The following is a 72089-nucleotide window of genomic DNA, read 5'->3' as shown; positions in this document are numbered from 1 at the left end:
TGATGAATTATGTGTAGGGCAGCGGTCCCCAACCTTTCCAGCTTTGTGGGCCAGCAATGGTGGGCAGCGAGGGTGGGGTGGGGTAATGGTTTCATATACTCTAATCCCACGCATGTGCAAATGGAGCTTTCCATGCTTGCCTGCCGCTTGCGCAGCCCAGTTCACAATTGTCCGTGGACTGATAACCAGTGCTCAGACTGAGGTTTGGCCTAAAAATTTTTTTTCTTCAAAGCAGGCATCATCTCAAGGCTCCAAAAATGCAACACGTACTTTTCTAAAGCAGCAAAAATCATAATGAGCAGAGAAACATTTTTTTTAAAAAAGTTTTGTTTTATAGGATAGCAAGAGACACTGTTCAATTGCTGAAATAATTAAATTTCTAATTGTTATTCAACTTTCAGGGATGATTCAGCACATAAATAATAAGGGGTGAATAAAAAATGATCAGGTAGGCTGATTTTTACGATGAAGTCTTCTGTGAGAAAATACTCAGAGCGCCACAAGAGACTGCACCAGGTATCTCTGCCAATAGCAGAGTTCTGAAATCCAAAATGAAACAGTGCGTTGTTTGGTTAATTATGCAAAGGATACTAATAAAAACACTATCTTGTGGAGTGCACTGACAAAGTACTTGGGGTTGATTTGTGGACTGAAGGAAGAAGGTGAATGGGATGTCTCCCTGGAGCTACATTGGATGCTGGGTGTTTGCATCGAAGTATCCAGGGTAGTGTTAGAGAAGTGGTTTATTATTGCTGTCTTTGGCTGCTGTCTTTTTTTAAAAAAAAATGCCCGGTCTAGCCTAAAGCACTAATCTTTCCAGGTAGTTTCCCATCTAACTATTAACCACGTCTGATCCTATGTAGCGTGGCCTAGCCAAAGCCAAGTGAGTGTTGCGACATGCTGTGATCAGCACGGGCGAAGGCACTGAAAGTTAACAGTTGCTTTTTGATGTCTGGCAAAACACGAAGAGAAATATCTGTGGGTAGGTTGGAGCATTCACCAACTGTTCTGACATCTGAATGTTTCTTAATGCCGATGAGCTTCCGCTTACATTTTTACAAGCTAATTGCTCAGCCATATGATGGAGTATCTGTTATAAAAGGCACGTCCTGGGGTGTTCAAGCTTCTCTCTCAGAAATCTTGATCAAAACAAGTTGTTTTTTTGCTGCTTTAATCTAGCTGGATTTGTTGGTAATGCATGGAACGGAGGCACAAAGGAATGTTTACATGTGGACAGTTGTTATGGCTTTTATAAAAAAAAAAGGGGACATGTTGCTTGAATTTATAGAAGCTCTTCTTTCAAATGATTGCCGGTTCAGCGATTGACTGAATACTTGGATTCAGATAGAGTTAAGCACTCAGACAAAGAAGGTATTCTTTGCCTCTCGAGTTAATTGGAGCGTCTTCCCCTTGAGAAAATGTGATCATCTGAAAACTGCAGCAATTGGATTGCTCAGTCAAATCTGTGTGGTTTCTTCTTCTTTTTTCTTTTGCAAATGATGTTGAAAATAAGATCACCGTGGAGGAGAAAAACATGTATTTTGAGGTCTCCTGAAACATGTTGACTGGGTGGGGAAGTACTTGCCAGAAGTGAGAGTTGAGGCTGTATTCGGGCAGCACTTGGAAGAACTCAAGAAGCTCATTAATTTGCTAAAAATAATTGATTGATTATGTGCTCTCAGATTGTTTTTTGACTCCTAATGATTACACAGATTTTCCTCCATGATCATGTATTACATCCATAACCCGGTGTTGTGGGTCTTCCAACAACGCACTCCTGTCCTCTGTAACTGAGTCCATCCACTTTGCTGGTGATCCTTCTCCTCTCTTTCCTTCCACTCTCCCCGGTATTAGAGTCTCCTCCAGAGAGCTGGGTCTTTTCATATTGTGTCCAAATTTCTAATCATAAATGACCATCAAAAGTTCATCAAGAACTTACATAACTGTTTTATCGTGTTATCTGATTTTATTTTATTTTATTTTATCTTATTTTATTTTATTTTATTATTTTATTTTATTTTATTTTATTATTTTATTTTATTTTATTTTATTTTATTTTATTTTATTATTTTATTTTATTTTATTATTTTATTTTATTTTATTTTATTTTATTTTATTTTATTTTATTTTATTTTATTTTATTTATTTTATTTTATTATTGAATTAACCAACAAAGTTAGCATACATGGAACAACAACATTTTAACTTTAAAAAGGATAGCAATTAAAAAGGAGAAAGGGGGGGGGTGTCTAAGAATTATATTAGAAGCAGAACAATTCCAAAAGGTAGACCATACAGTAGGCCGTCCCTGACTTATGATCACAATTGGGACCAGCATTTCCGTTGCTAAGCAAAAAGGTTGTTAAGTGAGTTGCGCCCAATTTTACGATCATTTTGGCCGTATTTGTTAAGTGAATTATGTAGTGGTTAAGCAAATTGGGCTTCTCTCATTGACTTTGCTTATCAAAAGCTGACTGGGAAGGTCACAAATGGTGGTCATATGACCCTGGGATGCTGCAACCATTGTAAATAAGTGCAGGTTGCCAAGTGCCCAAATTTTAAACATGTGACCATGGGGTTACTGCAACGGTTCTAAGGGCAAGGACTGGTTGTAAGTCACTTTTCCCAGTGCCGTTGTAACTTTGAATGGTTCTAAATGAATGGTTGTAATTTGAGGAATACCTGTATTATTTAAAACGGGTCCCCAACCCCCGGTCCATGGACCAGTGCCGGGACACAGCATGCCAGCAACCGGGCCGCACAAACAAGCAAAGCCCCATCGGTTGGATGCAGGCAGCACACCAAACCACACATCCTCCGGTCCGCGGAAAAACCTTTCTCCATGGAACCGGTCCCTGGTGCCCAAAAGGTTGGGGACCTCTGACTTAAAATATCCCTTGCCCTTTATCAAAAAAGGATTAATTCAGATGTTGATGTTAATCCAAAGAAATAGTAACAATCCTATTGATGTCAACCTGCCCTAAGATGTAATAACAGGATGGTGGTGTTAATTTGTAAGGTGACATGGAAAATGAATTAGAATTCTTGAAGCTTTTTAATATCTTTATTACTCACTGAGTTTATAAACGGGAAAACAATGAGAAAGGGAAAAAATATAATTATCAAAGTAGTAGTAGATTATATATATTTGCTTCAGAACTGGAATGAAGAAAAATTGTGAAATATTGAAACACAACTAAAGCAAACTCCCAAACATTTAAGTTCAGGGCTTTATTTATCAGAAATCCTTATTGACAAAAGGTTACTGTAGGTGAGATTTGCAAGAATGCAAAAATATCTGCTGTTTTTCCCCAGAATGTATTTTGTACAAGCAGTTGAAAAGTGCTCATGTGGCATCAATTTTAAAATTACAGAGATTTTCAGGGATTTATTATGTGAACTTCAATAGAATGCTGTTTTATAAGTTATAATAAAGATATTACTGAATATAACACAGAAGACAACAACATGTTTATAGTAACCTATAAGAACACTCCTGTTGTAGTTTATCTTGGATTCTTTATTAATCATTCTTGACTTTTTTCTATTTGTATTTGATGGAACATACCTCTCCCCCATTTTTAAATTTCTTTACCGAAAAGATTGTAAGTACAATGCTCTGCTGTCAGAATGACAATACTTGTGTCATAGTGTCATTCTGCAAATGCAGCAATTATGCCATGTCTCATAATAGTACATAACTCACATTGTAAATCATACCCTATACATGTCTTATTTGCCTCCTTTATTTCCCTGCAAACATCTCTGAATGTTACAAAATCTTCCCCTAGTTGGTCCCCTACAGAAGTCAGATTCCCAACTAGCATTCTGGGAAAAGCAGCTGCCAAATTTAGTGATTCAAGAAAGGGGAAGTATGTCTTAGATCTATGATAACGAACGTATGACACACATGTCAAAAGTGATACGCCATGATGTTCTGGGTGACACACCCATGTTCACCAACCAACACATAGACTTCACCTGACAACTATTCTCAAAAGCACATTCTTGTAGGACTTTTGGTGGCTGGCAAAGGCCACAAAAAAATGGGTTGTGCTCTTGCATGGCCTCTGTAACATCCATTTCACAGTGGAAAAAGATAACATACAGTATTTTAAAAAGTAGAAGTGATACTGAAGAGTTTGTTATCAACCAAACCTCCCCGCTTTATGGCACATTTAATTCGAGAAGTATAGGCAGGTCCAAACTTCCTTGAGGTTTAAATTCTTGCGGGACTTTTGGCAGTTGCAAAGGCCATGCAACTCTTGCATGGCTTCTATAGAGGGGCTGTGCTCTGGGGCCTCCCCAAAAAATCACATAAGAATGGGTCATGCTTTCGTGTGGTTTTCAGAGGCTACAGAAACCACTAAAAGAGCATTCTTTAAAACCACTTCAAGGATGAAGGCCTCATGCGACCACGGCAATCATGGGTAGGCTGCAGGAGCCTGGGAACAGAAAGAGGACACTACCTGAAGGTAAATGATGCATGGCAGATTCTGGGGGATCACACACACACACGATTGGACTGGATTGGATTTTTAAAAAAGACAAATGCATATGTAAAGAATTGTTTGTCTTTTGTTCAGGTGTGTGCCTGTGTCATGTCAGCAGAGTCAAGTTAGGCATTTGAGACACCGGGCCCAAAAGGAGAGCATTTCTGAGCATGTGACTATCACGAGCATCCGTTCTTGAAGATCAGTCGTTTTGCAGAGTGTGCATAGCTAAGGCAGAGCACCATCCGGATTATAAAAAAATGAAAGGGGAGAGTTCGCTCCTATTGTTCTGAGCCTCAGAAATAAGGCTCATTTCACAGCACAAAAGAATAATGTATTTTAAGCAGTTGAATTAAGAAAGAAGGTTTTGTTACCAACCAATCCTCTCCGCTTTATGGGATATTTAATCCCAGAACTACAGGAAGGTCCCAACCATCCTTGCAGTTTAAATTGGGACCCTTCTGGCAGGCTTTTGTCCCCCCCCCCCCGGGTCGTATTTGGGCAGCCATGATAATTAGCTCATGATTGTTGTTCACTGTTTTAATTCACTGTGTATTGTAACTGTTGTTTGCCACCCATATGGATTGGGGCATATGGAATGGGGCAGTCCATTAATGAATGGATTAACTAACATACCAGACTGGCTGATATTCCAACAGTGATAAAATTTACTGATTTTTGAGTAAGAAAGGACAGTGGAGCTATTTGCTGAGTCTGATGGCTGTTTTCTTGCTTCATCTGCTTCTTTCCCTCTACTTCTAGCCCTCTGAAGACTTTTGAACTATGAAGACCTGAACATTATTCCTGAAGGTCAGCAGGTTCTCAACATAACGTCTTTGCACATTGGTCTTCTATTCACCTTGTATGGCCCTCTTGCTAAGGATGTGCTTGGGGACCCTTGCCTTGCTTAAAGCCTATTTTGAAACCCCGAGCAAGGAGGCCACTTGGCATCATCTTATCAGCCTCCTCACAAATTTAGAGTTGCTCCTGTTTATTCTGATGCTCCTTGCTTGCATTAGTTCTAATTCTTGTACATCCATTGCCAGAGGATAGGGCTGTTCTTTCCCTCCCGAGAGCTGAGCGGATGTGTCTTGATGACAAGAACATGACAGTGAGACAAACTCCATTGTTAGTGCCAGAAGTTAATTTTGGATAGAGGGAAAGGAGAGAAAAAATAGCGAGAAGGGGGGAAGAAGGAAGGAAGGAAGGAAGGAAGGAAGGAAGGAGGGAGGGAGGGAGGGAGGGAGGGAGGGAGGGAAGGAAGGAAGCTTGGTTCCATCTAAGATTCAAATTTCCTTGTTCAGAAGTCAAGCTATCCTTACTGTTTTAATATGGGACAAATTAAGCATTTAAAAAATAGGTTCAACGCACTATCGAAAAAAGAGTGAAACCTTGTATCGGAACAGACCTTTTGAAAATACCTATTTTGTTTTATAGTGACAGATGCCACTGTGGAAGCCAGGGGTCCAGTTTCTCCTGCAGTCTGAGCCTATCTGGCCATAGAGGGCAATGGCCAACGACCAGAGGCAGAGATGTATCTACAGCAGCCTCTACTAGCCAGTGCGAGATGAGCAGATCCCACCCCTAAATTCATCATCAACAACACTGCTGGAGAAGCCTGCCAGATCATATCCCTGGCCAAAATTATGTCAAGAGAAGACGGAGAATACCACTTTAGAAGCTAACAAGGCCTTTTAGCTGCCTCAGCTGTGCGTTGGGAATGAGAGGAAGGCAGTACCCAGAGACATGGCATTAAAGAACAGTTACCAGGGCACATATATGCTGTAGTTAAGGAGATGTGAGGACAAGCCCATCTGACATGTCTATCTTTTAAAAATCCATACCAGAATAGGCAACTGCTCTTTTTTATTTGGGGATCGTCTTTCCTTTAGCACATTGGAAGAGAAGAACCGGGAAAGAAAAAGATTTATTTCTTGAATTTTCTCTCTAGCCACCCTCCCTAAAGAATAACATCTGTGTTACTAAGAATAACTTTTGCATTGTTTTTTTTCCCTGTGTGTGCCCTTTTCTTTCTGCACACTCATATTATCTCCAGTTGGATGTCATGTCCAGAAGTAAATCACATCCTGCCATGAGTAGCATGTGTGGCCTGGTGATGGAGGCCCAGCGAAAAATTTTAGACAGATCACCGGCCTAAAGCACTGGCACTGCACTGTCCTGAAGAGCACATCCCTGCCCTTGGGAAGGACCCATGTGCCTGGCAGAGTCAGGCCGACTTAAAAAGGTGGGACCTGGGGAGCTGCTGACAGCCTGTCTTGCTGGATGGGAAAGCTGACCTCATTCCCCCAGGAACATTTCACGTGGTCTCCTGGGATTGATGGAAGTTCAGTCCTGCTGGATCATCTCACCTGGAAGACAACAGGGGATCTTGAAGTCCTGGAGAGCTGTGTCTTCTTCAGGGGGCTGTATGCTATGCCATAGCATTCAGATTAACCAAACCAGTAAGAGGGGAAGGGGCTTGTCAGAGCTTTATTTAGTTATTTATTTATAAAATGTATTGGCTGCCCATCTTACCACAGGGTAACTCTGGGTGGCTTACAGTCATAAAAATCTATGTATCTGTATACGTGAAAACATAAATCAGCTAAAACCTTACTTCAGTAGCTTTTGGAGAAAACCATTGCAAGGTCTTCAGGAAGGTCCACGGTTAGTGTCCTGCCCATTGAAGGAGGAGAGAAAATAGCCAAGGAAGCTTGGAGATAGGGTAGGTGGATACTTAAAGGGATCCATGAGGAGTGAGGAGAGGATGTTAAAGGAATCAGGCTTCTACATCCTATCTAGATTGCAAAACGACCTTGATTTAAGACTAGAAAAACAAGTGTTGGTGCAGTTTGGCAATGTGCTGAGCTTTCTGAGGAGTGGGGGGTGGGTGGGAGGATAGAGATGGGGCTCAACATTTTTTTATCTAGAACAGGGGTCTTCAAATTTGGCCCTTTTATGACTTGTGGACTTCAACTCCCAGAATTCCTCAGCCAGTGTGCCAAGGGGCCACAGTTTGGAGACCCCTGATCTAGAAGTTCTAACTCTCCTCAATCTCCAAAGACCAAGAGACTTCCAGTTACTGGACTAAATTCCCAGAATTCTAAACCTCATAGAATGCTGGATGTTGTAGTCCGACACCGCTGACAGATGCCAAGTCAGGTAAGCCCCTTAAGAACTGAAGATCCCAAAAGTTCTTGAGAAGAAGAGAACACCACTAATCCGGTTTTAGGCATGTCTTACAAATGAGATTTAGACCTCAATCTGTAAAGGCTGTTCTTACTTTCCAGGTTCACATAATGTACAACCAGCAGCAGTACAACCAGCCATGTTTTATTATGTTATACAAAATGGTATGTATGTAGCTTATGATTAGTGTTGCACCAAGCCCAAGAAAATGGATTAACTGAGGAATTTATAGTTAATAGCGAATATGCATGTTGTGCAACCATAGCCATACTTCTCATGCTGGAAACTGGGGGAGGGTGGAGGAGAAAGGCTGAGCACAAGGAGCTTCCTAACAAAGAAGACAATTGAACCAAGAGCTTTGCTGTTCTTAACTCAGCTGCTTAGCCTTTGAACTCTTAATCAATTTTCTAAAGCAGTTTTGGGGAGATGGTCCAAAACCTGGATTTTTTTTTTCTGGTCTCCATAAGAAGGCTGGGCAGCAGCAATCAAGCAATCAGTTGCATTGAAACCCTTGGGGGCTAATCCTCGGATGGAAGGATCCTCAAAGGGTTGTTTTTGGCTTCAGGGCTCTCTGCATGCAAAGCCACCCTTTCCTACTAAGGCAGAACTCATCTCTCCACCCCCACCCTCCCTTGTTGGTCAGCGGGGAGTAAGTTGGTGAGTCACATAGTCCTTGGGCCTCTCGCTGTTTCCTCCCTCCACTTAAACATCATTCTTCAGCGACCTGATGAAACCCTTTCCCAGTGAGGGGGATATACCAGGCAGGGACACTGGAGAACGTTTGATTCCATGCCAGGTAGGGAATCATTCCCATCGGTGTTGGGGGGGGGGGAAGTGAAGAGATCATGATGGCCGGCCTATTTTGGGGAGAACAAATCAACAGCACGACAGGTGGTGAGACTTACAGCTGCTGCCTGGGAGATATTACTTACTGCTCAAGGGCATCAGAGTTTCCACAGGGGCTCGCCATCCTGTGAGCCTCCCCACCTCCTGGCAATGAACTGCTGCCCAGCATAAAAGCTTTATCTTTGTGGGGAGATGGGCTCAGTCTCACTTTGTAGAAAAGCAACAGCCCAAATCACAATTCAATAAGGGAGCAGCTCCAATTTCTGCAAAGGGCCTCAAGGCCCTGTTTTAGGAGGAGCAGTGGGAACATCTGCTCCGGGATCCATATAATGAGCAATGGCCACGTAATGGATTGATTTTTATTTATTTATTCATTCAACTTTTTTTCAACTGTAGGCACCAGCCACCTCACTATCTAAGTGACTGGGCAGTTTACAAGGTAAAAAGTCATAAAATCCTCATAAAGATACAGTTAAAACAGATTTAAAACCACATGACGAACAGATAAGTTAAATGACAAGGGAGAGCTCTCAGTGTGCAACCACTCCCAAGGTTGCATGCCGTTTTTGATCCCCACATGAGTTGGTAGAGCCAGGTCTTCACACTGTCCCAGAAGCCTCACCTCTGGGGGTAAAATGTTCATGGGGTGGGGCAATGGCAGAGAAGGTTCTCTTCCTACAGAGGTTCTGCTGAGACTCCCTGTATGGTCTCCACCACTTAGCTTCTCTGCCTGATTGGATGAGAGGGGTCAATATAATTGGGACAAGACAGTTCCTCGGGTAACCCGGTCCCATGCCATGAAGGACTTTCAAGGGGATAACCAGCACCTTGAATTGAAGCAAACTGGTCTGATAGCAGCTCACATAGGTGTTACATGGACAGTCCTTGGGGTGCCCAGGACTGCTGTCGCAGCTGTGTTCTGCAGCAGTTCAATCAAATCGATTGACACTAATTAGTAAAATGTGAAGCTAAGCAGGGTCAGATCTTGTGAATTCTTGGATGGAAGAAGAAGATAAATCCCAGGCTTGTAGATTAGACTGGGAACTTAAAATGATATCCCAGAAGGTGAAAATGGCAAATCGGTGGAATGTCATCCCCAAGAAAAATGTACAGACCAGTCCATGAAGCCATCAGGAACTGAGACTGGCTCCAAGGAACTTAACTGCAGGGTTAAGAAAATAACAGGAAAGAAATGGTGTTGACATAAGAAGCAAAGTGTAAAAGGAGTGGACAGCTTAAGTGAGTCTTCTGCTCTGGATGCCAGAGAGTCCTTTAAAAATCCCGTCCAGATGACCAAAGTTAATCGCTACTTAGCATTTCGGTAGTTCTATCACACAGGGAAGATCCTTTGGAATAGGAAAAAAACTGATGCATAAAACAGAGTGGGAACAGTTCAAAAGGCAGCCAATGGGGTCTCAAAACTTGAGAGAATCCGGAAATCTAACCACAAAGAGGGACATACAGTAATGGTTATGAGCAGCCGACTGCTATTTTTTTGTTTTTTTGTTTTTCTCCTGACTGACTGTTCAGATCCCAAGAGAGTGGGTGCTTTTCTTCTGTCTGGCTGCCTACTTGAAATCTGGTGGGGGCATGGCTAGAATCTCTGTAGCAAACAGATGTTTTGCAAGCCCATTGTGTGTATGTGGGTTTTGTCTGGCATAGTGACCCGGTTAGACTTTGCTGACCAATCTACTTTCAGGACCAAGGGTCTCATGGCTTTTCCCCCACACACATAGATCCCTGGTGCTAAAAAAATCTATGCGGGTAAGCCCTATCCACAGGGCAGATTTTGGGTAGCCTACGTGTCTTATCCTGATTGATGTATATCCAATAGCTCAAATTCTTTTAATATGATGTTGGCCAAAGGTAGGGAGGTTTGTTACTTTCTAGCATTATTTTTAGTGTGGTAAAACTAAGCTATTTCCTATGAACAGGCTTGGCTGTTGCTGTCAAAATGGGTTACATGTTGGCAACCACATGGAAATGGTTGCTGAATTTCATTCAGGTTTTCTAAATTTTATTTCCTGGTCCACCCTATAGGCTTAGGCTTTCCTGAAAGTACCCCCCTTCAAGCACAAATCACATCTGACCCTCCTTAGATTTTCAAGAACAGTCATGGTCAGGAGAGGACGTCAAGAACGTGTACGGAACTATCGTAGTAACTGTAATCAGTGTAATTTAATTTTAATTAAGCTTACATTAAAGCTAGAATACACATACATTTTTTGTCCTAATTCATTTATTCTAATTCCACCCATTTTAAAAGTGTAACCCCTGGAACTCTACTCAAAGGCCATGTAAGTCTCAGTCCCCAAACAGCTGAGTATCTTGTACTCAGAAGAGGTAATTCAGACCCCATGAGGATCTGCCCCCCCTTCCCCCCCCCCGTGGTGGAGCCAAACCTCTTCCATTTGTATTCAGAGTTCTGTGTTCTTCCCATAAAACTTTTTTTGGAATTTCAGCTGAGGAATTCGAGCCACCACATACTCCTGTATGGATAGACAAGAACAGACAGTTAAATGTTTCTATTCTTGAGTAGCAATCTGTATAATGGACAATCTTTCTCACTTGTTCTTTCTTAGGCATTAGGTATATAGATCCAAAATTATAAACTGGTAGGTGAACAAGAAAAGAAAAGCCAGAAAGTTTTGAGAAAGGAGGCAAATACATATTAAAGAAAGGAAGCTCAAGACAAAATGTTTCCTATCAAAAAAAGCTTGAGGGATTAAAGAACAGGTGATTGGAACTCTTCAGCTTAGTAAACCTTGAATGGCAGTAAACTTTCCTAATGCAGAAGAAAAGGCAAATTCCGTGATTTATCATGCTTCTTTGTTTTGTGTGAATATCAAAACATCAACCAAGCCAGCACATTGTTGAGTTGTCAGCTTAGTGGTAAATTATTGTGCAAAGCTTAGATTGCTTTAAATCTGATTTTATTCCACCACCACCAGCAGCAGCATTTTTAAAGACCCCCCACAGCAAGTTGTATTTAATGTGATGTTAATCTTTGCTTAAATCCTTGGGTGACACCTTATTGACACCACAGTTGTGAAGCTGTATATTCAGCAACTTTGTTCTGTCAAACTCTCTTACCTTAACCCATTTCACAGATTTGTTGTAACAATCAAATGAAGAAGTGCTATGTGCACTACTTGTGTTCTTGGGGGGGGGGAATGATCATAAATGCATGAAAGAAATAAGCAAATAGCTTGTTTCCTTGGAATAATTCAGGGAATCCAGCCCGGCAGTGATTTGGATAGTGCCAGGGTCCTCTGCAAAGTCCCACTGAAGGCCATCTGCATACTGGACATTAACAAAGAGCCTGTTGGGGAGGTAGAGATAAGCCTGGCATCTGCCAATCAAGTAGGGGATCATCTGTCCTCTTTTAGCCCATTGGTAACAAGAAATCATTCTGGCCAAGACCTCTTCCCAATGGTTGCACTAACTAGAATGCTTTGCCAGTAAGACAGGCTGTAAATTGATTTAACTGGGACGCTTCAGAAAGGGTTAAAAAAAAGCAGTGATAAAGCTGGCTCCTTCCTATTATGCACAGCAAATCCAGATAATGGAAATTATGCTCATGTGTATGTGGGGGAAAACCCCATTTGAAATTCACCCAGAATTAGTAGATTGGTTCTCTGTTCCATGTTGCCCCCTTCCTATTTTAGCATTAGTGCAACCCTGCTTTCCAATGTGCAAGAATTTCTGTCTGTTGCGTCTTCTAAGATTGGAAGACTGAGAACAGGGATAGCCTTGTGTTTAAAGAAAATAGGCAGAAAAGATAAACTCAGGCATGCTGCTTTAAGGTTCTATTATGGGCTGCTCTTATAGAAACAGTCTTCTCAGGGAGACCCACATGCCATGACCATAACTCTCCCCAAGCAGATGCTGTGGCTCCTTTTAGAGAAGTTCACACTGAGACCTTTTACAAAGAATTGAGCACTCCAACAAACAAATCACAGCAACGGCAGGGGACTATTCTAGTCAATTCTATAGGGCTCCCTTCCACAGTCTGGTGTCCTACAGGCTGTTGAACTTCATCACTTCTAATCAACATGACTGGAGGATAACAGACTGGGGGGTTTGCTAGCAAAGATGACAAGAGATACTTCATTCTCCTTAGCCAAGTCTGTGTCTTGATGCCATTAAGTTAGTCAGTTCAACTTTCAGAAAACTGGATTAATCTCATCTGAAAGACGGGATGGATTAATCTCATTGTAAGGATAATGAATTATATATTGAAGTGGTGGAGCTCAGCTACTGAACGAGCCAAAACAGGGCAGAATTCCCAATATGTATATATCAAATAAATAGGCACAAGGTAAACTACAGTGGATACATTCAAGGAAATCATGTCCAGACATGAAATTGGTAATATGTAAATATTTGATACACAACGCATCATTTGAAGTACTCCTGATATCACTCGAATGTGGCATTTAGGTTCGTACCCATCTTTTGCATGACACAAATAGGTAGGTAAGAAGATTGATCCATTTTTCTCACTATAATCTCCCAAAGCAGTTTGAATTATAATGACAATTGTGTCATAATGATGGTGATAGGAACAAGCTCTTGCTATCAGGCTTACAACATAAGAAAACAAAAAACAGAAACTGCACAGGAGAGAAATCAGTTTGACAATTTTGGAAGGAAACTGAGCAATAAACAAGAGATTTTAGACCAAGCTGAATATTGCGTAATCTTTCCTTACTGAAAGACATGTCTCATTAGAGCAGTGTTTCTCAACCTCTGTATCTCTAAGATGTATGGACTTCAGCTCCCAGAATTCCGGGAGTTGAAGTCTACACATCACAGAGAAGCTAAGAATGAGAAACACTGCAATAGAGATATGGCGAATTACCCAATAGACTATGTGCTCTTGGCCATGCGCTCTTGGTGAGATCCTAGCCTGTGCTTCCATTCAGGTCTGTCCTTAAGTACTATCTTTTTTCTTGTAGGAAGAACCCCACAGTTGCTTCTTCTGTGGGGAAAGAATGTGCACGCACCCAATATTAGTCTTGGATTGACCCACGCAGGGACTTGCATTTAAACAGCAGAGCCTACATGCAATGTTTTCATCTGGATATCTGGAAGGCTTTCAGCCCCTAAGCCAGACACGTCAAACTGGTAATGTCGCGCAACGTATTGGGACGGTTTTGCCATTGCCGGCAATGGGGTGGGCGCGGCTTCCAGATGATGTGTCCAGCCCGCGGGCCGGCAGTTTGACACCCCTGCCCTAAGTGATTCTATATATTATAAAAGAAACTGGGAGAATTTTGGTTTGCACCATTTCTGGTTCCAGAAGAGGTTTAATAACTCTTGCAAGCATTATCATGCACAAACAAGGAGAAAGGTTTCCATTTTTCCTCTCCGATGTGTGACAGTATACTTGCTACCTGCAGAGAAGGTGTTTTAAAAAATAAAATAAGAACTGGTCTGTAAGCAAAACCAAATGAATAGAAAAGAGACATGGTAAGGCAAAATATTATACGGCCAGTACATTAAAACAAAAAAAAAAAATAAAAAACAGCAGGCAGAGCAGATAACAATAGCTGGCAATAGCTAAGAGCAAGAAAGTTGAAGAAAGAGACAGAGTGGCTAATTTTGACTGTAATAGACCAAACCTTAAGAACAAATGCATACAAAACCAGAATTGAGAAGACAGCAACAGATAGCAAATGCTGTCTCTGCAAAGAAGCTGAAGAAACAGTAGACCACCTGATTAGCTGCTGCAAGAAGATTGGCCAGACTGACTACAAACAACGGCATGACAAAATAGCAACAATACCTGCAAGAAATAATATTTAGCTGCAAGCAAGAACTGGCAAGACCATAAAATAGACAAGTAGTAGAAAATGAAGAAGCTAAATATTCTGGGACTTTAGAATTCAAACAGACAAGCATCTGCCACATAACACCCCAGACTTAATAACTGTCAATAAGAAAGACACAAAAAAGTTGGGATAGTGGACACTGTAATACCTGGGGACAGCAGAAGAGAAGAGAAAGAACTAAAGAAACATCACAAAATACAGACCAACAAATTGAAGCAGAATGGCTGTGGCAAAAGCAAGCAAAAATAGTACCAATAGCAATAAACTTTTTGAGTGCAATCACAAAACAACTGGAGCACTACTGGAACACCATTAAGCACTGACAAAATCACCCTGTCAATTGCAAAAATCAGCTTTACTTGAATCAGCTTACATCCTGCGGCAATACCTTTAACACCATCAAGCAACAACATTGTCTAGCTCAGGTCCTTGGGGAGGACTTAATAGGTGAATAAAAATGCCAAGTCCAGTCTAAACATCTGGTTGCCTGTATGACCAACTGTAATAATTTATTAAATTTGTATGAAACATGGGTAAAATACAATTAAATAATATTCACCCAAAATGTTCCCTACCTCCCAAAAGGGAGAAGACAAAACTCATAAACAGATCACCAAGGTAACAAAGAGTTACTCTAGTTACATTTGTAATAGCCTTTGAGGCTGATGGGTTCTGGGTTTTTTCTTTCTTTTTCCTCTTTTTTTAATTAAAAAAAAATCTAATAGCTTGGTTAGGGTTGGAGGTCCAATGGACAGGTAGGGGGAGACTTGGTCTGTAACCTCAGCTAAATCCACATCAAGTCCTAGAAAGGTAAGCTAATCATCTTGGTATGAGTTGATGTGTTTAACTCCCCTCCCAACCTGTTTGGATTTCCAGATTTGAACTTGGATCTGCTTAACTATGATTTGTGGAAGTAGCTTATACTACTATCCAGAGCTTCCAGTGGTGAAAATCTGTTACTTGGTTCATTCCAAGTAATGTTTGCCCAACCTCCCGCTTTTCTTATCTTCAAAGAGATTACGGCAGCATGAGGATTCTTTTTCAACTTAAAATAGTTGTTTGAAATCCGCTAAACGTTGTTGTCCGTGACTCCAAAAAAGACAATAAAACCTTAAAAATAGCACATCAGGAAAAATGTTACAATATTTTCAGAAATATTTCTAGAAGTTGTCCTATAGAAGCAAATTATGAAAAGGTCCAATATCTTAAGATAAGCTGTATACTTGCTAATCCATGCAAATGAGTGAATGCGCATTAAATGGATGTGAGTTAACAGTTGGATTTATACGGTATGCAAAGCCAGAATGAGAATATGCAAAGCCAGAATAAGCCAAACTCAGCCATTGCGTATTAAAATCTTAAAATTTATTGTACTGTAGCTATATCAGTTTGGCTTATTCAAAAACATGATTACAAACGGTGGCTGACAGCAAATCTCTGAATCCTACAGCAACGGAAAGCACTGACGAAAGCAGAACATTAATGTGAAAGTCACTTCACAAATGGTTTGGGGTTGCACAGACAGCCCTCTGGAGTCCTTGGTGCTCTCTGAACTGAAGTGATTTGCTGGCAAATGATGACACTTCTAGGTAACATTATCAACGCTAGTGAGTATGGGATTTGCTCCCTATTTATATGCAGTAGTTTGCCAGCCAGTATTGATAAGAGTGGTTTTCTCCTCGGTAGTTCCTTGATTAGGGGTATTGTTTTCTGTTTGGGTATAAGCTTGTGGAGAGGACGGGGGTTTGCTCTTTTTCGTTTCTTCTTAGCTTTATGTTGTCTCTTTTGAATGGCGTGTAAATAAGGTTTATTTCTATGTGTTTGCCGATGGCAAATTTGTCTGAACGCCAAGCTTCCAGGAATTCCCTAGAGTTCTTGGATCTGGCTGAGACAACTTTCTGTGCAAAAGACCCCAAACTGATCGATCACCCACGCACCAAACAGGGCTGAGGAAAATGCCTATCACTGCTTTCTATAAAAGTGTGCACATACCATAGGAAACAGTGTTAGTTGTCTGGCCTTTGGCTTGTTTTTTCTTTCCTTTCTATTCTGGCCCTTCACTTCTATGCTGGAGTTGAAGCGTGGAACGAGAGCCACGCCGTCCCCCTGCGCAGAATTCTCTAGTTTCACAGAACCTGGGCTACTCTGGCATGTAAATGATCAGGCACATAAAACAAGTGGGATTAAGAGTTACATCTACCTGGATAATCTTTTTTATTCAATATATTAAATATATATATTTATATATATATTAATAATTGGAAAAATCACATACTGGAAATTGGAAAGCAGGGATAGACAAATATAAATGTCAAAAATGGAGGACTTTACAATACAAAGTTATTTACATAGAAAGACAGAAGGTGTCCTGCAGGTGTAGAGCAATACACAACTGTTGGTGGCTCAAGACCAAGAGCCTTCCTTTCCTCTGTATTTACAAGCCAACCCATCGTTCTTCTTATATACATCTTTTACAAAGAAAATACTCAACAGAGCAAAACAGCCATTGTCTAAGCAGAAGGTGGGAGGGACGTATGCTTATTTACGGCAAAACTCTCCCTGAACTCTCCCCCCCTCACTCTCCCCCCCTCCCCCAGTTGCACCAAGGACAGGATGCAAGCAGCTTCTAGGCCAAGGGGTTGGAAAACTTCACTTGCCAAACCTGGGAGTGTAATCCAGGGCTGATGACAAGGTCAAATAAGAGAAGGCAACCTTTTTAAAAAAATAAAAATAAAAAAAAATCTAAGTTTCTAACTGGCCTTCAACTGTCAAATCAATGGAAATGTTCCATTCATGATACAGACAGTGGCTCCATGCAACACTGTGGAAGAGGGGTGCTGGATTGCACGCAGAGCTGTTGGCAGGTCCTGGAACAAGGCAGCATTGTTTAGGGATTGTGCACGTAACCCAAGAAGGCACACAGGGCTTCCCCCACAAGTTAAAAAGAAAAAAGAAAAAAAAAAAAGAATACGAACTCCAAGTTGTCTCAAGTTCAGAGAGAATTACATGGCAATTCTTAATGTCCCAGTAACTTCTAAACGTAAAGGGAATGAGGGAGAAAGGGCGCATACAGTGCTTATGGTTTTCAGTCTCCAACCACTGGACTAACATTTTAAAACACTCTTCTGGAAATGTCTCTGGAAATGTTTCTGCAAACTTCCCTCTGGATGGAAGGTGGCAGAACATTCTTTCTGCTAGTTTTCTCTCCCTCCGAGGAAGATAAATGGTGATGGTGGTGGTAGCAGGAGGCAGGATGAGGAGAAACCCAAACAAAGCCACTCTCCCCCAAAGTAAGCACCATTTGGTTCATGGTGGTGGCTTCCTTCCACCTTGTCCTCAGAATGGCAGTGTGTCCATGAATATTTTATCCACAATTGGAGGAGGGGGCACCAGGTCTTCTAGCTTCAAATAGAAGATGCGCTGTAGGCCTTGAGTGCAAAGGGTGCGGAGCTCAGGAAGTTTGCCCAATAATTTTGAGAGGCAATTGGGCTGTACCTGCTCACTGGTGATGGAAGTCACGTGGTCCTTAAGGCAATTGACAATGCGATTCTGGAGGTCTTCAACCTTCTTTGGCTCCTTTAGCCCATGGCGATCTGGTTGGTAAGGAAGAAGAAAGCGAAAAAAGTCTTATTTTAAAGCATTTAGATATACGACTTTTTCTGGAATTTATTACAAAGCTCTAGCCCTGAAGTTTTGCTATGGAAACTACAGGAAAGCTGTGGTTTTTATAGAAACATCCTCGATTGTACAAATCTATGTCTCAGCAGCTACATCAGAACAATCCTGCCTTGTGTTTCACAAAATATAAACAAAGAAGCAAACAACGTGAGACCTTCCTTTGGACATATCAGTTTCACCACATAAAGACAAGTATACAAAAGTTGGGATTCTATGAATTTTTTTTCCAGGGATCTCCAGCAAATGCTGCCTGAGGCACATGGTCTATGATGACTAAGTTGATTATTTTCGACCTCCCTAATACTAGATCCTATTCCAGGGACAGAATGTTTGGTCCTCCTAATGTTACTAAATTGCAACTCCAGACAGTTGTGATTAATGATGAGGGATGCTGAGGCTTGCTATTTAGCACCTTAAAGAACTGGGTAGACACAGGTTTCACACACTTGAATTACACTTTTTCTGAAGACTTCTATATTACAGGCATGAGTGAAAAATATTTTCACATATATATGAAAATAAGACCTTACAAATAAGACCTTACAATTCTGGCTCATTATAGAGCTTAGAATCTCTCAATTTCCATATTCCTAACAAGCAAAGTTGTTTGACCTTCTTAGGATTCCCTGACCCTCCGTTCTATATTGTATTTCCTGCTTGCATGTCTCTCTTGTCTGCTTGTCCATATATTTTTCTCAAGAGTCCTCCTGTCCACTTACCTGTAATTATGACAAGTGCTGCAAGACAGGAGAAGGAGGGCACATCAATGTTCATGCGGTGGAGGTTCTGGGAAAATTCTATGATGGAATCTATCCATTCCCCAAAACCCCGGACACACTGCATACGATGCAGCACAACACCATTACAGAAGATAAGTTTGCCTTCTTCTGGCTTGGATCTGCAAGAGACAGAACACTGTGTAGTCAGAGAAGAGGCTCAGAAATGGACACCTGAAATGGAATATGGTAGTAATGGCAGAACTATGCAGAAGGTCCCAAATTCAACCTCTGGCTTCTCCAGGAAGAGCTAAAATCAACTCATCCCCATAGACCCTGTGGATTAAGGTGACAGTTAAGTGCACAGCATTTCCTTCCTTACCAGTTGTGACTGGGAAAGGGCGGCCCACTGAATCTAAGCAAGCGTGGGTGGCTTGTGTTATTTCTAATTATCACATTTAGAGTTGCTTGTGTTAATTATGTTTTTATTTGCTGCTTCTCAGAATGAATTCAGGGCAGCAAATATAGCTCTTGCATGCATCAAAAGATATTCTATTTTTTTCTCTCAGCTGCACTGCAAGGTGGCTAACTCAAGCAGGTGTCATGAAGCCAAGATAAACTTCACACCAAGCTGTTTTAAGCCTTAAGTCCCCTGGTCAAAGTTTGACATGCTATCCAATTTATTATCTCAACAGATTTCCTTTCTCATCTTGCAGGATTATGTCGCTACTTTGAATATTGTTCTTACTTTGATACCTGCAGTCCCTAATGTCTCTCTAATGTCATTTCTAAAGCCCTATTGATTTATCTAGTTATATGCACATACACACTTTTTATTTTAAAAATCTTGAAATGTTAGGTATACATGCATAGGATAAAAGCAATGTACATTCACTTTTAAAAATTCCTTTAAAAAAATCCCCGCAAAAAGTCCACTACTTTACTGAACCAGGAGAGTGAGTTTGTTCATACTGGCATCATTGCCCGGGGCGAATACTCACTAGAGTAGTTATGTGGAGTACAAATCAAATTAATAAAATAATTGGAGTGGGAAGCCATTATATATTTTAATGGTAGTAGTAGTAGTAGTAGTGATAATAGTGATCAATACCGGGAATGCAAACGTCATAAGGCTATGGTAACTACAACTTCCTTGTTCTGATGTTCAAGCCACTGGTGCTGTTGGTTCCATCACTGAAGAGGTCAATGTCCATTTTGCTTGCCTACTGGACCATTTGGAAATGGTCACTGAAAAGCACCCAAAGTCCTCCAGTGGAGCTTATCCACAAAAGGCATCCCAGCCTCTTTTTGCTGTGCTCCTTTGAGGTTAAGGAACATACGTAACACTTTAAAATGAGGCTGCACAAAGTTATAACTCAAAGTATTGAATGGTTTCATGTGAACTGTTTCTAGATTGCAAAGGCTAGGAGCCAGATGGGGCTAACGGACATGATGGTTTTTACTATTTAACTGAAAGGAGTAGCTAAGACGTGTTACCTGTATGCTAGCCGTAGAATGAAGAGCTCCAAAAATGCAGATTCCAAAAGCAGGTCCTGGTCTTCTTTTGGAAGCTCTAGGAAGCCCTGAATCTTCTCTGCCCATTTCCGGATCACATCCATTGAGCCCGTTAATAGGTCATAGAACAGCTGCACATCCACACAGTCCTCCTTCTCAAACTGATAGGAGACAGATTCCTGGAACTGGCAACACAAGCAAGCAAGTCTTTAGAAAAGAAGTAAGGTGGCAAGCATTCTAGAAGGCACACTCAAGAGTTCCTTTATTCTCTAAGTCAGGGGTCCTCAACCTTGTGGCTGGCTGAGGAATTCTGGGAGTTGAAGTCCACAAGTCTTAAAAGTTGCCATGGTTGAGGGCCCCTGCTCTAAGTGACAGGAATGCATTCTATAAAATCCCTTCGGGCACTCTTTGGTTCTGGCAGGTCTATCTAGCATGAAGAGCTTCAGCATTTTAGACAATGTGCTCCAGAGGGTGAGCAGGACATGCCACATAAAGTTAAAAATGACGGCTTATTTAATACGTTGGAAAGTGAAAAGTTTGCTCCTAGGTTAACAGGATGGCTGTCAATCATCAAATGTAGTACTGTTAAATATCTGCTTCATCATTAGTCATTCCTAGCTGGGAATTCTGGGATCAACAGTCCAAATATGTGGCCTTTCTCTGAGCCACACATGGCCAGGCCTCTAAACCAAGCGTGTATTTTATAAAAAAAGCAGAGTAAAAAAGGGAGAGAAACATCCATTGCCTTCTGTGGAAGAAGCATCAGAAGCTTCCAAATCTCATCAGGATCAAATGATGGTAAGAAGATTGAGGTCCAAAGATATCAGGCATATTTTCTCACTTCTCAGTTTCAGAAATTCAAACCCCCCCCCCCCCAAAATGCTAGTGTCTAAGCAGGGCACAGAGTCTCACATTTTTCAAAGATGTAGAAAAATACCTTGGAATAGTCAAGTTTGGTAGCGCTGGGTACAGAATCTATGTGTGCTCTCACAAGAGAGGAGATGAGGCTGACCGGTGAAATATCTTGAGCTTGTTTGGGCTTGGAGGGCAGCCGGCCGCGTCGGCCTTTCAGGCTGTCGGTCCGCACCACTGAAACGAGAGGAAAAGGGAAGGGGAACAGAAAGGCGAGGAGAGGATTATAGGCAAGCAAGAACTATCACCAAAAAAACCCCACAATCCAGGAACAGCTGCTTCTTTTTTTAAAATCAAGGACCACAAACTGAATCTCAGCCAGGGGCATATGATGTTACGCTTCTGTGCAGCTTAGCGCCATCCAATGGGGTTTAGAGCCGTGCAGCATTTTATACTCATGAGGGCTTTTTAGAAGGGCAGAATGCAGCATTCACTAAAAATTAAATTTGTTCGGGTTTGGCCTAGCATATTTCTGAACGCTGACATTTTATGATTCCATTTGATTCATAATTTATTCAACAAATCACCCCAAGGATTTAAGCAGTGTGTGACCCTGGTCAAAGACTCTTAACATCCCAGCAACTACTCTGAGCAGCCAGAGGAAGTGGTCAGAAGCTCCAGCTTGCTTTCATTAAATTTTCAATCTTAGAAAAATCCATGGAGGAAAGTGATGTCCCATTGATTGCCCCCTGTCACAAGGCTCCGAATAGGTCAGTTCCAAAAAATGAAGATCTTAATGTCCAAAAGTGGGTACCAATCCTCCTGGCCTGAAACCTCACCCTGCTTCTGTACATAATACAGTTAAAGTTGTTTGGCTTAGCACAAAAAGCCTGGCAACTGCCCATGCTGATAAGTCATTCTTAAAGAGTGGATGTTTCCTACGATTTCAGACCATCCCAATGGCTACGAAGAGCTTTTAAACCCTCCTTTGCAATTACAGGTACTGGAACAGGCAAGTGAATTGCATAACAAATGCAGGCAAAATACTATGTTTCTTCTTCTTTTTTTGTAGCCAGTTGCCATTCCCCTTGCAAATATTTAATTTGAACTGGGAGTCAAATATCTAATTCCAGTCTCTTGCGGCCCTCTTCAACCTGGAAACTTACAGGCATATGGAAGCTCAACTATTAAAATGCCTCACCAGCCTGGGTTTCAGAGGACCTTAGGATGAAGAAGGCCAGTGAACAAGAAGGAACATGCCTCACCTTCTTTGACCATTCCCACAGCAAGGCACTTCTGGAACCGACAAAACTGGCACCGGTTTCTCCGTCGCTTGTCCACAGGGCAATCTTTGTTGGCTAAGCAGATATATTTGGCATTCTTCTGTACTGTGCGCTATGAGAGAGAACATAAGATTAAGCTGTTATAAATGAAGGGCGTTTCAACCTTGGTGACAGGGAGACGAAGAAGTATTAACCAGATATATATTTCTTGCAATATTTTCACAACCTAGGTGGTTTCTCGTGTCATCAGGGAGTTATCTTGTAAGCATGACCAAAATCTCATGTTCCATCTAGGTGCATCTTCAGTGCACAGCTAGACCTGAATATCTTCCGTTTCCAGGTAATAATATTCTAATGTCACAGAAATTGAAGCTGAAAAAATAGAAACTGCATGGAGCAAGCATAACTTTAAGTATCAGCTCATCACCTCTGGTAAGAAAGAATGCAAAGTGTTTCTCCTTTAAGAGAACTCCTAGTAACTCCAGCCTGCATTGGTAATTGTGAAGAATGTTGGAAACAGTGGTTCAACATTTGGAGGGTCTAACATTCCCCATTCCTTTGCATTATTGGATTGTGGTATCTACATAAAAAGACACCCACCCACACATGCACTGAGGTGACATTCTTTTCATGATGTTACACATATGACAGACCTAGTGCACCTAAAATCACTGTACAGATGATTCAGCAATCCAAATAATACACCTTTCAAGTATTTTGGAAAAGCAGTGATATATCTGGAAAGTCCTCTTTCCATTCAATTGGTGGAGATGCAAGGGAAGCCAAATTCTTCAGAAGACAGCTCTTTATTCATCCATAGATGTTAACCCTCTAGCTTTTCTAGTTTCTATTTTTTTTTTCAAATTTGTTCATTCCACCTTGTTTTAGCAATTTTTTTTAAAAAAAATCTACTTTGAAATGTATACATTCCTGCATGCAGGTTTCTTTACTTTAGGCTTATTTATAAGTCTTGGCAGCAGAACATTCAGAGATGGATAACACAGTCATAATGGGACTGTGAACATATATCAGCAATACAGTAAACTGTCACTTCCATGGTCAGGAACATTTAACAAAAGGCAGGGCAATCAGGGTAAGTGTCAGGACTGCAGAAAAGCCTAGAAGTTGAAGAGCTTGCATTTTTTATTCCATTTCTTCTTTCTTTTTTGAGGCTGAGTGGGGCCTGTCTTCTTTCCTTGGAGAACTAAGACAATGTCTTTATTTATTCATTTGTTTGTTTGCATCTATCCCTCCTTCAGGAGCTCTAGGCATTGTGTATAGGGTAACATTCCTCCTATTTGTCCCCAACAACCACAATCTTGTGAGGTCGATTGGACTGAGAAAGAGGGACTGTCTTCAAATTACCCAGTGAGGGCTGAGGGTAGGTTAGGACCTGGGTCTCCCTGGTGCTGGCCCAACTATGCCTAAGACGCCTCAGAGGCTAGACTTGTTTCCACTGTTGCCTAGTAACGGAGAATAAAGAGACTTGTCTGGGCCTAGCATGTGTTGGCTGGGAAACCCAGCCTAGAAACAGGCTGCAAGCAGAGATGGCAAATTCAAGGTATCAGAGAGTTTTCCAATGCTGAAGCCTTTTCCAATGCTGAAGCAAAGAACTCTAAACCTTTCTAAATTAAATATGGAAGAAAATTTAAAATGGGCACAAAGACTGCAATTATATATGCAAGCTACAGATGAAGAGCAAGAGTCAGGAGACTGTACACATTGTGTGAATGGTGCACTGTACAGGAGAGAAAGCTTTAAAAAAATCCTTCTTACACCTTTGCAGACCAAGCAAACAAAACATTAGCAACAGCTCTCACTGCATTTCAAACGGATTGGGAGCCTAACTGAAATCATGTTTTTCAATAGCTCCAGTTTTGGCAACTTCCTAACAGCCACTAGATGGCAACAGAGAGAGATAGAACCTGTCTCTCTGCCACCATCTCTTGGTCACCTGAATGTTTGCAGCCTGTGAATGGTAGACTTATTCTTGAGGAAGCATGGAGATAAGTTATTGTCATCATACTTGAGAGAAAAATCTCAACATTATAAATTTGGAGCCACCACAATGCTAATGCAACATTATTTTGGAAAATACCATAAAATAAACAAGACCTCATTCTTAATTACTGGGATAGGTAAAATGTTTAAATTATCTGTGTTTTGTATATGAGATGTGGTAGTTATCTTACATTAAACATTGCAAAGTAAGCAACAGATAGTTTACTTTTCATGTAAGTTAATATCTGTAGGTAAAACAGATGTAAAGTTGGTTGACCATAATATTACATACTAGTAATACCAGTATTAAACTTAATAATGAAGTTTACTTTTGGCAGAGATTCTCATTTGTTCCTTTGCCCTAGGGACCCAGTAACCCTTGATTTGCTTCTAAGCAAAGCAATTTTCTCTAATATAATGTACTTTTGTAATTTCCTCATTACATAGAGTTGTATACATTTTGGTCCAAACTACTAAATTAGAAAAGTCAGAATAAACTTTGTTTTGGCTTGACTTGGGATTGTACAGTATTGACTTTGGAATTACAAATTAGGTTCATATTCAAATGTGAAGCAAAGAAATTAATCCCTTATGTATTTATCTGTTCTAGAGAAGTCATTCAATTGAAAAAAGGCATATTCTGATCGCAAAATCAATCACCTAGGTTAAGATTTGCATGCTGCAAAACAGATGTGCAATTGAATTGTTAGATCCTCAAAACATAGCCATGAATTCCCCCTTTCCCCCACTTCTAACCATCTTTCTAGAATATATCCAAATTGCAAGGAGTCACCTGATCGTTCCACCACCAAAATCTCCCTCATGTCAATTTTATTTACTTTATGAAGTAAAGCAAACCATGTGTGATTTTCTTCAAGGAGTTTGTAATGTTTTGTTCAAATGGGATTTAGCGCTTTAGCTAAATTTGTGGTCCTAGCAGCTTCCTTTCACTTCAACCCTAATCTCGGGTTTATTGGGAAACATCTATTTGCCATTTCTACCCAGAACATAATCCAGACTGGAACAGATGGATGTCCCTCCATTTGTCTCACCATGGATTGAATCCCTGCCTCACTTAAGAAATTTGTGGGGGGAAACATGTGCAGTTAAGGAAAAACTGGAAGTTAGTGTCTCCATTGCCCTATGATTTCAGGAAGATTCCATTCTATGTATTTGGAAATTATTCATACTACTGTTTACACTCAAAATTGATTTCAGACCCATACCTTCTGCCAAGATCTTGGGTGGGATAGCTACTGGTTATTTGCAGCAGGGAACTTTATATCTGAGAAACATTAACACCTTTATTTATGGTTGCAAGAAAGGAGATTTGTGGCCAGCGTAGCACGATCTACACTAAAATGGCTCTCTGTAGGATATGTTGAACTATTACTCCTATGATTCCTAGCCAAGCAGACTAAATGTATCTGGTGGTTAAAAGCTGAGCAAAGTAAAAGAAAGTCATGTAATGCAAGAAATCACATTTAATATTAAAACACATGTAGAATCGAGCTGAAGTACAGGTAGTCCTCGACTTACAACCACAATTGAGCCCAAAATTTATGTTGCTAAATGAGACATTCGTTAAGTGAATTTTGCCCCATTTTACAACCTTTCTTGCCACAGTTGTTAAGTGAATCACTGCAGTTGTTAAGTTAGTAACACGGTTGTTAGGTGAATTTGGCCTCCCCGCTGACTTTGCTTGTCAGAAGGTTGCAAAAGGTGATTGCATGATCCCCGGCACACGGCAACTCTCATGAGTCCGTTGCCAAGCATCTGAATTTTGATCACGTGACTATGGGGAATGCTGCAACGGTCGTAGGTGTGAAAAACGGTCATAAGTCACTTTTTTCAGTGCTGTTGTAACTTGGGTCACTAAATGAACTGTTGTAAGTCGAGGACTATCTGCATTTTGATAAAGCAGTTCTGGTGATAATGCAGCACCTGTTAACTGAGCTCTACTGATTTACAGCAAAATAATCATTAATGTTCAGTGAATCACAGTATCAAGGCACCCTTAGAGTCACTGGCTGCTTTTCAAAAACCTTAGCTTTTATGGCTACAAACTGGCCAGACATACTGACTTAGTCACCTAGCTGAGCTCCATCGGAGCTCTTGAAGCTCTGCTCCTCTCAGCCGGCTCACAAAGCGCCCTTCCCAGAGAAAAAGAGAAAGGCCTTTCTCTTATAAGTACCGCTATTCTCCACAAAGGCAGGGAACGCCCTCCATTTCCTATCATTGCCAAACCACAATGCAAGGGAGAATTCAAGAGACGGAAATGTGTGCTGTCGAGAGGCCTCCTTGCCAGAAGCGCCTGCCCAGGAGACCACATTAGGGGTTGCTCAAAGTAACCAAATGTGAGGAATGCAGACCCTGTTGCATTTTCTGACAGAAGTCAGAAAGGACATCCCAAGGGAATAATATCTTTTCTTTTTGACCCAGTCCAGCCTTCCTCTGGCTGAGATTAGACAGGAGAGCTACGCTGTGGCCTGCAAGCATGAAAAGGAGCGGGAGTGAAAATTGTATTTCAAGCTTTTCCTTACATGTTGTTAAAAAAAAAAAGACTTGGCAAGTAGTTAACTTGCAGCCTTCTGGATGTTGCCAACTTCCAGTCTGGAAGGTCCTGTCGGCTGCAGCTGCTGAAGTTTGTACTTCAGCAACAACTGGAAAGCTGTAAACTTAGCTTGTTTACTAGCTTGCCTTATAACATCCTGAAAGTAAGCTCATCCCCTGAAAGTTAGTTTTTGCACAGCCAAGAGAGATATAAGGATGCAGATATCTGCCGGTGTGGAGAACCCCAAAGTTTGCAGAAGGCCTAAGATTTGTAATGAATATTATAATGAATATTTGAGCGAAGAGACCCCCACCCCACCCCAAAGCACTGTGAACACAGAATACTGACTGAGTGCCTGCTGCGAGACAACACCCAAAAAAGGCTTTTCAAAGGGAAAGGGAGGGGAAGATGGCCTTCCTCAACTTGCTGTCCTCCAGATGCATCGGGTGTGCAGTCCCCAAGATTTCACAGCCAACTCTGTATTGAAGACTTTCCTAGTCTAAGTGTCCACTCAATAAACAGTGGTCAGACTAGAGAAGCTGAATACTAGGCTAATTTCAGGTACGCTATTTGACTGTGTTCTCCTCTCTCTTCCCCACTGCTTCCAGACCTGTCTCCCTTTCTGCTTTTGTGGCCTTCCAAAATCTCTGCATTCAGAAGAGCAGTGACCATCTTTGGGTTGCTCAACCATCCAACAGATCGGCCTCCTCCCGCTTGGGATGCTACAGGTATGTCCAATTAACAATTCCTATAATTCATAACCACATCCTCATTTTCTTACACTGTTTTTTCAGAGCGGTGAATGGACATTTCAATTCTTCTTCGTGCATCTGCAATGGTTCCCCCCATCTATTCTACCCCTTCCCGAAGATTCTACCACTTTTTCCTTGTGATTTTTGGCAGAATAGCCTTTTCCCAATATGGTACCTGCCAACTCCATTGGCCAGCAGCTCCTTTAATTTTTGTTCTTAGACTTCTCCCCCCCTCTCCCCCCCATTTTTACAGCAATCTACAATGCCTTTTGGGAATTCTGTGCACCAAGGAGCTAGCGATTCTCGGCTGCCTTAGGTCTCAACAGTTTCCAGATGAAATAAGGGTAGCCTCTGAAATACACAGAAGGATTGATATGGACTTAGGGCTTGCCAGAGCTTTTCTATAGCCTCCCACTGAAAGAATTTTTTCCCCCTGCCACCTACCCTTATGAGGGGAAGAGAGTGCTTACAATGACCTCCTTTATTTAGAAAGCAGTCAGAGAAAGGTCTGATGAGTCATCCCTATGGCAGTCAACACATAGCAAAGGCTTTTCCTTTCCCTCCCTGGAAAAAGAGGTCTTCAAATCCCGGCATTCTTTGCTGAAGCTTAGGGACATGCAGAATGCTGGGATTGTCTTCAGCCAGTCAATCCCAACCTCATGCCCTCCAAATTGGATGAGGCTACAGCTCCTCAGCCATCATAGGAATAAGCCATGCTGGTTAGGGAATTCAGGGAGTTGTTGCTTCAGGCAGACTGGAAGACCACTGGCTGGAGAAAGCTATTTTAATAGAACTAGAAGTTTCAAAATCAAGTTCCAAGCTCTACTTTGAAATAACGTATTCCTCTTACCTTGAAAAAGCCCTTGCAGCCCTCACAGGTCCGGACACCATAGTGTTGGCATGAAGCGTTGTCCCCACACACAGCACAGCGCCCTTCATTGGATCCAGGGCTGCGTGTCTTTGTTGGAGAGAGGGAACTGTCCATCAGGCCAGATCCATCTAGGCCTGGTGAGGCCTGGCTGAGCGGCAAAGGAGAAAAATGGACTGAAGAGGAGGTTTGTGGGAGTGAAAAGACTTCTCCATCCACCAAATGCTGGTGGGTCGTCGGTTGCATCTTCAGTGGACTCTGGGGTGGGACTCCAGCGCTGTGAGCCGAAAGGCCAAAGGAAAAATAAGATGGTTGAGTAGAACTACTCTTGGGAGGCTCTGCTGCTGCTGCCGCCACCCAAGGCCTCATGCCCTCATAGGTATGAGTGGGGGAATAGCTTCCAAAGGAGTTCTCCCAAGTTGGACCTTGGGAAGTCTGGAAACTTGGTGTGGAAGGGGAGGGGACTGAGCATGGACTGCCGTAATAGTCTGAGCCACTTGAGGACATGGTCTCATCCAACTGGCTGCTGAAAGGACCAGGATAACAACCATATACTTGGAAATCTTCCAGCTTGAAGGATGTGGTATTGGGGTTCGCAGCTGGAATCTGATAGAGGAAAGCGTCAAATTCGCCTGTATAATTGTCCATGAAGGTGCTGAAGCTGGGCAGAGTAGTAGTGGCAGCAGAGATCTCAGTATTGACCAGGTCCATGGTGGGTTTGCCAAACTCAGGGGTCAAGAAGTCTGCTGGGTAGCGCTCGCAGGATCCTCCATTCTGAAGCGAGGTCCCATATTGTGTTTGGATACAGGGCATCTCTATGGAAAGACAAAGGCAGGAAGAAGGAGAAAATCTGTTAGATATTGGAGAGATACAAAAAGTCCTCCCAAGTAGAAGTTAGTTGCATCTGTGTTGTACTTTAGAAATTGTCATGAATTGATTTGGCAGAAAAGTGAGCTTAAAGGTGCTATAAAAAGGGAGGGAGGGTCTTGTGAGTTTTCCCTGACCTACTGACTATCAGATGTGCTAAAGTGATAACTAGTTAACACAAGATTCTAGAAGCTGTCGTCCCAGAAATGTAGATGGCCAGAGAAGGCTGGTCTCCATTAGATACCCTTACAAAAACGGTGGGCTTTTTATTAACATCAGGACAAACTGTTACTTCAGATTTAATACAAACCAAGTCCTTGGCCTTGAACCTTCCTCTTGAACGCAGTTCTAAACTTTTATTTATCGAAGCAGAGGAGCAGAAATGGGGAAGGAAAGAGTTTGGGGCCCTTGTTAAAAGGAGGACTAATATTTCTGATGCCCTATTTCTTCTTGGGAATATTAGAAGGAGACACAAGATGTTCTCCTTCCTTTCTGTCCCTGATATTCCTCTCCATGAAAAAGAGAAGAAGCTATTAGTCACAATGTTGAAAGTTGGAGTAAATGATATTTCTTGATACTTGCAGTTGAGCGGCGGTAATTTTCTTCTCCTCACATATACATCTGGTTTGCTTCTAAGTTTATTCCTACATCTTTTATTTTTTTCTTTTATGAAATTGGGGTACTGTTCAATTTCTTAAATTTTCTGGATATGCGAAGCAGCTGTCATATATGTGTGGTACTACTCCCTAGGCGATACAAGGTATGCCGTGAAGAGCCTCACTACGTACACCCCAGAAAGGATTCCTGTGTTTTTGTCTGAAATTAAAAATATTTCTGCCAACACAAGAGACAAGTGCAAAGGTAAAACCTTTTCTTTGTGTGTCTAGAAAAGCCATTCTTCTAAAACAATAACGAGGCATTATAATGCAAACCCAGCTGTAGATTTGCAATATACTTATCCCATCTGCTTGGTTAATGTCATTTCTGAGAATAATGAGGGTCAAACATTGGATATGATCAAGTGTTTTAATGGGGAAAGAAAGGAAAATGAACAAGACAAATGAGTAAAAAAAATGCAACGAACACAGAAGGAACAGGAGCCCTTGAATTTTATACTGGGTTCTCTCTCAATGTGGGGAATAAGAACTAAAGCATTAAGCCAATACAGGTAGTCCTTGACTTACAACAGTTCATTTAGTGATCGTCCAAAGTTACAATGGTACTGAAAAATGAGACTTATGACTATTTTTCACGCTTACAACCGCTGCATCCCCATGGTCATATGTTCAAAATTCAGGTGCTTCAGATCTGATTCATGACCATTGCCGCATCCCAAGCAAAATCAATGAAGCCAGATTCACTTAACAACCCTATTACTAACTTATCAATTGCAGTGATTAACTTAACAACTGTGGCAAGAAAGATTATAAAATGGGGCAAAACTCACTTAACAAATGTCTCACTTAACAGAAATTTTGGGCTAAATTGTGGTTGTAAGTTGAACACTACCTGTAGTATCATGAGAGAAATAGGCAAGCATTCTATAAATGTGTTCCAAGTGGAAAAAAAACCCAGCATATTTCACGAGTTTCCTTATGAAAGTTAAAGGACTGAAGTAACCATCTATTTATCTAAACAACTTCCCATAGCTTGTTAAAGCTTGATTCTGAAATTTCTACTGTCGGTATTTGTTCCATCTTAATTTTACAAACTTGGAACCATCAATATTCCAAAGTTCTGAAACAACTTGAGGTATAAAACCAAGGTAGAATTTGGTTTGGACTGAGTTACGGAGCAGGCCTTTCCCTAATATTATGAGGCAACATGGTTTTGAAAACTTGACCTTCAGGTTGGTGAACCAAGGAGCAAAGGAAATGTATCCTGCCTCTAAATTCTCTTTATCATCTCAATCTCAATCTCCTATACAAAATGCTCAGTCCTAGAAGCAATAATTCTGTTCTTACCTGCATCACAATCAGTCCAGTTATTAAAAAAAGGAAATGTTATATGTCGCTGCCTTGCCAGCAGTATAGAGGAAAACTACATTATATGAAAAAGAGGTTTTGGTCATGTTGCATTCTACTTGATCATCCCACTTCTATCTTATTGTAGTCCTTTGTTTGAAGCAGATCCATCTAAATGCTTGATTTGTCTCTTAAGCAGCAGCCCCTGACAAGGGACATGAAAACTGGACCTGTCAGGAAGACAGAATCTCAGAGCTTTATAGTGTCTTTGAGAACTTCCCCAAAGAGGAATTATGACTGCAAGCATTAGCCGAGATGAAAGTCAAGTCTATACCAGCAACTCTTGTGGTAAAATGCAAGTTGGTTAGGTTCTGTTACCAAAAGCTGCTACTTTAATAGAGGAAAGAATTACGGGATGCTGAGACATAGAGAGTTCCAAGAGATTTTTAACACTGCACCTTTGAAATAAGGCTGTCACCCATTTCTGAGAGAGACAGGAGCTCCCTTTTTAGGAGCTCGCATGCAAATCCTTAGTTGGAAATAATCCTCACTCTGCTAATTAAAATAAATAAAAAAATGACAGACAACCTGGAATTTGGATGGGCAAGAACTACATCACCTAAGAAGTGGCTATCTGTTCCAGAACAAGTAGTTTTTGACTTATAACCATAACTGGAACATGAATTTTGACCACTAAGCAACGCAGTCATTAATAAGTCATCATGTGACGGACCCGATTTTGAAACCATTTTATACTATGGTCATTAAGCAAACCCAAATTGTGATCACATGGCCCCTGGGCATGCTGTGGTAGTTGTAATTTTGAAGATAGGACGTATGTCACTTTTCCCAAGCCCGCTGTAACTTTGAACCATTGTTAAACAAACCATCGTAAGTCAAGGATCACCTGTGTTGAATTTTCAATTGAAAAAACAAAACTGAGGCTTGCAGCTTCTTCTCAATTTGTTAAGAGGATCAATTGATGTTGGCAAAAAAGATTTCGAAAAATATTGTTGGCACCCTTTTTTTTAAGGAATGTGATTCCTATGAAGGTTTTTCCCTGTTAATTTGTCCCCAGATTTGAGCAAGACTTCAACACGTGCGTGAATCGATATCCTATCCCAGGGGTAGGCAACCTTGGCTCTTTTATGACTCGTGGACTTCAACTCCCAGAATTCCTGAGCCAGCATGGCTGGCTCAGGAATTCTGGGAGTTGAAGTCCACGAGTCATAAAAGAGCCAAGGTTGCCTACCCCTGTCCTATCCTAAGCTCTCAAAGATGAAGTGGCAGAGGGACCGTGAATCTCTCAACTGCTAAGTGATTTGAGTCGCTTGCTGAGTCTCCATCTGAGACGAGGCTTGCATTTACAGCCTAGACTGGCCAATTCTGCTCAACTTCTCCTCTTGAAAGAAAATATCTTATTCACGCATCTTTGAAACCTCAGTATGCCGGCATAAGCCCTCTGCACACCCACTGACACTATCTGATCTTGTTATTCTGCATTCCTAAAATAGAACTTGGGTATCCAATTGTTAAGACTTGTTATGATTTGTTCCAATGTAGCAACAGGTGATACCCAGGGATCCTCATAACACAGGATTTATTAGCATACTCTCCCCAGAGAAAGTTCTGACGTCTGCAAATCTGCGAGAGCAGCATCTCTCTAGGTAAAGCAGGACTAGGGAGCTCCATTACAGGAGCTGGAATCCTAATCTCAGGTGTTGCTGCTAGCATCACTGAAGACAAGGCCTGATTGGACAGCAGATATTTAGCAAATAGGAAGGATCAACAGTGGGCCTTTCAGCACAAAGCTCGGTGCAATACTTCTCATGCTATTAGTCCTTAGTGTGCAAGCTTTTTAAAAAGTTTTTTTTTAAAAAAAGCAGCAATTGTGAAGTCTTTTATCCAGTCTGGACATTTAGATCTTTGTGATACTGTTCTAATTTGGACCCTTCCCTCCCCCGTTGCCTTTTTTTTAAAGCCTCCATGCTAAATCTAACTGTACAACAATGTCACAGTGATATTAGTCTACAGCTCCTGTGGCGAGGGAAAAAAGGACAACACTTGTAAATCAGAATTAAAAGAAAATGGCTTGATTGATACTAGCTTTACCCCTGGGCTTGAAGGCATAAATATCAAAATAAAAGTAAGAGTGAAGACAAAGGGGCTGAAGAGCGTCCTCGGCCCACCCATGGACTGAGAAATCAATAGTGGAAATATATTATGCTCTGAACGTACACAATGAAACTGAGCTAATTGACGTGGAATCCGAGAAAGTTCATGGCTGTTCCATTGTTTTATGCCAAGAGTCTCCATATGGAAGGTCTCATTTCCCCACACTTTATTGGCCTAAAAATGTGCATCATCGCCCTCTATTAAATCCGAATGCCATCCAACTCTCTGGTACTCTGCGGCTCACAACAATCAAACAAAGCCATTAAAGTAAGAATTACCGGTCTAAGAATATGGCATTACAAAAAAATGAAATTCTTTGACAATGGAATAAAGAGATTTCTGTACTAATCTGACATTCAAAGGGCAGGCAACACACTTCTGGTGACAGTCCTATAATAACAGAAGGCTGAATCCACACAATTACCTTAGGAGATAATAGCTGAAGTGCTAGATATTTCTACCCTCTTCCTGAAAACAGGTGAATAACCTATTCTCTTCCGGGAGTGGTAGTTTTTCCCACTGTGGCCATAAAAAGTATTTCTAAACAGGATTCGCCAGAAAAGGCATTTCAAGGTATTTCAGTTCCTCTCTTTCTCAATGCCTGCCTAGCTGCCTAAAAACACTTCCACTTGTGCATCTATGGCTGGTGCTCCAACCCTTTTCCACAGAGTTACACCAGGGAATCGAATGAGAGAAGAACTGGAATTAACCTCCTTTGTAGCAAAGAACATTGTTGGAAGCACAAGTGTCTTTTTTCCTGCAGGCATTGTTGCCATCGCTTTCTCCTCTGTGTATTTCTCTCACAGTCCTCTACTATCTTCCAATGGAAACGGCACGGCGTTGCTATAACGACACACTCACCTCTTTACCCTGCGAGCCGCCCCTTTGGGATCCTTGTTGTTTTAGTGCACAAATGGCTCCTGTAATCACTATAAAACAGATGCAGCAGCAGATGTGCTACTATCCCCCGTCTGATAGGCAGAGCAGCATTTTTTGCAGAACTTTGCTGCCCTGCAAATTCCCCCACCCCAATCATTTGACAGCTTCCGTTTACCTTCAAAGGCTGAGACGAAAGGCACTGAAGGTAGTAAGACTGAAGGATAGCTGGATCCCCACTGCAATTGGAGGATACAAGGCTTTGGGGCCAGTGACCAAGCACTGCTGCCTTTGGATAGCCCCAGACAGTTGCCCTGAAATAGAAAGGCTGAAATCTCAACCTAATATACTAATTCCCCCACACTTAAGAACCAACAGCTAAGTTCTCTAGAACAATGGTAGCTATAAACCAATCAGGGGAGAGATGACTGACTGCTTTTGGAATGGGAAATCTATGTCTTCACAAGGTGGCTGAACTACAATTCCCATCAGCCCAAGACAGCCTGGCCAATAGCAAGGGATCCCGAGAGATAGCTGAATGGGAAGGTTTACAGTTCATCCATTGCTGCTTTAGACAGAGGAACAGCACAGAAGCCCATCATTATGGTGTTCCACACAGCTCTACAATTTCCTCCCAATTTGTTGGACTGCATTTGGACTTTAGAGACTGCTCAAGAGCACCCTCTGCTGTAGCTCCAGAACAGCAGGGACAGATCCACTTCCCGGCAACTGGATTATGCTGGGTTCAGTGCTAATGTAAAACCACAGAAAGATTCTGAACTCTGTAAGCAAAAACTGGCACAATGCAGCATAAATGGCCACGCTGTTTCCAAGAAGAAATACTCAACAGCTTAAGGAAACTTGCAACAGGCTGTTACTGTCAGTTTGACAATGGGTGGAATTATCTAAAAGAAGCTTTTCTTGTTGAAAGCTATTTCTTCCAGGCTCAAATGTTCCAGGACTGAATCCACTGCTTGTGCTGAGCCCCATTTGAACAAGGGCAAATAGATTCTGGTATTAGATGCCCAACTCTTCCCTGCTCTACGCAGACCCTTTTCCTGCTTTGCATGTTTCCTGTGCTTTTAACAGCTGCACATCAAGGTATCCAACTGATGCAGCTCTCCATATTGTATAAAGGGCAGTAATGAGAAAAACTGCACCTGTCAAGATGTCTGATCTGCCGAAAAGATAATCAACACTACTCAAAGCTATCAATGGAAGAGGTAAGTGTGGGCTTCATTCCAAGAGATCAACCCCAATGCTGTTTTTGTGTAAGCATAAGCTTTTTAAAAGCTGAAATAGCCCAGCTGGCATTTTCCCACTTTCTTTGATCAAACAATGGAAAATAAAAATAATTCACATTTCCTGGCTTTCTGCCTTGACAATAGCAATTTTCCTTGGTAGAAGGTGTCTAAAGATGACATAATGAAAGCGATTGGTTCTCTTCTTACCTAAGTGTCTGTCCTAGGCAAATTTGCCTGAGAGGAAATCCTTTAGAATAGAGCTGCCCTTATTGCTGGATAAACATGCGCAGGATTGTGGTATGTAAAACAAATCAAGCTTTTGGGAATGCTGTGATTACCCCACATTGCTCTGAGTAGTTGCTGAGATTATTCTAGGGTTCAACCCATTATATACTCCAAAAGCTTCCTGGTCTCCGTCTAGGTTTTCAAACCCCTCACAGTCTAACAATGATTCTGGGGTGACCAAGACCACTAAAGGAGGTGCTGACAATGGACAAAGGCTGTGGCAAGTGGACTTCTTCAGCCTTTGAAGTCCTGCGCACAGACTTAGAAACAGGGGGAGCCTGCCACAGCAAAGGCTGCCAGGTGCTCAAACTTGATGCAGCACCTGTCGCTCTGAACATGCCAGGAACTGTAACTCCTCCACCCCCTTGCAAAGCCACATGAAAGCACCAGGGTAGGAGCTTTGCTGATTTATGTCCTTCAACACCTGTGATGGTACCAAGCGGCTCAGCAGATCGACTCACAAACATGCATATGCACCCACACACAAAGCAGAGCATCTCTTTGGAAAGGGAAAGAGGGGAAAAAAGAAAGAGAACGTTAGGAAACATTTTTCAAAGATACCCACTTTTTGAAAATATGGAGAGGAATTTCTGCATCTAGTAAAATCCTAAACGTGCATATGGCCACACAGATACACAATGCACATGACCCTCAGATTAACAAAAATTAGGCAACTATAAAAGGACTACTAGCTGCAAGCAGAGTCAGCATACAAATCTGGCACAAACAGTTTTTCTCATAGTGATCGTCCAAACAGAGAGAAAGACATTTAAAGTTCTTTACTCAATTTGGTTTAGGCAGAATCAATATATTCAGCCTGAAGAAGTAGTAAAATATCTTCAGCTATTTGAGAAGTTAAGAATCTGACCTGTTTGTCTCCAAAACATGGCACAATCACCAGGCCTTATGATGAGGCCTCGCATCTGGACACAAGCACTAGAAGTACAATATTACTTTCCTTACCAAGCATCAGATTGCCTCACTTCTTAATATTGCAATTTTTTCTCTTAAAGAGGCAACTTCACTTTTGCCTGAGTAAGGTGCCCATCCTACACTGACATCACAATCAAGGTCACCGGACATAAAAATGGCAAAATGCATCCAGTCACCGGTACACATCTGCCAGGGCTCCCACATGCTCAGGTTACAACAATTTTGTCCTTTAAAATGCAAATGTAGACTTTGAAAACTGCTTTTGGAAACAAGTGCACCATTATAGTTGCCATCAGCCAAGCCCCCAGCTAGCTCCTCTTGCAATTCAAGCTTCAAAGTATAAATGCCTCTTTTTAAGGAGAAAGAGCCTGACCTTGTAGGTTTAGTCCAGTGGTTCATGATTTCTGCACCTTAACCAATGCTTTCAAGTTGTCCCATATTACATAGGAAGAGGCAGGCAGACGACATTTGGCATTTCTAGTAACTCTCTAAGATCTGCAAATCAAAACATGACTATTTGGAAAAACCATGTTGTAGTTCATACAGTTAAAATATGAATAAGCAACAGAAGCCATCGCCGTTCTTTAAAATTCATTCTTCCCGGATAAACTCCTCTCTTGCAAACGGAATCGCACATCCATACTTCACTTGGCAAGCATTTGCTGCCGTTAGAACGGCCCTACTCGCTATTTACGCTTCCTTTTCGTTTTGCAGCATATCAGATGATCAAACGCAATCGCCTATTTCCCTCCTCGCCCGTAATTCTCGCGCCCTAACTTTTCAACGGGCGAGATTCCTTCCGATCCCCGAAACTTATCTCCTCCCCGCCTTTCCTCAGTCGCACGCCTCTCCCGATCTGATCGAAAGCATCCCTCGCGTCCTGCAAACCGGTCAACGGGGGGGGGAGAGAGAGAGAGAGAAAAAATCCTTCACGAAAGTCTCGACGCGCGTTTGCACTTTATGAAAAAGTAGACGGGAAGGTGGGGGGGGGTGAAATTAACAATAAATCCACAACGTACCCAGCGGAGCTGAAAAATCTAGCTGCGGTCTCTTCCACTTTGACACGTGAAGGCGTCGGGGAAGCCGGATAACGTGTAGAAAACCCAAAGCGCATCGGGGAAGCGCCGATTCTCGCCGCCGCGCAGATCAAACCCCGAGATAAAGAGCGAGCCCGCGCGGGAGCTCGCTGCCTACAGTCTAGACGCCGACTAAGCCACTGGGGCTCACCAGCCCGTGGCCGGGAGATTCTCTTAAGCTCTCTGTGACGCAAAGCGAAGGGTTGGGCGGAGGAGGAGGAGGGGGGGGATCCTCTGACGCACGGGCCCGGCTGCAGCCTTCGCCATACAAGGCAAAAAGGGGCGGAATGTTCCGGCGCCCTCGGAGCTAGGGGCGGGATCGGAATGTCTGCGCGGGTGACGCACGCGGGGTTCCATTGACGCACGCCTTGGAATTGTTTGATCTAAAAATAGAACGAGCTGCCCCCACCCCCCCGGCTAAAAATAGAGCCTTTTCCTAAGCTAGGATTGGAAGGGTGGGGTGGGGGGGTTTAAAAAGAGAGGAGGAGGAGGAGGGAAAGAAAAGAGTGTCATAGGAAGAACCCAAAAAAAAAAAGGGGGGAGCGCCGGAGCAGAAAGGTTCAAGGAACGGAAATCAGGGGCCGTTCGGGACGCCCGAGAGACGCGCAGCTTCGGAGCCGTTTTCTCCACTTTCGCGCAGCAGCTTTGCCGCCAAGACCCGAGTCCTTGCACCCCAGCCGCGCCTTTTATTCGCTCGTTTCCAAACCGTGGCGGCGCCCCCCCCCCCCCGCGTTCCAGTCCACGACCCTTGGAAATCTCAGGGACGGTTCGCAGCGTGACTCGCTTCTCGGTGCTCCTGGAGCTTTTTCTTTTTCCTTTTCCCCCGTCCACTCGCTTTATAAAGAGTAAAGTCTCTTCACTCTTCTGCTGGTGAGGAAGGCGACCAGGTTACTCCCGGGTACTCTTTTGCAAAGATCTGGAGATTTCGAGCAAGCGGTACTTCGGTGGTAGAGGAAAGCTAAAAGCGCTGAGCACGGCCGCCTCAGTGATACTGCCAACTCTTTGAGAAGAGAGAGCTCCAGAGGGGAAAGTTGTGAGGAGACGACCTATTTCAGAAATGCAGTCCAGCTATGCCAGGGACAGGCAACCTCGGCTCTTTTATGACTCGTGGACTTCAACTCCCAGAATTCCCGAGTCAGCTGTGCTGACTCGGGAATTCTGGGAGTTGAAGTCCACGAGTCATAAAAGAGCCGAGGTTGCCTACCCCTGAGCTATGCCAACCACGTTCTCTCCCTTGACTGAACTGGGGTAGCTATAGTGGGGCCTTTCTTGGCCATTCTCTCTGCCTCACTCCCAGAATGGGATCTAAACCTGGTATTTACTGCTTTCAGAACGGAGGAAGGGATACCTTATAGTTTGTGATTCCCACCCCCCAAATGTAAGCAGTACAGTAAAATGTGTTTACCACGAAGGTGGCAGAAGATATTTTCAGTTCTGTTGCTAGAAAACACAATATTCCTCTGAAAATCACCAAGCAAAAGGTGGTCGTGGAAAAGAATCCCATTTTTGTTTTCCTCAGGATCCTCTCCTGAACTTAAAAAAAAAAAAGTCATGGAAAAAGAGAGTGAATATTGTTAGGGATAGAGGAACATACTGCAAACAAGACAGAGAGACTACACAGTGCCAACCAGCCTTTTCTAAAACCACCTTACAGTACTAGAACCCTCCTGTGTTTTGTGTTCTGTGTTCCTTCCCCGCCCCCCCCCCCTTGCTGGTCCACTGCTGCCAGAGATCTGTCAAAGAAGAAAGGAAATAAAACAATTGCAAAATGTCTTTGGGTGATAGAACAAGGAGTACCCTGTCCAGAAGCACCTTTTGTAGTAAGAAAAACAGACTCAAGTGGAAGTGAGAAAATACAGGCAGGAGGTTGTTAATGGAAGTATCCTGACATCTTGACGTGTAATATCTGAAGCAAGATGACAGCATCAGAAAAGTCTAAAATCGGTAACTTGAAAGGAGAGGATATAGAAACTTGGAAAATCGGTTTGCAGTTTCAACGTTTTTACTTAGGTTATTCCTTTTTATTCCATAGCAAGAAGCGCATAATATAGATCTTTTTAAAAAGCACTCTGCCATGGAAATAAAATAGCGCTAATAACATCTTCTCTTAAAGGGACAGGTAAAAATGCCTAAAAAACAAAAACAAACAGATGAGGTCCATTTAAAAGAACTGCAATCTTGGAATCAGTTTTAGCCAGCCATGCATTGTACGTATTAAATGCATTTTCTGATTATTGCCTTCAGAAACTGATATTAAGCAGTCCCTAGACCTGAGTTAATAAATTAAAGTATTTGATAGAAGAAGCTGGCTGAAACCAAACTGATCTGCACCTGGGCAGTCTGTGCACTGGAGAGATTGTAGTGAACTCACCTGTTGCAGGCTACAAAAGATAGTTTAACACAAATTTAAATCTACAGTTTTGGCCAAGTTAATCCTTCAGGCTGAACATTTGAAAACTTATGTTTTACAGTATAGAATAATTTTGGACAAGTGCATGTATATCTATAGATCAATATTTCTCAATCTTAACTTTTAAGATGTATGGATTTCAACTCCCATAATTCACTTTAGACAGAGCTGTAATCTAATTAAATACATATAGGTGATTTAGCCTGATGGACTAAATTTATACAAAACTTGTTTTTATAATGCAAATAAATACATTTTGGATGCTTATCTCTTAGAGGAAGCTTTTTTCCCCCAAGGTGATATTTGCTACTGCAAGTTTTTATCTGTTCTTTTTTAAAGCTCCTCAAATAGATACACCTAGCTGCAATATTTTAAATATGCCACCATAGGGTGAAAAATCAGTTCCAAGATGGATTATTGGAAAACGTGATAGATGTTTAAATGATGGCAGTACTAGCCAAGCTATGTAACATATTTCTTTTATTACTTGCTCTCTCCCTCTCAGGGTAAAACCTGGTGAAAGCCCTCAGTCAAGGAGAAGAAATCAGAGACAGGAATGACTAAGGAATAAAAAAAATTGGAGCCAGTTTCTGTATGTGTTTTTCTGCACCTGTTGCAGGCTTAATAGGATTCTCCCTAGGTCATAAATATATTTTTAAGATGCATTTCACTGTTCCTCTCAGGTCTCCCCAAAAGATTTTTCTCTCTATGTATCTGAGTGTTTTCCTCACTCTAGTTTGTTTTCTCTTCCCTGAGCTAATTTTCCAAGTAGTTTAAAATTTCTCCCAGATTCAGGCTTTGAAACATTTTAAAGACTTCCATACACCATTTGGGTCTTCTATTCTCAGAGAAGGCAACCAGACCAGGACAGCAAACAGAAAAGACATCACCCATTAAATGTGTGAAAAATCAAAAGCTTAACTGAAAGTTTAAGGTATCATAAAGTGAATGCCACAGATGCAATATATCTTCAAAAGGCAAAAATCCTAAAATGAGAAACTGGTTTGTAAATGGAGATAATTGCAACTTTCAGCCTGCCACGTAGAACTGCACAAGAGTGAAGAATATTGCAAGAATGTTATCATCCTCTATTATAACAGATCCCCCCTTTTCCCTGCAGCAGACCCCATCTCCCCCCCCCATCATCTCCCCCCCCATCATGCTCCCTCCCCACCTATCTTTTAATTCACATTACTGTATTTTTTATTTTATTTTTACTGTTTTATTTACTATGTTTTACATTTTTTATATTTTATGTTCTCCTATGGTAAGCTGTCAAGAAAGCCCCATGGTAGGATGGGGGGCAAAGAAATTAAATTAAATTAAATAAATAAAAATAGCATACAGGATTATTAATGTGATAGTAGACTCAATGTTGCACATCAGAGAAACCTATATTCCTCTTAGTTAAATCCTAGAAATCTCTCCGAATGTCAAGAATTACAGTCTTCCTTTCCCTACACAAACTATGACAAAAATAATTATTATGCAACACTGGAAGAATAAATCTATACTTGACTTGCAGCAATGGATATGTGTTATTTAACAGTGTTTCAATTAGTTTTCTTTTTCAACAAAAAGAGAAGGAAGATGTCTTTTTAAGGAAGCTGGCCAATTTTGGAGAGAAGTTGTTTTGTTTACAACATACTTCCCTACTTTCCCTTCCCTTACTCTTCATTTATATTACACTGTTAATAAAAGTGTATTATTTTTTCTGTTATTGGATAGATTTTTCTAAAAATCAATTCTGAGGAAAGCCCATGCCCAAATAATGCATGAAGCAATATTGGCTTTTTTCTATCTAGAGATGCTAATTGCCTTGGAAATGAGTGCTTAGAAAAAATAGCTACTGTTAAGCATAAGAAGAACAAATAAGCTTGTTATAAAAAAGCTCTTACAAACCAGCGTGATTAAAGTAACAGGCTACAAACTAAGCAGTTTTGAGTTCTAGTTCTGCTTTAGGCACAAAACTCAGTGGCCTTGGGGCAAGCAGTCTCAGCAATAAAACAAAACAACTGCCAAGCTATTTATTTATTTTTATTTATTTTTTATTTATATCCCCACTCTTATTTTATTTTTACAAATTACTCAAGGCGCAAATATCCAGCACACATCACTGCTCTTATTTTTCCCCACAGCAACAACAAGAACCGTGTGAAGTGGGTTGGGTTGAGAGTGAATGACCGGCCCAAAGGCGGGACTAGAATTCACGGTCTCCCACTTCTAGCCTGGTGCTTTAACCAGTAGACCAAACTGCCTCTTCCTTCATTTTCACTTCTGAAAATGTTGCTGAGAAAGCTGCAGGCGATTGCCTGGAGTCAAAAATGACTTGAAGGGATAATTTCCTTTTCTGAGAGGCAGTTTGGAGTAGGGGTTAAAAGCATCGGGACAGAAACCAGGACTTCTGCCTTAGGCGTGAAGCCACCTAGGTGACTCTGAGCTAGTCCCTCTCTCAGTCCCAGGTAGCAGACAAAGACAACCGCTTCCAAAAATGTTGCCAAGAAAATGGCAGTGAGTTGTCCAGGCTGCCATCAGGAGTCACGGCTGACCTGAAGAGACAAAACAACAAAAAAGCTCTTGCTGAATAGCATTGTCTTTTTGAATAAGTATGCTGAGAAATAGGTTGGAAAGAGGTCTGGTGGAAAGGAAACTTGAGCTTACTGGATCAGCAGTTAGATGCAAAAGTCTCTTTGCAAAGTTTAGTTCAATCCCTAAAAAAAGTTTGCTCACTTCTGTAGACAGGAGTCTAGCCTCAGTCTAGCCTCTTTCATTTCCTCCCCCCTCCCAAATTCTCCTGCTTGGTGATACTGTTGTCTCCGAACGGAATTATGTGGGCCGAGCATAAAAGACACCGATAACTCAGCAGCTGGAAAGATTGATGGCTTTTCCTATTGTTAAAAATATTTTTGGCCTAAACCACCTCTGAGTTTGCTTAAAGGCCTCACATTTGTAAAAACCAACTGCGTAATCAGATGCGTTTTTAAGGCAATGTTTGAGTCAAAGACCTGGCGAGAATCCCAGAGCAGCTGCTCTGAAGAAGAATGTAGCCATCTTTCCAACATTTCTCAAAGGCTGGGTTGTGTTAAGGGCAAACCCGAACATTTCAGGAATGTGGAACTGAGGATGTCCTGTGGAGGATTTATTTTTTTTCTTTTTAAAGAGTCAGGTTGGTAAATAGGTTAACAGAGGATTCATGCTTATAGTATAAGCTGTTCAGAAGAGCCCAGATATCTGCCTGTTTCTTACACCAGCTACCAGCCAGCTTTTTAGTCAAACATATTTGCATTCTGATACGGGCTTGTATGTTCAGGATAATGTCAAATGCTTTGAATTATATTTAACTATCTTGTGAAAAACAAACCACAGTTGGGTGGTTTAAGCCACAAATCATGGCTTATAAATCACAATGGCTGGGTTTGTTCATTTTGCCAAGAGAAAACCAAACAAATCATATCTTGCCTCATTGTGATTGCAAAGTCAGGGACAGTATACTACCTAATGATCATGGAGCTAAAGCCCTCCTAATGATGAATTCATAGAATATCAACTGGAAAGATTGATTTAGGCCAGGGGTAGGCAACCTTGGCTCTTTTGCGACTCGTGGACTTCAACTCCCAGAATTCCTGAGCCAGCCATGAAACCAACACTTTCCACAATGCAAAGAGTCTCAATATTCTATCTCAGAACATCCTCCCTCACCCCTCACATAATCCTGACATTGCTAATGATGACAATTTGTGTTGACCGGTGAATGACAGGATTTAGATGTGGATTCACTATCTAGCTCTTTGATTTGTGTTATGCGTCAAAATGGAGTCAATATGCCCTCCCATTGTTCTGGAAAATGAACCCCTTGGAAGAAAGCCAAACCTGAAGGAAAACAAGAAGCCACAAAACATTCTGCAGATTCACTTGGTCTCCAAACGGTAATGGTGGTTCGGATTCCAGAAGAGAAAGAAGAATAGCCTCATCAAAGGCAAAAATTAAATTTGGGAGACCCCCAAAGGGGTAAGTGTCATGGCATACCTTCAGATGCCTTCAGTGGGAAATTCCACTGAAGTAAATAAGCATGCTTGAAGGAGAACAGCCTGTGGCTTCCAGCCTCAGCAAAGTCTGCGGGGGAGGTGAGAACTTCTTTAGGTGCATGGAAATGTGGCTTGCCACTCAGAGGCGGCAGGGGAAACCCACTTAGATCTCCAGGCCTAGATACCTCCTTTCTTCCCTTCAGTTCAAAGTAATTGACAGAACTGTCAATATGTACCTAAGCCCTGGGGTTCCATTCATGACCAACGTGCTGGAATGAAATGGAAAATCTTGTGTTAAAGCCGCACCAGACAAGTAGATGCACAACGAAAGGTGCAATCTGAATGCAGATCTATAGCCAGCAAACCAACTGAGCTGCTGGTTAAAATATTTAAGACTTGCAGCCCTTGGCCCAATTTTATGGGGTCCTACAGCTAACTTTGCGGTGGCTCAGTGGGTTAGGACGTTGAGCTTGTCGATCAGATGGTCGGCAGTTTGGCGGGTCGAATCCCGAGTGCCGCGTAACAGAGTGAGCGCCTGTTACTCATCCCAGCTTCTGCCAACCTAGCAGTTCGAAAGCACGTAAAATGCAAGTAGAAAAATAGGGACCACTCTGGTGGGAAGGTAACAGCGTTCCGTGTGCCTTTGGCGTCTAGTCATGCCGGCCACATGACCACGGAGACGTCCTTGGACAAGCGCTGGCTCTTCGGCTTTGAAACGGAGATGAGCACCGGCCCCTAGAGTCGGAAACGACTAGCACGCATGTGCGGGGGAACCTTTACCTTTACCTTACAGCTAACTTCAAAAACCCTTGACAAGATATCCGTTCAGACCTCTGATGAAAGAGTTTTTTTTTCTCTGATCTTGAAAGAGACAGAAAAAAAAGGGATACGAGAAAAGAATATAAAAATGTAGCAGGTGACTGGTCCTTGCTCAATGGGCTAGTTTCTAGGTTTCCACAATATATTGAACTACAACCAGGGTTAAGTCATTAAAACAGGGTAAGCATATTGTGTGAGCCCACCTAATAAGAGAAAGAAAGGAAGAACAGAAAAGAAAGACTGTCAGAATGAAAGTCTGGGTCTTGCGATCTCCTTTTGGCTCTATCCTGACCCATTCAATTTGCCTACTTGTGTCTCCCAACCAATTACTCTGATGGGAATGTGGTTCTTCACTACAAAAACAGAGGAACTAAGAAAATATGCTTAGCAAAGGCAAACCAACAGAACCTGCAGCAGGTAATTGCAGCCTAGAATGCCAGTTCAATTCTATTTTCCCATCTGAGATTTCCCTCCCAAACACACAAACTATAGTATGACCACCAAATTTGCTCCATTCCCATGGTTATTTGACATGTTCCTATTCCTCCCTATTTAGGCATCTCTCTTTCTCCTTGTCTGTATCTGCTTCTACAGACTTTGGGGATGCTTTCCTTGCTTTCTGATACGTTTTGTGCTGTTCTGGTTATATACTGTGTTCTGTACCAGCCTGCTACCGGCCCTGCAGCAAAAGCAGGGACAACCCCTTTACAAACGGCAAGAGGCTGGAATAAAGCCTGCCAAATTTATTAACATAAAACAGAGCAAGACAAGACACCAACCATGAAACAGGAGCTATGAAACAGGAACTATCCAAGCGGTTGCCTTCAGCAAACCAGCCCCCCCACACATTCCCCTTAAATACAGTTCAGGGCATGGCCTCTCTCTGCCTCCTTCCGAGGTGCCCCATTGCCTTCCTCTGTTTACTCCTGATTGACTGCCTCCTGCGTCGGGCGTCCTTGAACAGGGCCAGCTGTGGGTCATCTTCATCCACGCTGTCAGGCTCACACAGCTGGGTCTCCGTCGTGACCAGGTGGGAGGGGCCTGGCTGAGGGCTCTGCGGAGCCTCAAAGCCATCATCAGCAAGCTCTTCAACACCCCCCTCCTCCTCCTCTGAGTCGTCCGACCCAACTGCCGAACCCACAGGCTGACCCTGAATCACAACATACTGCTTGGTGGACAAACTATATACACGGTGCCTTTTGCAACCATTTAAGAGAATATTGGAAAGAAAGGGAGAATTTTTCGTAGCAATGGCAACAGTGCTGTGGAAAAACAGAAGGCTTTGAAAGCTATCTGACAATGTGTGTGTTAAAACTAAAGCCAACTGCAGTTCTACTCAAGCAACAGAGCTATTGCTTCACCAGCCAGCAACACGGATGGAGCAGGTGGCAAGTCCCGAGAGACTGTGCTTTAACATCCCTGGCAGCCTCCTGGGCTGCCAATCATATCAAAATCATGTACCCCTCCAACAAGAACCCAGATCTGCAAAACGTTCTGGCACGAATTGGATCTAAAGGAAAGAGGGTGTGCAAGCACTCACAGTACATTTGCAAGACAACTCTCAGTTTCAGAGTGTTCTCAGCCATATTTTGGAACTGGCTGGCAGAGAAGGTAATAAACACCATTGAATTGCCAAGTGCTTTGGGACAGAGACCAACAAAGTCCCTGCCTTGCCATGCATCTTGCTGGGTTTTGTTGAAAAGGACTTCTGAACAAGACGCTTTAGTAGCAAGCTAAACATTGGCTTATCAACCACCTGAAAGGATCCAGAAGTGGCATTTGAAAAATAGTATCAACGCAGTGCTTAATTAAGAGAGTAAATTTAAATGTCGGGCAACTAGATTCTTGGATGCATTGTTGGTTGAGATCTATTTTCTTTCCTCCTAGATCTGCAATTTTGGTAGGGTAATAGGAGGCCTGCAGCCTTTCATTCCACCCTCTCTCCTTCTGAGAGACCAGGGGAAGCACCATTACAAATGATCCCAAGGATTGCCATAAGGGACAGTTACTATCAGAAGACACATGCAATGGGGGAGTGCGACCTCCGACCTGGCCCTGACTAAAACTGTGGGAGAAGAGGGGTTCCAACTGTCAAGATTGCAGACTGCATCTTTCACACGCCTTGCTCCTTTTTGTCATGTTCTGGCATTCACCCGTGACTGGATAGATGTGCTAAGTTCACCCAGGATTTGTTTACTTCTGAGTGACTGAGACAGACAGTGGTAGAGTTAAATTGCTAAACATTAACCACTCAAAAGCAATTTCTTCCGTAGAAAGAAGGGTGATCCGGAGAGTCTTCTTCAAAGGCAGATGTTCTGCCTACTAGCCCTATTGCTGATTGTATCTGGCTCAACTTAGACACAGCCTGATGTAAGTTGAGTTCGGAGTTTCAGACAGTTGACCCCCCCCGCCCCACTCCTGCCAACAGTCCAGGTGCAGACCAGATTAGCTAGAAGACAAAGTCCTCCTCACTTTCATTCTGGAGTGGAATGTGCCAAGGTGCTTGGAGTCCCTAGCTGGGATTATGGAGACTGATATTCTATCTAGACAGTAACAAATATTTCCAGGGAAGAAATTCCTTCTCAGAAAATGCAGTAGCTCACTTGGTTGATGTACTGCAGAGTGAATAACTGTTTAAAAAGTAACAAATCAAAGAAACATATTTATTTATGCAAGATAGGGTTTTCATCTAGGATTCATGTCTTCCAGGACAAAAAAAAACAGGGTATAGGATGCTCCTCTTCAAAAAAAAAATTTTTTGGTGAAATTTTTAGTTTTGTAACAAGTTTGTGAGATAGGTTTTAAGATGGCAGATAGAAAACAAGTAGCCTGGCTTCACTGGGGAAGGTTCGTATTTTTAGTAAGAACTTGAATCTGGATTTTTCTTATCCTTGTCCAGCACTAAGAAAAAATAACTCTCAATGTCACCTTTTTACTGGAGAGAGGAGAATGTGGAGTCATAGACTGCAACTTTTTTCAAACACTGTGATACTCTACGGCTTGTTTTAATCAGAGTTTGCTAATAATAGGAATTGGCTGGGCCAATACCAAAAAAGCCATAGTGTTACACTAGAACAGGGGTAGGCAACCTCGCCTCTTAGCTGACTCAGGAATTCTGGGAGTTGAAGTCCATGAGTCATAAAAGAGGCGAGGTTGCCTACCCCTGCACTAGAACCTTCAACCAGGAGATCCAAGTGCTTGCCTTCATCTAAATCCTGTCTTTCTACATTTGGGAGGGCTTAAGGGACAAAGTGTCTAAAGGCACTGATTTCATTCTTTAGGACACATGAAATAGCCTCTTTGGAAAGCTGCCCTCAAATATCACGCAAAGCTTGGTGAACCTTGATCTGATAACAGCTGCTCAGTTAAATCTAAATCTTTAGATATAGACTTTCATACAAAATGGTCATGCTACTCTTTCCCAAGTTCTTTGGAAGAAGGACGGATACTTATTTAATAAAATTAATAAGTGCTTGGGGAGCAGCATGAAATAGTTGGATCTCATATTTTAGGGTGTTTTTTTTTCTATCTCCAAAAAGGTCTGTGTCACTTCCATGTGGCTCCCAACAATCATGTTGCCATGAAGCCTAGCCTTGCTCTTTAGCTTCAACCTCTCCATAGGAACAGCTTCTGGGCAGTGCCTAATGTCCTAAAGCAAAGTGAGTCTTAAACTTCCCAGTTCCACTGACTCAAATTCTGACCATATTTCTCCAGAAGGCAAGCATCTTCCCATGCTAGCCTTCACTTTAAAAAGAAGACGCCCCTTAAAACTTTTGGGTCTTACCCAGAAGAAGGGGTAATTCTACCCCTTCTAATTCTAAGGTAAAGGTAAAGGTTCCCCCGCACATGCGTGCTAGTCGTTTCCAACTCTAGGGGCCGGTGCTCATCTCCGTTTCAAAGCCGAAGAGCCAGCGCTTGTCCGAGGACGTCTCTGTGGTCATGTGGCCGGCATGACTAGACACCAAAGGCGCACGGAACACTGTTACCTTCCCACCATAGTGGTCCCTATTTTTCTACTTGCATTTTTACGTGCTTTCAAACTGCTAGGTTGGCAGAAGCTGGGACGAGTAACAGGCGCTCACTCTGCTACGCGGCACTCGGGATTCGACCCGCCAAACTGCCGACCTTCTGATCGACAAGCTCAGCGTCCTAACCCACTGAGCCACCACGTCTAATTCTAATTCTACCAAGAGACAAATAGAGAGGTCTTCCCCTGTCTTGACACCTGACCCCAGAGGACTCCTGATTGTTTCAACAGTTTGGTCACTCTGAACTCCTGCCACAACTATTTTTACTGGCAGAAAACCAATACAATAGTAGAGCATCTTTCTTGGCCCAAGCTGTCAGCCATAGGACAATGTGTACTGGCAAATCAGCCGGAGAACTGAGTTGGAAGGATCCTTCCAAGAAAAGCAACAGGGGTAAGAGAAAGAAACCAGCTCTGCAAGAAAGGCATTTTTGTTTTGAGAATATAACTACCTTTGGTTGCCGAATCAGTTCATTTAAATGTCAAGTCCTTCTGTTTGAACAATTCCATTGTTCCTTTTTATATGGTGCCTTTCACAAGCATTGGACTTCAATTCCCATCATTTTCATTAAGAGTCCAACACCTCTGGAAGGCATCAAAACTGTGTATTTATTTGTGGAATACTCCTGGTTTCAACTCTGGGTTAAAACTGGTTCTTCTACTCAGAATGAATGAATGCTTAAATGAATTCATCTGTCCCAATACTATGCTGCTTATTTAAATGTGAATGTGTCTCCGATCTTTCATTAGTTGTAGAGATTTCAACTCTTTTCTAACTGCCAAAATCAGATGTTTTATTCAAATGAGGGCTTTCTTGTGGCATTCCACAGGCAGAATTTCACAATTTACTGTGCTCCCTCCTCTATTTTCTCAAAATTCTGCCTTTTGCCTTTTTTTCATATCCAGGAAAATAAGGAACAACTGCGCCATGCCCTTTGATTGGTAGTGACAAAAGCTCTCCATCTGGAAGCACAAGTGACTTAGAATCAAGACAAACCCCCACAGAAAACTGAATAAAATCATGTTGTTTTTCTTTTCTTAAAATCTGACGTGCCATTTCAAATAAGAACTTAAGCGCAATGGCTAGGAAAAATATTTTGAGTTTGGCCAGAACGTTGTAGCTGCAGTTATTTCCAAGGGTTTTCCCTTCTGGAAAGAATGTCTAGTATGTCCTCTTCAGCCATTTCTCCCCAAAACAGAGGAGTTTGTGGATGAAACATGTTCGTCTCGGAAGAAGAGCTTCCCTTGAGCAACTTAAAACCTGTTTTTTGCCCCCTACTCTGTCCCCCTTTTATTAACATAAGCCTGCAGGTGCAGCGAACACCTTGGGCAACAGCCATTTGGCTGCCTGCCAGCCACAGTGGAGGACTAATGCCTGCAGCTGGCTTCAATCTACAGAGGCTGGGAAACTGCTAGTGGAGGTTTGGCAGCCAACATGCTATGCGCACGCATGTTTGTGTTTCAGAGCAAGCCAAGCCCACAGGGGCGTCAGACAAAGTGCGAGGGGTGCCCCACCCACTACTGAACGTCAGCAGCTGGACAAGCAAGCACTCCGTGTCAGCAGCTCTTGAAAGTAGATGCCAGGGCTGTATATAGGCCAGGTAGGGAATCCTTCTGAAATCAAGACACTTCCCTTGTCAGCCTCTAAAACCACATATTTCCAGTTAACACCGAGAAGAGAATCCCAGAGGCCAAGTATGGCCAATTCTAAAATAAAATAAGGTAAAAATATATTTCAATGCACCAAAAGAAATGCTGGCCATGTTTTCACTATTTTAATTCCCTAATAAAAAGGGGTTCCTTTTGCCAGCAGTGAAGGGAGAGCTCCATTAAACTAAGTGATTTACATGTGGTTTTGGACTGGAAAAGCACCACTTGTCTATCACTTATGTTAGTCTGTTTTTAAAGCCTGGAGTGTAGACACGATCCTATAAGGATCAGAAATCAGCTTATGGAAATTGGCACTGAGGGGACCCGATCAGTTAAGACATCCAAATCTCTACATACCATTTAACAAACAGGCTCCTCTTAATGATTTTTGTTGTTAATTAGGGCAAAGTAGGGTGGGTGCATACGGGTGCATTTCTGCTGTTGAAAATAAATATCCATGGCTTGAAGAGACCTTCAAGAAAAGCACACCTCTCCACCCTTCCATCCTTGCCTTCAGTGAAATAGTTAGCATATATCTAAAAAAAAAGATATCTTATGGTAAACATATCCAAACATTTAATCTCAAATGGCAAGGATAAAAAAACAGCAGCTGTAATCTACGTTATTCTTTATCCTTTGTGTTAAGTTATAATGTTGTAGTAGGCAAACCCAAATGCTGTAAACCCCAAATCTGTAAATAACAGTTTACGGCTTAGCACTATGCATGAGTCAGACCTATGACAATCAACAAACAATTAAACCAAACTATGACTAGAGCTAGCTGCATGACCTGGGCCAGTCACTTTCTCTCAGCCCTAGGAAGGAGGAAATGACAAACCACTTCTGAAAAACCTTGCCCGGAAAACTGCATGGACTTGTTCAGTCAGTCTCCAGGAATCGGACACGATTGAACAGAAGAAAAAAAAATGGCTAGAGAAACCTGTGAATTTAGTTTAGGGATCCATCTACAACCCCGTAATTTCTTAGCATTCTGAAGACTATATTCTGACCGCATAATTCTCACTTAATAATTTCCAGCAAGATTAGTAAAGCAGAGTGACAGAATTTGGATTATTTGTTGCTTCAGTCAATGCATGGAAAACAACTAAAATGCTTCATATTGTAGAGCTAATATGTTCAAAAAGCATTTCTCAGGAAGTAGCCATGGTAAGATACTAAAAGCTTACTGCTCAGTTCTAATTTCAGCATTAACTATTTCACTAGACAGTGTCCACATAGCTTCAGGCTTGGTTTCATAGCCACAGGGATTATGGATTCCATGTTTTAATCATTAAAGAAAAGCATATAATCACACCAAAAGAGGAGGCTCACATTAAGCTTACCTAGGATGACTGCAGGAGCAGTTAAGACACCCAGCCTGACTGACATCTCAAGCAGACTGTTCACTAGATGGATGGCATGGTAAACAAAAAAACAAACAAAAAAAAACAACCTGCAGTGGTCAGAACAATTACATAAAAAGAGATTCTGGCCTTTTGAAGCACTGCCAAGATCATCAACCAGAGCCACGTGGCAATTGGAACTGCTATTCCAGCAAGAGAAACAGGTTGCACTCTAGAAACATAGCTAGCTTGTCAATCAACTACAGACTCTTCCCCCCCTCCAGCAGCACACACACACACACACACACACACACACACACACACACTCCCACACACTTCAGTGACATTTAAAAACTACAAGCCTAAGCCCACACATGTGGACTCTGTCCAACTGAATTCAGCAGAACTTCCTTCCAAGTAAATGTTCTTAATTTAATAGCCAATTAATTGGTTTAATTAAGGAGTGAATTCCATGGAACAAAACTAGCTTTACTTCCAAACAGAGGGCGAAGAGGAAAGCTGTTTTAAGAAAGTGTTTTACTTTACTGCCCTCACCAAGCACATCGTTCTCTGAAGTATTTAGAATGTATCACAACCTGAATCTCGATGGTCTAACACCAAGTGTGCTTCCGTAATAAGTTCATGATGTATAAACCAAGAATTTGATTTAGGGACATATCCCAAGGACCAAATAAATCATTTTACTAGTTAACTCGGTTCATACAAGTAGCCCCCAACAGAGGCTTACAAGACTCTGTCTGAACTCTACCCAAGGTATACTGGGTGCTTAAAAGATGCCCAACCATATTTAATTCCAAGAAACTCATTTCTAGGAAAGGGAAAAATGAAACCTCCCCACTTCTGAACAGCAGAATAATTTTTGAGCAATCTTTTTCCAAGATCGGATGAGGTCTGGGCGCTGCAGACTTCAAAGGAAAAAAGGAAATGGACACTGAAGTCTGTAGTGGAGCATTTTTTTTTTTTAGAAATTAGACCACAACCCATGGGCTTCCACGTGCATAATTCAATGCAAGCATTCAGCCAGAACACATTATCTTATCAAGTCCCAGGGATGCAATGCCACCAAAGGTTCCAAATCCTAATGCCGCAACCGGGTAGGTAGGCACTGCATTGGTGAATGTTGCTCTAACCCCTAATAACCCCAAAGAACAAAGGTGATCTGTAAAGATCCAGCCGGGTGCCCTTCTAAGCATTAAGGTGCAGAAACTCCAGCAGAAGTTTTCTCACAATTCCCAAAATAATAAAAGCACCCATAAAATGTCTGTGGAGATTCTCAAGTCATCCAGGTAGTCCTTGACTTACAACAGTTCATTTAGTGACTGTTCAAAGTTAGAACAGCACTGAAAAAAGTGACTTATGACCATATTTCACAGTTACGGTCTTTGTAGCATCCCCAAAGTCACGTGATCAAAATTCAGATGCTTGGCAACTGGTTCATGTTTACAACCATTGCTGTGTCCCAAGGTCATGTGATCACCTTTGGCGACCTTCTGACAAGCGAAGTCAATGGGGAAGCCAGATTCACTTAACAACCAGGTTACTAACTTATCAACTGCACTGATTCACTTAACAACTGTGGCAAGGAAGGTCTTGTAAAATGGAGCAAGACTCACTTAACCAATTTCTCAGCAACAGAAATTTTGAGCTCAATTGTGGTCGTACATCGAGGACTGCCGGTAGTTGTCTCAAAAGTGCTTTTTAAAAAATATATTTCATTGATTTTTTACAATAACAATCTTTAGTGTTTGGTAAACAGTCTGGGTTCATATATTTAAAAAACAATCAATAATAATTTCTATAGTTCCATAGTCAATATATTAATGATATGTTGCTTTGATCTTCTCTTCTTCCACTAGTGTTCTCCTTTTGTCAACATTAAACAAATATAGTTCTTGATATTTTTGATATATACAAAGTTGGATATAAACATTTCTCTTGTGTTTGTACAAATATCAGTATATAACATCTATTCTGAACAGCTTATGTTTCAATTGTATTTATAAAAGTCATCTTGTTAAGTCACTATATGTCCTGTTTTCAAGATTCTTATTTAAGTTTAATTTCCCCTCTGTATTCAAACCATTCTTATCACTCATAATTTTCTCAAAGTTAATTACCTTTAAATATCCAAACTTTCCATTCACGTACACCATCCCAATATTTTTACATCTCATATATTATAAAAAAAAATCCTGTACCACTCGTACATCTTGTCCCTCTTACTGTAGGGCCCCTTTATATTGATAATTTATCTATGCTTTTAACCTATTCAAACAAGTGTTTAACCAATGCTGCAATGTATGCAATGCTGCGACAGATTCAAATGACAATGGTGTCAAATCATGATGAGATCAAGTGCTTTTTTCAAAAGGCAAGTGGTCACATTTCGGATCCGGGAGGAAAGAGGTGTAAAAGAGGCCATTTATGTTAACATTGAGCAGCCCTCTCTCCACAGAGACGGAGGGACAAGACACCACCTTTCTCCAGTCTACAACGCAACCCCGCAAAGTGTCAAGAAAAGTCCACAACCCATGACACCCCGAAGACAAAAAAAGAGCAAACCCCCACAGAGAGCACGAAGGGACCCTCTGATTGCAAGAAATACAATCCTTCCACCTCCCACAACTCAGCCTCAGTTGTTTAGTGCCTGTCCTCCCGGCCTCTGTCCCCCTTTCCCCCCCCCAACCCCCGCCATCACAACCGGTGAAGTTTTTTGGACGAGAAACGTTTTGTTCTTCTTCCTCAAAGGGGGGGGGGGGAAGAAACCCAGTCCAGTTGAAAAGAAAAAGAAGGGGGGGGGAAAGCACTTTGGAGCAGCCATAAAAGCAGTCCAGTCCTTTGCAAAGAATTGCTCAGCTCCAGGGCAGTTGTGTCATCCACGCCAACCCACACAGGAGCGTCCGGGGTTCTCAGAACCAGGAGAGAGGCGAGGCCGCTCCCTGCTTGCTCCTCGTCAAACACACACACACACACACAAACCCCAAACCCTCTGCATTTTAAAAACCTTTCCTCGAGGGCGAGGTACAAACTTCACCAAGCCAAGTTCCCGCGCCCCCGAAGGTTTGTTTGTTTGTTTAAAGGCGGAGGAAATCCGGAGAGCTCTGACAGACGGCTGGCTGGTGTGTGTGTGTGTGTGGGGGGGTGTTTAAGCGGGTGACCGCGCCGGGAGGGCTCGAGACGGCGGGCCATCGCCCGGGCGCGCGCCTTTGCTCACCTGCTGCACGCGCTCCACCATCGCCCTTCCCGCAGCTCCGGCTCTCGGCGTCCTCGCTCGGGAAAGCGGCCCGGAAGCGGGCTCCGGGGCCCCGACCTCCCCAGGCATCGTGAGCCGGTCCAGCCAGCCGGTCGTCCTGCTCGCCCACTTCCGCGCCGAAGACGACAATCCCCCGCAACGCGCTCACCCCGGCTGCTCTTCTTTCCCCCCAACACACACACACCCGCCCGCGGCTTTATTTTCTGCAAACTCCGCCCTTCAGTCCCGGCCAGGAAGGAGTCTCCGTGACGTCAAGCCCAGAGCCGATTGACGTCGTCGGAATCCCAGCCATCAATGGGGCTAAAAATAGACGCCTCCGAGCCCAAAATACACGCCCGACGCGCGCAGCGGCTCCCCTCCTCCGCTGCCGTCAGCTTTCCCCCCCCCCCGCTCCGCGGCAAGAATCGACGGGTGGCGGCGAGTGGAAAAAGGTTTCCCATTTCCGAGCTGCCCCGAGGCGAAAGAAGGTGGGCTGCGCAGGTTTGACGAGGCCGCCGTGGGAGGATCGCGCTGTCGTTAGCGTGACGTTACGTCGCATGGTTAGATCAAAGGGTCACATTAGTTTCTGCATGTGCTTCCCCCTCCGGTATGAGCAGGGGAAAAATTCCTTCCGTTGGGCAAGTGCCCGAGGAAGAGCTCCGGCGATCTCCAAACTGTGCACGACCCTCTGTGACGTATTAGTTGATAAAGTTACAGTATTATCCAACCGTGGACTCTCGATTTCCCACCCTCCCCCCCTAATCAATCAATACCAAAGCCACTAAAATTTTAGGTTCCTGGAAGTGGTTTATCTGTTGGGGTTTCTTGAAACGGGAACATGTGGAAACATCTACAGGTAGTCCTCAACTTACGACCACAACTGAGTCCAAAATGTAGGCTGCTAAGTTGAGAAATTGGTTAAGTGAGGCTTGCCCCGTTTTACGACTTTTATTGCCACGTTTCTTAAGCGAATCACTGCAGTTGTTTGTGTTAGTGACATGGTTGCTAAGTGAATCTGGCTTCCCCGTTGACTTTGCTTGCCAGAAAGTCGCAGGAGGGGATCCCATGAAATGGTCGTAAATGCGAGTCAGTTGTCAAGCGTCCGAATGTAAATCACGTTACCGTGGGGATGCTGCAAGTGTGAAAAATTGTCATAAATCACTTTTTTTCAGTGCCGTTGTAATTTTCAATGGTCACTAAGCAAACCGTTGTAAGTCGAGGACTACCGGCATAGCCTTCCAAAAACAGTGGTAAATGGTCATTTCAGAAGAAGACAATGGGTCCTTCCCTAGAGAAGGAATCGGGGATACCCTCCCATAGAAAGAAGGCCAGCTCCTTTGAAGGAGGTTCATTCACACATCTTAGTCCAAACAAGTGTGCATCTCTCTGGGAATTGTGAGGTTTTCTTTCGAGTACATCATCGCATAGAAACAGGAAGGAAGACAGGAATCCTTTGCACAATTAGGCATTTTTGAAAACAAGGCGAATTTTTTTAATGTGCATAGGTCAGGGGTTTTCAAACATTGGGGGATAACAAGCAACTTTAGAGGAAAGGGGGGGCACACGATTTTCAAAAATTTAATGAAGGAGCAAAATGATGCAAAGTGGTAACATTGCCAAAATCTTCCTAGCTTGCTTGTATAAGCCGTAGCCAAGACAGAAACTAATGGCCAAGCCCCAGAATCTAACTGTCCATCAAAGCCACCTAACAATCACAGCACCTTATTTACTGTTAAGTTTCTTTTTTGGGAGGATGCCAAACACATTCATATTAAGGCATCACTGTGTTGCATAATTTGAGACACTCTGGCACGGATAAATTACAATGGTATCTTGGAGAGTCCAGATTATGAGCATCCCATCAACACCTGTTTAAATTCTAATTTATCTATTCTTGACCATTTCCTTACTGGAGATTTCTACCATCTGATAGTACTATCCAGGCATGGTTTTGGAAACAAGTAATCAAACTGTTTGCAGATGTTTGCATATGCAGCTTTTCATTTTTATCAATTTTTTTAAATACTAAAATTCTGGAATTTCAAAATGCCAGACTGTCATATGGTAATTCAGACTTGGTTCCTGTGAATCTTTCTGAACTTTGTTTTCAGAACAGAAGAAAGATCCTCTTATACTCATAGAGTGTCAAGCAAGCACCCTTTTTACCTAGTACCTCTCACTGATGCTGAAGATTTATATTTATTCCCACCCCTAATGTGCTGTGCCTAAAATGTTCATTAAAAGCAATTAATACAATCTCATGAAGTCCTATGAAAGTTAGTACTATTTTGCTGTATCAAAATGAACAACGGTAATGAGCAATGGAGGAAAAGCCACAATTAGCCAGCCAGAAATTGGCAATGAGGGAAAATTAAGGAGGTGCTATTTAAAAGCATTTAAAAGGCAATTAATCACTAAGTTCCAGCCCTGGATCGTCAGAAAGCCATGAATAATCTGACTGCAAACTTTGAAAGAGGCATTTATGGATTGAAACTGACTTCTGAGTAAACATGACAGGAGGATCTGGGTGAATGGAAAATACATTGTTGAATAATACAATGCTGTAATAAATGGGCTGAGGGTTGTTATTCAGTTTCACTTTCAGCTAATTGTAGGAGGATTTCAATAATACCAAAATGTTCCCATATAGCAGGGGTGTCAAACTCAATTTCACTGAGGGCCGCATCAGCATTGCGGTTGCCCTCAGGGGGCCGGGTGGGTGTGGCCAGGGTGGGCGTGGCTAGAGTGCGTATGGCCTACTGGGTGGGCATAGCCAGCTCTACATAGTTTGCATCAAGGGTGCCTATGGGGGCCTGGGCAGGAGTGGGACAGATCTGAGGGTCTCTGGCAGAAGGAGGGTCTCTGGGCCAAGGCAGTGGGGGCCGTTCCCTCAATGTTTCCAGGATGGTTTCGCGGGCCACATGAAACCACTTCGCGGGCCGGATCCAGCCCCTGGGCCTTGAGTTTGACATGTCTGCCATATAGAAACAACTTTATTGCATGGAGCAACACAGAGGATCACAGACTAATGGTCCTTATTTGGAGGGTAAGACATTTTGCAGCACGAAGTGAAGGACCTGATGCTTCTTTTCCCCATAGAAGTTGAATAAATGGCCAGTTGAGTCTTGTTTCCAGCGACAGGCAAATGTCTTCCATCAACAATGAGGATAAAGGAGGCTCAGGCAATCTCAATGTATACATGGCTGTACTTTGACAATAAAGGTTCATTCATAAAACATATGCCCCAATAATCTGCCTATCTGTCTGTCTGTCTGTCTGTCTATCATGACCCACACTGCATAATTAGGCAAAAAAGGGAAAAATCAGTTGTGTTCCTCTTTTTCTTGGGATATGCCTCAGGTACTTTTCTTTATTTTTGCAAACACTTTGCCTCATTCTTTTGCACTTCTCATACACGCTAAAATGACTTCTATTATCCCACCTGGCCTTGAATTTGCAATTTTAAACCACTCAAATGAACTTCATTTAACTCAAAAGGGAATTTATTTCGGAGTAGATACTGCATAATTGGAATCCTTTAGTTCCCCTCTTTGAGACATGAATGTCACCCCAGCTTTCCTTCTTTATCAACCTGCTGACATACATGGCAGGCTTGTGGATCATCTCAAATAAATTATTTTGATTTCTCCCTGTTTCTTTGTAAATGGAATTGTAAGTGCAAGGACAGGAGGGGGGAAATCATAGACTAGTGGATCTACCCATAAGCAGTCTGATAGAGCAGCAGAGCCCAATGCTTTATAGTTGCAATACACATTACAGAAGATAGAATTTGGCTTTTCCTCTTCTATTTTGCATTAATAATATTTGCTGTAGGCCGACAGTGTAGCCCCAAGAGGTTTTTTTCTACATTTGGCTTAGTTTGCAACATCTAAAGCAGACCCTTCTTTACTGCCAGTATGTATTTTTTGCACATATCATGAAAAACCTTGTCCTGCGCTTAACAGCTGTGTGCAATAAATGTGAGATGGAAATCCCAAGAAGCCATTGTAAAAACCAGTGTTTCACTTGACCCCCGTAGTTTTATAATTTTATGACAGATTGATCTAGGGGAAAACTGTGTATAAGCATCAGATTGGAAAATATCCAGTTGTAATCGCAGAAGGGGAGGGGCAAGATGTGGCTTGAATTGAATGAGGTGCTGGCTGAAAGGTGACCCAGTCATGCGGCCTCATTCCAGGTGGCAGATTATCCAAATGGTTTGCTGGGTATGGAAATAACCTAGAACAAGCTCTTCCAACCAGGCCCTCTTCAAACACACTGGCTTTGCAACTCCCAAAATTCATGGACTGGCATGGTGAATTGCAAGCATGGGTTGAAGAGGTGACCTCTAAGGTGTAGAGATGTAAATTTAAACCAGCCCTTTGGATAATCCATGTATGCATAAGAAAGAACCTGTGCATGCATGTGTGAAATATAAATTTGATATGTTTATATCAGTCAGTCTGTTTTACAAATTTACCTTCTGCTCTTTGACTCCTTCATAAAGTTTCAGATTGTTCATTGACTTCTGTATTACTTTAATAGACTTCAGTTTATGGCCAGCTGCTTAACAACTGTTTGAAATTACAACAGTACTGACACCCTGGTTCCAAAGTTTCACAGCCACTCCCCACCACGGTCACCTCAGTCTGAAGTAGGAAGATCAGAAAAATAATGACAATCCATGCAGCAATGCTGGGAGACTCTGCTTACCAGGAAAGCAGGAATGTTGCAAATACACCAGACAGTTGAAGAAGAAGCAAGGGCATTGGAAGAATATCTGAAGAACAATGAAGAAAATGCACTGAAGGTAGTATGTCATGAAGGTTTACTGAGTACTGGAGAAGCCAAACTGGCCTACAAGAAAGACCAAATGAAGATTAGAAAAGAGACATGGCAAGGCATAGTATTACATGTCCAAGTACATAAAAAAAAACCACCAGGCAAAGCAGTTAACAACAAGGCCTGGTATTGGCTGAGAGCAAGAAAATTGAAGAAAAGAGACTGAGAGGCTAATTCTGGCTGCACGACAGAACCTTAAGAACAAAGGCCTACAAAGCCAGAATTGAGAAGACAGCAACTATCTGCAAATGCTGCTTCTGCGAAGAAGCTGAAGAAAGAATGGACCACCTAGTTAGCTGCTGCAAGAAGATGACACAGACTGATTATAAACAATGGCCTGACTAAGTACTGTAGCAACAATGGTGCATTGGAATATTTGCAAGAAATGTCACTTGTCTGCAGTATTCTTTAGAATTCAAACAGACAAGCACCTGTCACATAAAACACCAGACTTAACAACTATTAATAAGAAAGACAAAAAAGTCTGGATAGTAGATATTTCATAATACCTGGAGATAATTGAATAGAAGAGAAGGACCTGGGGGCGTGGGGGGGGAACACGAAGTATAAACACCTGCAAATAGAAGAGGATTGACTGTGGCAAAAGAAAGCAAAGATAGCATTGGTAGTACTTGATGCCTTGGGTGCAATCCCAAAACATATGGAGTAGTACCACTTGAATACTATCAACTGGCAAAATCACCATCTGTGGATTACAAAGGGTGGTTTTACTCAGAACAGCTCACATCCTGAAACAATATCTTTAACACTTTCAAACAATAAGATAATAATGCCAAATCCAGCCTATAGGGCCCCATCTTTCTAGCCTTTTGGATAACCACTAAAACCTGAATTGTTACTGAAGTGCTGGGATTGTATGGGAACAACACACAGAAGAAGGCCCACTGAGCCTGCTGGGTGGTATCCTAAGTGGAGGATCACACTTAGTTTTTGTTTATTGTTTTATTGTTTTTGAGATTGTTTCATTTATTTATTTTATGGTTGTTGTAAACTGATCAGAATTGCTTAAGATGGGAGACCAAAAAATCCAGTGAGTGAATGAATGAGTGAATGAATGAATAAAAATAAATAAGCAAGCCAGTTTCAAACAATCTCACCCCTTGTATTTCAGAGCCCTCCCTCTGAATTGGAGACGTCAGAAATGGAGGCTGAAAAGACCAACATTCTGTCACCAGGGTCAAATGCCACAAGACGAGACCTTCAGTACGGATAGTCTTCAACTTACAACTATTCCTTTAGCGACCATTCGCAGTTAAAAGAGCACTGAAAAAAGTGACTTGCAACTGGTCCTCACACTTAAGATAGTTGTGGCATTCCCACAGTCATGTGATCAAAATCTGGGTGCTTGCAAACTGGCATGCATTTACAACCGTTGCAGCATCCCAGGGTCGGGTGATAGGCCATTGGTGACCTTCCCAGCTGGCTTCTGACAAGCAAAGTCAACAGAGGAAGCTGGATTCCCTTAACAGCTGCATGATTCATTGAACAAATGCAGTGATTTACTTGGTAACCATGTCAAAAAAAAGTCATAAAATGGGGTGCAACTCATTTAACAACCATCTTGCTTAACAACAGAAATTTTGGTCCCAGTTATGGTCACAAGCCAAGGACTACCTGTAATTGTTACTGAAGATGGCTTGTTTAAACTAACCACCATTGTGCTTAAGTGAACTTCCAGGTCCACTGTATGAAAGATAGAACCAAGATCTTCTTGTAGCTATTCTCATAGAGTAAAGGGAAGCTGGGAACAGATAGATCCAAGGTCCACTTTAATTTATTGGGGGGTTGGGGAACAGATTGTTCTACCCATATCCTTCACTAAGTGGGTATTTAGCATACATCTGATCATGGCAAAAGGAGTGGGGTGGGGTTTGCCACTGAGCAAGAATCCCTCTGTTGAAGAAATGATAAATGGAGTTCAGGGTGTGTTGTTGATGTAAAAAAAAAATCCGTGGATCTTTAAAAGGGAAATTTTGCATGGCTCTCTGTACGGACAAAGAGAGTATACATGAGTTACCAGCAGGATCTGTGGACTTATTTTCATTTGGGAATACATGGTTTGAAATATGGAAAGTATTTTAACTGCCTGGCATCCAGACTCTGGCACATGTCGAGGGGGGAAAGTGAGGAAGATCTGTGCCCAGAATATTTTTCCTCTTTTATCTGGCAGAGAGAATTAAAGGGGTGCCTCCTTAAAATGCTGTTGCTTTCAACCTCTTCCCTCTACAAGTGGGAGCTCTGAGTGGAAAAGAATCGCTTCCCTATTTAACTTGGCAGAAATGTGGATTCCCACCTGGCATTTCCAACCTTGAGAGTGAAACAAACCTCATCCACACAGTTCTATTTTGCCGTGGTGTAGCTCCCATGGCTTTCAAGGTAGCATGCATGAAAATTCAGCACCCTTTCCATTCTCCGCCCCAAGAGCTTTGAACTGCTTGATTAATTTGGTTAAGACAGAACAAGCTAAGAGCTAGAAGCAGGAAAATTCTGTGGGGGAAGGCAGAAAGTGGAGGCAGAACAAAAGAATGGTGGGTGATGAGCACGGAGCATTCTCAGTTTTCCTTTGTAATGCACATATGCATTACAAAGATGATGTTCAACCTGCTTTTGTTTCTGCACATCTGGGCTATGCTGCCCTCATGTGGTTACAAACTAATTTAATGAAATACACTGCAGACTGAATGGCATTAGTAATGATTTCCAAGGGAGATAAGTGTCTCTCTCTTCTTCTTTTTTGAAAATGCAAGATGTAATCTATCTGTCTGTCTGTCTGTCTGTCTGTCTGTCTGTCTATCTATCTCTACTTTTCTATCTATATCTATCTATCTACTTTATCTTCTGTCATCTATCTATCTATCTATCTATCTATCTATCTATCTATCTATCTATCATCTCTCTATCTACTTATCTATCTATACCTATCTATATCATCTATTTATCTATCTATCTATCTATCTATCTATCTATCTATCTATCTATCTATCTATCTATCTATCTCTACTTTTCTATCTATATCTCTATCTACTTTATCTTCTGTCATCTATCTATCTATCTATCTATCTATCTATCTATCTATCTATCTATCTATCTCTCTCTACTTTTCTATCTATATCTATCTATCTACTTTATCTTCTGTCATCTATCTATCTATCTATCTATCTATCTATCTATCTATCTATCTATCTATCAATCATCTCTCTATCTACTTATCTATCTATACCTATCTATATCATCTATTTATCTATCTATCTATCTATCTATCTATCTATCTATCATCTATCTGTTATCTAGCTATCATCTATCTACACACACACACACACACACACACACACACACACACACACACACACACACTGCTAACGCTCTCATTCCTGTAATCTTTAACTGGGCAAAATGGTGCATTTCAGGGCAACAATTTTTGAACCAAGGTACATCAAATGAACCAACTTACAGAATGCATCCAAAATCTGGGAGCCATGACTCTCACGGAATTGGATCTGGCAAATTTTACAAACGATTTATGGCATAAACGTTATTGCAAAATAGTTTATGACTTAAAAACATTTCCTCTACCGATGTTTAACTGTGCTATACTGTTCAACATGGGTGATTTTCCAGGCAGGTGTGTCTCTGAAGGTATCCCAACTTTTCCAGTGAAGGCAGTATGTAAAATGTTCTCATTGAAGGCATTGGAGAATCTGGTAAGCAAATTTCTTTGAAACAATGACCCCAGGGACTCAACGTCCTTGTCTCTCTGCACAACTCTGTGATCTCCAAGCCAGATATCAGTGGGTTGGGGCTTCTTTTCTGACTTAGCTTTCGGCCAGCGGAGCTCTGATGTGAACAAAGGCAAAAGCCAAAATGGAGCTGCTCACTTGACAGGGCTACTTTCCAGCTCCCCATTGCTTCCTCAGAAAAAGATTTTCATGACTCTCTACATCATGTATTTGGATCAACTGAGTTTCTTTTTAACTCTTCCAGTTATATAATCATTTGGAATGGTATTCCCTGCCATTCAATAACAACAACAACAACAACAACAACAACAACAACAATAACAACAACAATAATAATAATAATAATACGTTGGAAGGGACCTTGGAGGTCATCTAGTCCAACCCCCTGCTAAGGCAGGAAACCCTATACCATTTCAGGCAAATGGCTGTCCAGTCTCTTCTTAAAAACCTCCAGTGTTGGAGCATTCACAGCTTCTGGAGGCAGGTTGTTCCACTGGTTAATTGTTCTAACTGTCAGGAAGTTTCTCCTTAGTTCTAGGTTGCTTCTCTCCTTGACTAGTTTCCATCCATTGCTTCTTGTCCTGCTTTCAGGTGCTTTGGAGAATAGCTTGACTCCCTCTTCTTTGTGGCAGCCTCTGAGATATTGGAACACTGCTATCATGTCACCCCTCGCCCTTCTCTTCATTAAACTAGACATAGCCAATTCCAGCAACCGTTCCCTATATGTTTTAGCCTCCAGTCCCCCAATCATCTTTGTTGCTCTTCTCTGTACTCTTTCTAGAGTCTCAACGTATTTTTTACATTGCGGTGACCAAAACTGGATGCAGTATTCCAGGTGTGGCCTTACCAAGGCATTGTAAAGTAGTATTAGTACTTCACGTGATCTTGATTCTATCCCTGCCATTCATTACAGATGATGTGTTAAGGCTTTTTCCCAGGAGGGCTTCCTTTGCATTTTGACAATGGGATGTGACCAAGGTTTTATTTCTCTTAGAATACAAATCATCAACCGGATACATTTCAGTTGCTTGGACATTTGTCAGATCTGTTATTACTGGTTAATGACAGATTCATTTGCAGACTCCTTAACACTTTCCGAGCTTGGTGGTTTTCTTGCAGATGTTTCATTACCAAACTAGATAATGGTATCAGTGCTAGTCTGGTAATGAAATGTCTACAGAAAAGCCACCAAGCTCAGAGAGCACCAAGGAACCCACAGTTTAACCATGAGCTACCAATATTCTCTTCTGTCAGATTCATTTGCCTTTTAATGTATTGACGTTCTTGTTGGGCACTAGTTCTTCAGAAAGGTAGATTGTATAATTTAATCAGCCAATCTCCTAATTTGATAGAAGTTGCTCCCCTCAGTGAAAAACCTTGCGTGTATGATGATCAGAAATAACATTAAAGAAAACATCTTTAGCCAATTATATATCCTATCAAGGCAGCTTAGTGAGTCCTTCGGGAAAGGGCGGTATATAAATCTAAATCTAATAATAATAATAATATCACAGAGTAGAATATTCTAATTGAAAGATTGTAATATGTAACATGGTATCTGGATTGCCATTAATCTAGATAACTCCATTAAAGGTCTGATGACCTGTATTAAAGCACTGAGTACCTTTAAATGAGATAACTTTTTAGTTTCCATGGGATGAGAAGGACCCTTAAGAGCTTGTTTTTTCTGTATACTATTTATCCATATTTGGAGAGATGATGAAATATTTTATACAAAGCGGGGTTCACATTTTGGGCTGATATTATTTTGTCAGAAGGTTGATGGTACATAAAACCACTGTTTATGGCTTAACATGGTGGGTGCACATGGACAGGTCTGGTTTTATTACCAAACCATGGTTATAATGTGGTTTATTGTAATATGTAGGTATGGCTACATTTCTAGGAAGATATCAGCATAAAGTCAGAATATATCATACTGCAGTTAATGTGAGGGTTTTTTTAGTGAAAAAGTGTGATACTACACATTTTTTCAATATTCAAAAAATGTTAATACTCTTCCAAAAAGCATGGGTGCGTTTAACATTTTGGACAGTAGGTGGCGCATGTATTCTTCCCTTCTAGTACTTCTCATCCAAGAAGCTTCTTCAGCTCCGACTGGATGGTGGGGAATGATAATGATAACTTTATTGTCACTTTGAATGTACACCAATCGGCATACATCAAAATGAAATTTCGTTGCATACAGCTCTCAAAGGGTCACCACCTCCGATATATACTCCTTGTTCGTGGCCCGCTCAAATTTCACATTGTCCATTTTAGTCTCTAGGGAGTGAACGATGGCACACAGGACAGATGGAAATGGGGCTCCATGTGGATTAGCCCTCAAATTCGCTTGTATTCTGACAACCTCGCCTTCTTTCCTTTTTCTGATCCTGACTCTTCCACCTTTTCCTTAAAGAGGCCTTGCTTCTTTTCGCCCCTGGAGCACGCTGCCGCCGCCACCAACTCCTCCAAAAGCCTCTCTCTCAAGGATTTATACTCCTTGCGGACAGCTAATCATTTGCATTCTTTTAGCGTTGAAGCCCCTGGAGGCCTATCTGTGTCCTCAGGGTCACCTGAGTAGTGCAAATGGGTGTGGAGCCTTCTTGGAACCATTGAAAGGACTCTGTTGTAGACTGAAGATAGATGATGTTGTATTCCCCCCCCACCCCCGTTGAGAGAGGGCTATTCAGTTTTGACATAGATGTCCTCTTTGACCCCTCTTTCAAACCAGCGGTCCTTTCTGTCCAAAATGTGGACTTTGCTACCTTCAAAAGAACGGCCTTTGTCTTTTAAATGCAGGTGGACTGCTGAATCTTGTCCTGATGGGTTTGTTCTCCCATGTTGTGCCATGTGTTTATGAAGCGATTGTTTTGTTTCCCCAAGGTACAGAACTGCACATGGCTCACTGCATTGTACTGTTGCTCAGTTTGTGTCTGGGGTTTTTATCCTTGGGGTGGACAAGCTTCTGCCTTAGTGGATTCTTGGGTTTGAAGTGTGTGTTACTGCGTGTTTTTTTAGTTTTGCCAGCTTCGCTCATTTCTACTTGTACATCTCTTTCTGCTCTGCACCTGTGTTATTATCTTATCATGTAACCATAGTGACTCCAGCTATGTCCAGCCAATGTTTTGGTTTTAAACAGTTTTGTGCGCATGTCTAGAAAAAGTTTCCCACAGTTACTACCTTTACTTTGTTCTTCTGCCTGATGAGAGAATGTAGTCAAGTCTAGGTCTTTTGTTTTTTCTCATTAAACAATTTTACTATAGAACATGTTTTGGATTTCTTTTCTTTGATAGTGACCATGCAAATGAACCATGGTCCATCCACCTCTGGTCGGACTGTTAATTGTTCCACGACAGTGTGCACATACGTTGTGTTGGCTGAAGATCCTCCTGAGTTTTTCGGATATTCCTGCAATGTATGGAATGACTATGTTGCTTTGTTTATTGTTTTCTTCTTCGTCTGTTTTGGAGAAGTTCATGCTCGGTCTTTTTTGAGATTTGATGAAGGCCCACTTGGGATAGACACATGTTCTGAGGGCTTCCTTGATGTGTTTTAGTTCTTTTTCTTTTCCATTTTTGCTGATAGGCAGGCCTTCAGCTCAGTGGTGTAGGGTTCTGATAACTCACATTGTGTGCTCCAGTGGGTGGTGAGAATATGTTGCAGGAATATCGGAAAAGCCAACCCATTTGCACTAGTCAGGTGACCCTGATGACACAGATAAGCCTCCAGGGGTTTCAAAGACTCTCTACAAAAAATGCAAATGAACAGCTCTCAGCAAGGAGCATAAATCCTGTCGTTCCCCACCATCCAGTCAGAGCTGAAGAAGCTTCTTGGATGAGAAGTGAAATGTCTTCAAGAAAAACAAGAAAGTCCAGTTGCCTTGTGAAAAAAAAGCACCTTTGGGACAACCACGACCTGGATGACTGAGAATCTCCATAGACATCCTGAGATTTTCATTGCATTTTGTGGAAAGGGAGACAGGATCAAAAGACAAACATTTAGAAGGAAAAAATTATTGAGGCCAGGAATTTGTTCTGAGTCCCAGAACTCAAGCAGTGCACAGAGCTTTTGTGGATAAAAATATACTACTAATATCCTGTAGCCCTTAGTGGACCAGCCATGAAGACCTTGGAAAAGATATTCAGATGCCATGATGTGTCCAGTGCTTTTTTTGTAAAAGAAAAAGGTGCCGGAACTCACACATGTTATTGTGTAGTGGGTCCGACGCAAGAGAGACGCCAGCCGGTGTGTGAGTTCAGCTCTTTATTGGAAGGGGAAGTGAACTGGGCAATGAGGGCTACCTGGCCTCCTTATATACCTGTCCAGGTAAGCTAACAGCCAATGGGGTTGGCCCTAGGTTTCCCGCCAAAACTGTTCAGGCCAACGCCCCCAGGTGGCTGTTGCTATGCAGGTGCCTGCATACATAACACATGTCATACAACCCGCCTTGCCTACCCTACAAGGTTCCATCCAAAAAAGGTGCCGGAACTCCGTTCTGAGCGTTCTATGAGAAAAAAAGCCCTGGATGTGTCTACCTACAAAGATTAGAATCATGTAATCCACGGTATTCCCTGTAACCCTATGGGAGAGAAAGCTGGTCTTTGAGAAAGCAGGATAGGAAGAGTTTTGACACTTTTGAACTTTTGTGTTGGAGAAGATTCCTGAGAATACCATGGACAGCCCAGAAAACAAACAGATTATTGATCAAATCAACCAAGTGTTCTTTTCAAGACACAAATAACCAACCTCAAATTATCCTGCATTGGACATCTTATGTAAATATGTCTTTGGAGAAGATTGTAATGCTGGGAAAGGAAAGGAAGGAGAGGAAGAGACCAATCGGCAACAAGGTGGATGAACTCATTTACGGTCATGATAGGTACCCTGTTGGAGGAACTGAAGGACCAAGTTAGGACAGATTGTCCTGGAGAAAATCTACTTATATGGTCACTAAACGTCAAGTGTCTAGATAGCACACAATCAATCATCAATATCCTGTAATTTCAGGCAGCAATATATGGGGTAGGGGGTGGGGGAAAGAAGCCTTCGTTGCTATTATTATTATTAAATATACTGCTCAAAAAAAATAAAGGGAACACTTAAACAACACAATGTACTGTATTTAATAGTAGGATGTCTTATCTTGTGTTCCCTTTATTTTTTTTGAGCAGTATATTTTGAAGTCAGAAATTTTAAACAATCAATTGCTAACAATTGGGAAATGTGACCAGGTGATCCAATTCTACTTTCTATGTATTTATTCTACTACAATATTTTAAAATGAAATGAACTAGTTAAATGTAAATGTTAATCAGAAAACATTGATCCTTGAGGGACCCCACAAAGCAGGGGCTGGGGGGCCGGACATCTGGACCCCCATCAACCTCAACTGAAAGCAGCTTCAGGGGAAGGATGTGAACCAGGACAACCCAGTGCCCCCTCACACCCAATCCCCAGAGCTGTTCCAGAAGGATACAATGGTCGACAGTATCGAAAGCCAAGTAGGTCAAGTAGAGCAAATACTGACCTACTACACCCGTCTGGTACCCTCCAGATATCATCAAAAAGCACAACCAATGCACTGCTGGGCCCATGATTAATAGGCCACCCAAATATGCAGCTGTTATAAGAGGGGGGCGGGGAAAGAAGAGGTAGGTTTCACACTTGGTGTCATTAGGAAGGGGACCAACAATAAACAAGTCAATGTGGAAAAGCTCTAGGGCAATTTCTGGCGAGTCTCTTTGGAAGCTCTGCTCATATAGGCACCCCACCAGGAAAGGGCTTTTGTTGAGGTGGAAACGGAGCCCAGCTGGCCAATTCACGTGATGAGATGTTGCAGAAGTTTTCTTTGTAGTGTTGAAAAGTTACAGCAATTAGGAATCCTTAGTGAAAAAGAGAGGAAAAGTTGAAAGAAGTACAGCTTTCAGGCATAAGAGAAGTCTGTTGTATCATCAGTGAAGATGGAAAAATAGGTAGGAAGTTCCTTTTTCCGCCTGTCCCGTGGCCAATTCATGGAGGACAGGGCTCTCCGTAGCTGCTACGCTGGTTCCTAATTAAAAATGGCGAACCTCATGCACCAGCTGTTCAGGATTAAGTGTGGAAGGAGACCCTTGCTCTCCTGGCCACACTTGTGAGCTGGCTGGATACATCTGGGGCACAGAATAAGTAGCTGGCCTGAGGCAACGGGGCCCTTCTTTTGCCAGATATGCTCAGCAAATGAGGAATATCCTGTGTTTGTAAACCCAGGAAACCTTTCAGTTATGAATGGATTTTTAATAAAATGAAAATCCTTTCTCAAGTCTGTTTTTTTCATCTGAATAAAACCATTCCAGTTTTCTCCCACATGTCATCAGATTTACTGTAAACCTGCTTCAGCCCTTCCCTTCCCTTCCCTTCCTTCCTTCCTTCCTTCCTTCCTTCCTTCCTTCCTTCCTTCCTTCCTTCCTTCCTTCCTTCCTTCCTTCCTTCCTTCCTTCCTTCCTTCTCCTGTCCTGGCAGGAGAAAAAAAGATTTGCCAGGGGTGTGTTTGCACCATAGTTTGCAACTGGATAAACACTCCCTTGCTAATAGAGTGGTACCTTAGCAGTCAACTGCTCTGAAACTCATCGGATTTGGTACTCAACACATTTTGATGTGAAATTTTTTGTCACAGTACTGGTCGTTTGTTTGGTACTCAGTGCACTATCTACAACTTGTTGGTATTGTTGGCTGCCTTGTGACTCACTATGTTATTCCTTATGGGAAAAATTTGTTTGATACTCATCAGGTTTGGTACTCACTGGGCCTCTGGGAACCAATTAATGATGAGTACTGAGGTATCACTGTACACTGTCACACAAATCACTTCTCAGATGCAAAGAAGGAACCTCACTTAGGAACTTCCATTGCTGTAGGAATGGGAAAGAGCAGGGATTACCTTAGTGACCATAAGCAAAGCAACAGGTTTGGTGTGGTTTGGTTTATGAAATTACTGTAATAGTTTTTCCCATTAAAGTAATAGTGGCCAAGAAATCTTTGGAATGAGGCATCGAGCTGCATCAGCTTGCAAATAAAAAGCAAAAAAAAAAAGAGCCCCATCTTCTCTAAACCTAGAGGTGGCGATAGTCCAGATCAGCATTTCTTAAAATTCAGCAAATTTAAGATACGCAGACTTAAATTCTGGCTGAGGAATTCTGGGGGGTTGAAGCCCACAGATCTTGAACTTACTGAAGTTGAGAAACACTGATCTGGGAGGTGGGAGATGATGGAAGAAAGAATAATAGGTTTCCATTCAGCTTTAATCAGACCCAAGGGCATCCCCTGGCTGCCACAGGAAAAGCTGAAGTGGGAGTTTCCAAGCAAAAATTCCACAGGATCCCACAGGAAACCAGGCAGGAAAAGAAGCTTGGAGGAGCCTAGATAGCACCAAGCGAGTCTCAGACACATGGCCTTTTACATCCTTCAGGATCAGAGGCATCCAGAGAGGCCTCTCCTCTCTTCCATTGTGCAAGTTGGCCAGTTGCAAACTCCCTGATGAATTCCAGGCTGCAAGCATTAGGTGGCTGGCTGCAGGATAAGATCTGTGAGGAGGGAGAAGTTAGGCTTGGGCCAGGTGACGTTATCCAAGCTGATAGGCACTTATAAAGTAAAGCAAAATCTTCATTGATGGTGACTATATGAACACACTGACATCATTTTCTTAGCAAAATGCAACATGGATTGTCTTTGCCTTCTTCCAGGATAGTTTCCCCCCCCCCCCAGTTTTCCATCTACCCCACAGTCCTGAACCTCTCCAAGGTCCAAATCTGCTTAGCTTTTAAACTCTAGCCAAGATTATCCAGGTGTTACCATCCAGCAGAGCTATTTATAAACTTTTTCTCTGCTGTTGGCTGGGAGGCTGTGACATCATGGAAAGTTAAAATCCCATCCACCTTCCTGCTATTAATCTTTCACGTAAGCGCAGACACAAACTC

At 42.1% G+C, this 72089-nt stretch overlaps 1 protein-coding gene across 2 annotated transcripts; it reads right to left on the bottom strand.

Moving 5' to 3' along the window:
- Nucleotides 1-13404: 13404 nt before the first annotated feature.
- On the bottom strand, nucleotides 13405-55718 carry NR4A1 (nuclear receptor subfamily 4 group A member 1). Of its 2 annotated transcripts, none has more exons than XM_081315814.1 (7): nucleotides 55514-55718; nucleotides 28567-29399; nucleotides 22392-22521; nucleotides 21212-21363; nucleotides 20257-20459; nucleotides 18763-18941; nucleotides 13405-17958 (listed from the first exon to the last, which is right to left on the bottom strand). In XM_081315814.1, the coding sequence occupies exons 2-7, from the start codon at nucleotides 29395-29397 to the stop codon at nucleotides 17702-17704; spliced, it is 1752 nt and encodes a 583-aa protein (XP_081171940.1). In that variant the 5' UTR covers nucleotides 29398-29399; nucleotides 55514-55718; the 3' UTR covers nucleotides 13405-17701. The 2 variants fall into 2 exon arrangements, with proteins under 2 accessions (XP_081171940.1, XP_081171939.1); XM_081315813.1 differs by lacking the exon at nucleotides 55514-55718 and adding an exon at nucleotides 37948-38162.
- Between the last annotated feature and the right edge of the window lie 16371 nt (nucleotides 55719-72089).

The sequence above is a fragment of the Vipera berus genome (assembly GCF_964194415.1).
Source record: "Vipera berus genome assembly, chromosome: 2".
Taxonomy (NCBI): Eukaryota; Metazoa; Chordata; class Lepidosauria; order Squamata; family Viperidae; genus Vipera; species Vipera berus.
Note: the sequence above shows the minus strand (reverse complement) of the source record. Positions and strands in the feature narration are given on the sequence as shown.

What these genes read in the sequence shown, in the direction of transcription:
- NR4A1 (XM_081315814.1), bottom strand. Translation starts at nt 29,397, where the DNA reads ATGCCCTGTATCCAAACACAATATGGGACCTCGCTTCAGAATGGAGGA. An exon ending in GCTGCAAGGGCTTTTTCAAG is followed by an intron (nt 22,522 to 28,566) that starts GTAAGAGGAATA and finishes TCTCTCTCATAG; the next exon opens with CGCACAGTACAGAAGAATGC. An exon ending in CCAAACTTGACTATTCCAAG is followed by an intron (nt 20,460 to 21,211) that starts GTATTTTTCTAC and finishes TTGTGTTGCCAG; the next exon opens with TTCCAGGAATCTGTCTCCTA.